The sequence below is a fragment of the Tachysurus vachellii genome, chromosome 7, assembly GCF_030014155.1.
Source record: "Tachysurus vachellii isolate PV-2020 chromosome 7, HZAU_Pvac_v1, whole genome shotgun sequence".
Lineage (NCBI taxonomy): Eukaryota > Metazoa > Chordata > Actinopteri > Siluriformes > Bagridae > Tachysurus > Tachysurus vachellii.
Window position 1 is genome coordinate 31,237,538 of NC_083466.1, and position 67,238 is coordinate 31,304,775.

Here is a 67,238-nt window from a genome sequence, read left to right on the forward strand (position 1 = left end):
CTCATGTCTTCATTTATGTCTGTGTTGGTACCTGAATCTATAACTGTTTACTGCTCCACATATTCAGATTTGTATCTGTATGTATAAAGTCTGATTTAAACCATGGCTAAGGACATTAACTCATTTATAACATATAACTGTTAAAAAGTCTGAAGCTTATTCAAAGACTCTTGTTTTAATAGTTAAATTGTTCATTGTTTACTTCTGTTTGTTATTATTAATTATTCAGGTGCAGCAGGGTGAATGTTCACAACCCGGAGGAGTGGGGAACATGTCAGGGTCAATTCCTCCTTTTGTTTGGGCTGTAGGTCCGGGTCCGTATTGGGCAGCTTCTGGGTCCGGACCCGGACCGCGGTCCGCCTGTTAGTGACCTATGGTCTAAAATGTAGGTCATGCTAATGTGGTCATGTGGTGTTTCTCTCTCACAGTTACTGGACATCAAAAGACTTGAGACCACAAACTCAGTGGCTCAAGTGTTTTTGGGTGTAACTATGTTGGGCGACAACATCGGCCACATCGCCAAGGAGGTGAGGTGCGGCGGAAGCACCGTAATCATCGGCTTTGCAGCAGTGGCGATTATTCTGGAGGTCCTGTTGCTCCTTTTCCTTGGGATCATCTTGTGAGTATTGCAGCATTATTGCTTTTTCAGCCATAAAGGTGTATATATAGAAACCTACAGACTTTCCAGATATGTTCTGGGTGTTAATGTTTTCAGAAGGAACTTTCTTTTTTCTTATCCCCTATCAGTGTGGAGAACACCACGAGGCCAAAAAAAAATTAAAATGATGAACTACGCCTTCTTGGCCTGCGTCACCATCCACTTCTTTTTGAGGGTGGTGATCATCGCCCTGGTCAGTGCACAACATTGTCAGGTTCAATATGAGAAGAATAGCAACATATGTTTGGTTATATGTTATAAATGAGTTAATGTCCTTAGCCATGGTTTAAATCAGACGTCCATTTTAGGATTAGATTTTAGAAAATCTGATCTACTAAATTGCCTAAAAATGTGTTTTTGTTTAAAAGTACGTTTAAAATTGACTTCTGCTTCACATTTACATACAGATACAAATATGAATATGTGGAGCAGTAAACAGCTATAGATTCAGGTACCAACACAGACATAAATGAAGACATGAGACACAGAAGACATGTTTGTCAGATTTGCCAACACAAAAAGGACAGAGGACAATGTGTCCCAGTCAGTTGTGTTCCAGTCTTTAAATAAGCTTCAGACTTTTTCAAGGTCAATTATTTCTTTGTCCTTTTTGAGTTGGCAAATTTGCCGTGTGCAACAATGAACAATTTAACTATTAAAACAATTAAAATAAACACAAACATGTCTTCTGTGTCTCATGTCTTCATTTATGTCTGTGTTGGTACCTGAATCTATAGCTGTTTAGTGAAAGAATGTAAAAAGAAAGCGTTTTAAATGATCACACACTTCATTCAGCTCCTGATATTAATAATTATTAATGAACTATTATTAAAAACATTTACAACATTCATTTTAAGCTGAGTGTCCATGGTTACCAATATAACAGGTATAACAATTGTAATATCCGACATTAGAAATGTGTGTTTTATACATTAGTAACTTGTATTATCGCTGATTGTAGTTCGGTCACTGTGTGAAAACTACATATCCCAGGAACACTTGCGCTCCAGACGCGCTAATGTGAGCATGTGGCTAATGTGAGCATGTGGCTAATGTTCGTTAAGCAGCAAGCTAGCGCTAATGTAGCAGCATTATCTGATTATCTGATTTGACGTGTTCATCTGTATATAAAGTGTAACACTGAATGTGTTCTTAACTCCTTCAGATTGATGGTAACTGTTACCTCAGGTTTCACTTTTACACTTCTGTTTTAGCTCAGATTAGCAGTTAGCACGTCACAAATCACCTCAGATTTGTTACCTCACTAACTTAGTTTATATTAATAATCAAGAAAGCAGCCAAGAGCCCCAAGAGGGCCAAAAAAGCCGGCGACCCCCAAGAAGGTAAATGCTGTAAAGCCCAAAGCGGCGAAGGCCAAAAAGGCTCACAAGAAAAAGTAAACGTGTTTCTTATGTTTTTTACTCCTCAAACGGCTCTTTTAAGTGTCACCCATATTTTCCCTTAAACAGCTGTTTCCTATTCTGATAAACATGAGAAACAAAATGATGACTTCATGATGACTTTAGTGGATTCTGTACCACAATTATTATCTAGGACAAAAGCTGAGGGACAAGTTACACACCGCAGTTTTGTCCGGCTTTGCAAGCACCATTAATTATGTGGTGTAGAACAGAATGACGGACTGATGCTGTAATTTTACGGCGTGTTTCGGATTGGTTTTCGGATTGGTCACAAGGATCTTAGCCAATAAGTGTGTAGGAGGAGTGGGAGGAAGAGGGATTATGACCAATAACACACGTTTGATTTGTGCATAATTATAATGTTAGATTATAAATAGAGCAGCCGCTAGGTGGGTGTTACTCATTATCACAATATGGCATCAGGAGGAGAATCTCAACCGTTAAAAACAAAAGTTTGGAAAAAGTCGACTAAGGGTTATAGGTCGTCTTCAGACGGCCAGACCAATACGCGGCAGCTTCCACCCGCCTGCAACTGCGGGAAGACCATTAAAAAAGCACTCCATGAGTTCCTTCCCGGGGCAGTGAAGCGGGCGGTGGAAGCAGCACTGCCAGGCAGTGGGGACTCCAGGAGCGGAACAGCCGACAGAGGGGAATGAAGTAAGTCCGTCTTTATTTGTGCAAAAGTATAGAAAGTTCTATGTAATTTATATATTTTCTATATTTTATTTTTATCAGCTCACCCTCTAGGTTCTCCAGAACAGAGCCATCTACGTTTAGAAACAGTGAACCAGCTTTGCGAAGCTGGTGAGGGGCTCCAATAAGCAAGACAAGCTCCGTCTTATCAGCGTTGAGGCACAAACAATTTTGAGACATCCACGTTTTTATCTCAGCGATACAGTGTGTTAAAAAAGAAAGGTCCAAATTTTGATTAGGCTTAAAGTGAATATAAATCTGAGTGTCGTCCGCATAAAAGTGATAATTAAGCCCAAGTGATCTTAAAAGCAATCCAAGTGGAAATATGTACATGCTAAAAAGTAAGGGGCCTAAGATGGAACCCTGAGGAACACCCGTACAGACAAAACCAGTCACCAGTCAATGCTGCACATCGTTAACTAAACTAAACTGTAGGAAAGCAGTCAGATAGTCACGAGAATTAGCGTAGCTTCGGCTGCTCTGTGCAGCAGACTCAGAAGAAACAAGTCGTAAACTTTACTCTTGTACACATTATATACACAAATAAAAGTAGTAATAACACTCGGTCAGCCAAATACAGACGCTTTAACACACTTTGTCAGTGGTTATTTACTCTATATATTAGCCTTAAAACTCGCAGGAGACAAACAACAAACCTCTCACACCGATCTGCAGTTCTAAACTCCACCCCTTCATCCAATCAGAATTCTCAGTATACCTGCAGAGGCGGGAATAAGAAGGACAAGGGCCAATCACAAAGAAATGAACTAACCTGCTGGGCAAAGCCACGTTTTTAGACAGTGTATTACTAACAAACTCTTAAAGGGGACGTGCACAATTATTTTATCACTATACACAGGCACAGTTATGATATTATATGAACCACAAACAATCATAAATGCCCCATTACATGAAAATAAAAGAAATTATACTTAATATAACCCTAGCTGGGCTACACTAATGTTTCAGCAGAACAAAGTGATTCAATAAAGGGTTTTAGCAGCACAAAGTGATTTTAATTAAAAAGATACCAAGGGAAATGGAGTCTTAAATTAAAGAACATTAAATATATGCATTAGAAATATTAATAAATAAATAATAAAAGACAAATATATAGATTTAGAAATAAATAAAACATTTTCATTTGAACAACATTTAAGCATCTGATGTACATGTGAACTAAGGGACACACACACACACACACACACACACCAAAATATATTACACTAAATATCTCCTTTTTGTGTCATTTGCCCTCAAGTTTAAACCTCTCTTGCCCCATGTGTGTGTTTTAGGAGGGTGAGAGCGAGAGGCTCACAGAATCCTCCAAGAAGAGAAGGAGGAGATGATGAAGACTCTGGCACATGAAGAGGAGTTACAACATTTCTTCTCAAAAAGACTTGGGTACTTTTGTGAACCCTGTGTGTGTGTGTGTGAGTGTGTGTGTGAGTGTGTGTGTGTGTGTGTGTGTGTGTGTGTGTGTGTGTGTGTGTCTGAAAGTATTCTGCGATAGGCTGGTCTCCTGTTCAGCCCTGTGCCCCTCAGGGCCGCTGCTCTACTCTGCAGCTGATGAGGCTTCCAGGCACTTCATTTAGGGTAAAAATATATAAACCGAGGAAAAATAAAACCGCTCTATAATGTATAAAAGCAGCAAACTTATTCTACAGTTAAACTTTTATTATGCTATTTCAGGCTTACGTGCAGAAACATATTCATTTTTAAAAAGTAAACAAAAAAAACGCCTTATGGGGAAAAAGGAATTTATTTACTGCATGTACGGAAAGTTCCCTAATAACATTTCCCATAGATGTCCATTTCTTTTCCATGGATACGATGTGTAAGTGTAAGTAAGTGTGTGTAAGAGTGTCTAGCAAAGCTCTCTAGCTAAAGGAAAACAATCATTTTCTAGAGCAACATTTTCTAGAACATCAAAACAGTTTTTAAATGAAACAACATACAGTTTATCCATTTATAGTTACATTTAATGTGCTGGAACGTCCATGTAATATGGTAGTTCCTGTTCTAGTCTCAGTCTTCTTCTCTCTCTCTCTCTCTCTCTCTCTCTCTCTCTCTCTCTCTCTCTGTATGTAAACACTTCACTCTGACCATTCCAAAGCACTGACACTGGAGACTCCTTCCATAAACATGTCTTTAAAGTCTAACTGAAATTGTAAGGAGTAAAAAAATTGCAATTAAATATGTTTGATATTTATTTTCTGTCATATATCAGATCTTGGGGGCACAGTGGCTTAGTGGTTAGCACGTTCGACTCACACCTCCAGGGTCGGGGGTTCGATTCCTGCCTCCACCTTGTGTGTGTGGAGTTTGCATGTTCTCCAAGTGCCTCGGGGGTTTCCTCCGGGTACTCCGGTCTCCTCCCCCGGTCCAAAGACATGCATGGTAGGTTGATTGGCATCTCTGGAAAATTGTCCGTAGTGTGTGATTGCGTGAGTGAATGAGAGTGTGTGTGTGCCCTGTGATGGGTTGGCGCTCCGTCCAGGGTGTATCCTGCCTTGATGCCCAATGACGCCTGGGATGGGCACGGGCTCCCCGTGACCCGAGGTAGTTCGGATAAGCGGTAGAAGATGAATGAATGAATGAATGAATGAATATCAGATCTGCTTTAATCACCATGTCTCAAGTTCCAGTTCCTCCCAAAGTCCAGGAGAACTTCCAGGACAATGCAGGTCTGACAGCTTCATTTTTGAAGATTGTTAAATAAAAACATGGCTTTAAATCTATAAATTAGCAACCAGCCATTAAAAAACACAATAGACATGAAATTTGAAATGTGCCTACAAACAACTTGATTTTTATGATAATAATCTGTTTTGTTTATTCTATGTATAAAAGGCTGTGGGGAACTTGTTTCTGTCGGTGAGCCTGAGACCCATCAGAAGGCCAACAGCATCACAGGAAAATACGGAATGTGGTTCCAGGACCCAGAGTCTCCAGGAGCTCTGTATGGGCCAGACACAGTGTTGGGCATCGACACTGTGAGCAGTGACGTACGAGAACTGTACGCCTATGAAAACCTGGAGCAGCTCGTCCGTGGCTACCCCACCAAGGTCCTGCTTTTACCAGAGTCGATGGGGAGCACCGGGGCCACCGTGTACCACGGATCGCTTTACTACAGACACAGACAGAGCCCCACGCTGCTGCGTTATGACCTTGTTGCTGAGAACATCGTGGCCCGGAGAGAGCTGCCACACACAGGATTCCACGGCCAGTATCCTTATTCCTGGGGTGGCTACACCGACATCGACCTGGCTGTGGACGAGAAGGGACTGTGGGCCATTTACAGCACAGAAAAGGCTCGTGGAGCCGTCATTATCTCACAGCTGGATCCTGAACACCTGAGAGTGATCAGAAGCTGGGAGACCAACATCCAGAAGAACAAAGTGGCGAACGCTTTCATGGTGTGTGGCAGACTGTACACTGTACAACCCAACTTTTATAACATCGTGTAACTTAGCGCCATCTTCTGGCAAATAGATTCAACTGCAAATACAGTGATACAAAGTACAAAATAAAATACAAAGATAAGTGCTTCCAAAACGTCTTCTGGTGCCTCCTTCATTCCGCCATCATAATCCTTCATGAAAATGATCCAGCATCTTTACGAAAGTAGTGGTGTGTTCTCTAAATGTGCTTAGAAAAATGGGTGAATAAAGAAAGAGGTGGATTTTGGATAAAGGAAACCCACAGGGGACTTCACATGGAAGTGTATTTTGTTGGAATATGTGATGTTAACAACCTGTATAAGTTCTTTAAATGCACCTCTGTATCTAAATTAATAAATAAATAAACCACTAATTTTAAAGAACATTAAATATATGCATTACAAATATTAATTCATAAATAATTAAAGACAAATATATAGATTTAGAAATAAATAAAACATTTTCATTTGAAAAACATTGAAGCATCTGATGTACATGTGAACTAAGGGAAATTTATGATAATGAATAATAATTTAAAACGGCAGCCATAAATGTATATACAAATTTATATATTTAATGAAATTGGAAATGTGCAAAATATTGAGCAGAAAGCAAGGATTCTGCTGTAAATTGCTGTGTTACCAAGAAAAATGCCCAAACACCAAGGAGAGGAGACATGATGAAATACAGGAGAACACAAGGCAAATTATGATAATAATCCTCTACCTGCACTTAGGACTCTTTACCTGCCTCATACAGGCATTATTTAATCAATTCTGCATTAATCTGATCTTACAGTCACACTTTTATCTTCTACACTTCAACACAAGAGTTCATTTTCCTCACCAGTGATCCATAGTGCCTGTAGATTGCTGTACTGTGTGTGAAGTTTGTAGTTTGTCTTGGGAGTTCTGAGGTTTGAGAGATTTAAAGTATAAAGTATCACACTGGTAGACACGGGCAAGAGTAAAAAAGGTTTCACAATTTATTGTGTTCAGCTGCGCAGCAGGACCCAACACTCTGCATATAGCATGAGAGATGAAGGGCCACCATCATTGATTACATCAAGATTTTATAGACAGAAGTCAAGTAAAGAAGATACGTAAAAGCAAAACATCATCAATCATTGGCTCATTCCTTTGTGCACTAACTATATCACATACTTAGGCATTAATGTTTGCCCCCCAGGCTGTTTGGACTCAACTTTACTCCATTACTTAAAACAATAAATGATGACCTTCATCGCTGGATGAATTTACCACTATCCATTATGGGCAGAATATCAGTAATTAAAATGACTATACTCCCTAAATTAAACTATTTATTTACAATGACTCCAGCAATACCCACCCTCACCTGGTTTAAATCACTAGATTCAATCCTCACTAAATTCTATTGGAAAAATTAGAATTAAATTGACTACACTACAGCAACCAAAAACACAAGGAGGACTGGAAGCACCACATTTCTACCACTACTTTTTGGCCAATCAGCTCCAAAACATATACAAATGGATTCATCCTAACCCATCACAAAGCACATGGCTAGGGGGGGAGGGGGGAGGGGGGGGGAGGGGGGAGGGGGGGGGAGGGGGGAGGGGGGGGGGAGGGGGGAGGGGGGGGGGGAGGGTTACTGCCGCTAGGTGGGTGTTACTCATTGTGCACACCATGGCACTTAGGTTAATACACGTTCGGCCAAAGCCGTCTGAGGATTACAGTAGAGGAAGGTCGTCTTCAGACGGCCAGGAAACTGAGCGGCAGCTTCCAACCATCTGCATCTGCAGGGAGACGGTAAGGGAAACACTCAGGAGTTCCTTCCCGGGGCGGTGAAGCAGGCGGTGGAAGATGTACTGCCGGGCAGCGGGGACTCCAGAGCCGCCTGATGGGGATGAAGTAAGTCCGTCTTTATTTGTGCAGAAGTTAGAAATTTCTATGTAATTTATATATTTTCTATATTTTATTTTTTATCAGCTTACACTCGAGGTTCTCTCGATGATGCACTAAAACAGAGGTATTGAACTAAAATATTATGAGGTCCAGTAAGAGAACATTTCTTGAAACAAAGATGATAAAGTCTAACTAGTTATTGTGATGTATATTTAAGTAACCTAGTAATTGTGTCAACATCTGTAAGGAATCAATACCTGACTGTCAAATCAAATCAATTCAGTACAATTCAAAAACAATATTTATTGTAACATAGAACTGAACATAATGATTGTAGATATGTATAACGTTCTCTCATTATGTTTTGTCTAAATAAAACACGAACTTCGGCATTAACACAACTTTTATTAATAACCACTTTTAGCACACTTCAGTACCGCGTGGTGCTTCTATCTCTGGTGTTACCTCGTCTAATGTCCGGTAGGGAAACAAGTAAACTGGAACTAATAATACGTGATCAGACACAACATCATGTTCTCGCTTTTAAAAAGAAAATGACGTTTATTTAACTTAAGTAAAGTTAGTCACATATTCACAGGTTGGAGTTTCCCGAGTCAATAACTCCTGATCTAAACGCTCTTATTACACAAATAACACCTCTTTTTCTACCGTAGTAATGTAGAGACGCAGCTACAACACAATTCTCCTCAATATCAGCTTTAATCTGCGGTCCACAGAATACATAAGTCTGTATGTGCAGACGGCTGACAGACAGATTCAAAGGGACCGTCTGTAAAGTGTGTGTGTGTGTGTGTGACAGTACAGTGTGTGTGAGCTGGTGACAGTACAGTGTGTGTGAGCTGGTGACAGTACAGTGTGTGTGAGCTGGTGACAGTACAGTGTGTGTGAGCTGGTGACAGTACAGTGTGTGTGAGCTGGTGACAGTACAGTGTATTACAGTGATGTGTGTGAGCTGGTGACAGTACAGTGTATTACAGTGATGTGTGTGAGCTGGTGACAGTACAGTGTATTACAGTGATGTGTGTGAGCTGGTGACAGTACAGTGTATTACAGTACAGTGTATTACAGTGATGTGTGTGAGCTGGTGACAGTACAGTGTATTACAGTGATGTGTGTGTGAGCTGGTGACAGTACAGTGTATTACAGTACAGTGTATTACAGTACAGTGTATTACAGTGATGTGTGTGAGCTGGTGACAGTACAGTGTATTACAGTACAGTGTATTACAGTGATGTGTGTGTGAGCTGGTGACAGTACAGTGTATTACAGTACAGTGTATTACAGTACAGTGTATTACAGTGATGTGTGTGTGAGCTGGTGACAGTACAGTGTATTACAGTACAGTGTATTACAGTACAGTGTGTGACAGTACAGTGTGTGACAGTACAGTGTGTGACAGTACAGTGTATTACAGTGAAGTTATTGACTGTTTTTGTAGTATTCGCTTTTCGGGTTTTGCACTTTACAGACGGTCCCTTGGAATCTGTCTCTCAGCCGTCTGCACATAGAGACTTGTGTATTTTGTCCACAGAGGAGGAATATATATGATATTGAGGAGAATTGTGACATGAAAAAGTAGATTATCTTAATATCAAAACCTTAAATTTTCTCTGGACTTAATGATAAATACATGTCTGACTGTTGGAACGAACCAAAAAAACTAGAAATCGCATTCATGACGATTTATGGTGATTTTATTACTTTGCCTACATTGACGCTGATGCATTAAGAGGAGGGGGTCCCCTGTACCAAGATGGCGGCTCAGTTGACGCATTCGTTCCAATGTACTGCCCTATACAAGGCGACATCTAGTGTGATATCTATGATTAAAAAATGAAGTATATATGATAGCCTTTTTTTCAACATTTTTGGTCTAACTTGTTTCCAACATTAACATATTTTGCAAAAAAAATTGTAATATTTGCTATAATAAACCTCATTAATATGCAAAAATGCCTCATTTTCTAGTAAAAAAAAAAAAAAACAACAAATTTTGAATTATTTTCACTATAAAGGCACAAAAGTTGATGCACAATTACAGGTTGGTATATTTCAAAGCCACGAGATTGTTTTGAAACCATTTTGACCATTTTTAATGTCAGCAAATAATAAAATCTGTTGTTTTTTTTTTCAGGTCAAATTGACTTGAATGCTTATAAATCAAAAATGATAGAATTATCACCATTCTGTTTGATCAGCTTACATTTGTGAAAATGTAATGTATATTTTGCCCACTGTGTCATCCAAAAAACCTTTTCATGACAATAACAGAACAACTGTGTTATAGCTGTGCATTCTTGCAACAACTTTACACTTTTACAATCACTCTCTTTTTTTTTTTTTTTCCATTTAGCAAACTTCAATAAGCCTTTCAGGAGGTCTTGCATTACGCTTTGGCCTGCAATTATTTCCAGGAGAAACTGTGACCTCTTTTGTTACATCTGAGTCTGTATGGTCCTTAGAACTGTTAAGAGCTTGTTCACCAGTGGCTATATCAGACTTCCCAAAGTCATTTGGTTGTAGATCTGTTTCTTCAATAGTCACTTGTGGTCTTAAGTCCACTCGGTTCCTTCTGATAGTGGCACCACCCTCTGTTTGAATCTCATAGGAGCGTGGAACTATTTCTCTTTCCACGTGACCTTGTTGTGTCCAGGTGCCTGTTGCGTGATTCAGGATGCAAACTTTATCTCCAGGTTTGAGATTTTGCAGAGATTTTGCTTTCTTGTTGTAATGTCTTTTTTGCTTGTTTTTGTGTACATGTTTTGTGGCTTTAATCTTGTCTGTACCAGCAGGTGTTAATAAGTCCTTATGAATTGGTAAGTTGGTACGTATCTGTCGACCCATCAACATCTGAGCTGGGGATAAGCCATTTTGTAGTGGAGCACTCCTGTAAATCATTAAACTTCGACTTTTTATCATGAGAGCCTTCACAATTTTCACAGAGCTTTCTGCTAGCCCATTGGACATAGGGTCGTTTGGGCTGGATGTGGTGTGTTGAAAACCCCACTCTTCAGCAAAAGACATAAACTCCCTACTGAGAACTGAGGACCATTATCAGAAAACACCTCGCAGGGGACGCCATGTCTTGCAAACACTGTTTTAAGGAAAGCAATGACGGCTTGACTGGATGTCATCTGTAACGTGGCAACTTCTGGATAATTGGAGAAATAATCAGTAACTACAACATGGGGCTGGGCGATATGGACGAAAACTGAAACACGATATCAGTGTTTCATATCAGTCGATATCGATAATTATTTAACTTTTTTATGGCCCATTTAAAATAAGGACCAGGAGAAAAATATTACATTTAAACCTTTTTATTTTAAACTTAACCTTCCTCTGATCAGAATCCCCTCAGTTATTAAGACAGAAATGTCACCAACCAGGAAAACTCCAATAATTATAATGTAAACATAAGTCTAAAGTCACAATGAACACTTAACTATTATCTCTTAACATTTAAGGTGCAAAATGAAAGAAAATGTAAGAAATGCTTAATAAAGTGTAATAAAATAGTGTAAAGTCTTAAATATAAACAGAGAAACCTGAGAATTTAGTGCAAATTTAGTGTTAGGAAGTTCACTAGCTGTTCACCTTCTGGTGAATAAAGTGTGTAAAATATGTGCAGTGTTTTATAAACAGAAATAAAACTGATGTAGACTGAGATACGTCTGTAATATAAAACACAAACCTGATACACTACAGTAACATTGTGTGAAATATAAAACCTGCAGAAATATGAAAAAGTAACTCGTTATTCTTACTCTAATCATACTTGAAGTTAAACTATTCAAGTATATTTTTGTAGACTTATAATTAGGGCTGTAGCTACTGAATATTTTAGTAATCGAGTATTCTACCAAAAATGTCATCGATTAATCGAGTAATCTGATAAAATGTATTTTTGCTTAATTAAAGAGCGATATGTCTATCGCGATACATATCGTTATCGTTTTATCGCCCAGCCCTACTACAACATGGCTCTTACTATTGCAGTCAAACAAGTCTACACCGACCTTTTGGTATAGGCGATCAGGCACTGGATGAGGCATGAGTGGCTCTGCTTGTTGTTTAGACCTGTATGTGAGACATATTTCACATGAAGCTGTAGTCTGACTGATGTCATGGTTCATCCTTGGCCAATACATTACCTCCCGTGCTCTGCGTTTACATTTCTCCTCACCAAGATGTCCTTCATGAATTTTCTGTAACATTTGTTTGCACATTGATGTAGGAATGACAAGTTTGTTTCCTTTTACTACTGAAAGCTCGGCTCTGCATGTCCAGTAGTCATGAATTTGCATTGGACAGTCACTTTAATTTTCTGGCCAGCCCTTCAGTATGATCTCTTTGAGTTGTGTCAGTGTTCCATCAAACTCAGTTGCTTTTCTTATTTGCTCCGTTATCTCTTGAGACGCTGGAAGTGATGTCATGATCATGTCAACATGCGCTTGTATGTCTGCTTTTCTCATTGTTTGAACCTTCATGCTTATCAACAGCCCAGGAGAGAGTATCTGCTGCAAACATGAATTTTCCTGGTGTGTAGATCATTCTGACATCATATTTTTGAAGTCTGATGAGCATTTGTTGAATTCTCTTGGGACAGACATTCAAGGGCTTTTGCATTATTGACACAAGAGGCTTATGGTCTGTTTCCACTTCAAAAGTCTGCCCATACACATACTGATGGAATCTTTCACAGGCATACATGCTAGCCAAAAGTTCTTTCTCTATTTGTGCATAGTTAGTCTCTGCACTTGTCAAAGCTCGTGATGCATAGGCTACTGGCTGCCATCTCTCATCATGTTGCTGCAACAACACCGCACCGACGCCGTATCGGGAGGCATCTGCTGAGATCCTAATGTTCTTGTGTGGATCATAATATCTGAGTACTGGCTCCTCTGTTATGATGCTTCAGATCTTGAAAGCATGCCTCCTGCTCGTGAGACCACACCCACTCAGTCTTTTGCTCCAGGAGACATCGAAGATGTGCAGAACGTGTAGACAGTTGTGGAATAAATTTGGCTAAATATGTGACCGTTCCAAGGAATCTTCTCAGTTTCTCTTTATTTTGTGGCTGTTCCATGTTAACAATTGCTGAGGTCTTTCTTGGCTCTGGCCTGACGCCATCCTCAGACAGTACATCTCCAACAACAGTTAAGCTCTTGACTGCAAACTCACACTTCTCTTTGTTCAGTTTCAGATTGGACTGTCTAATCAAATCTAGGACCTGCCTTAGCCGTGCATCATGTTCCTGTCGGCTGTAACCCCACACAATTATATCATCCATCGTAGTCTCCACGCATGTTAAGTGCTCAAAGATCATGTGAACTGTCTTGTGGTAAACTTCTGGTGCTGACAAAATGCCATACGGGAGACGGAGAAACCGATATCTGCCTTCTGGTGTATTGAAGGTGCACAATTTCCAGCTTTCCTCCTCAAGCTTCATTTGCCAAAAGCCAGATGATGCATCTAGCTTACTGAACCACTTAGCTCCAGCAAACTGAGACATAATCTCCTCTCTGGTGGGCAGTTTATAATGTTCACCTTTTATGGCCCTGTTGAGATCTCTTGGGTCAAGACAAATCCTCAGAGCTCCATTTTTCTTTAGCACAATGACTAGTGAACTCACCCAGTCTGTTGGTTCATCAATCTTCTTTAGAACATTGAGCTTCTCCATGCGAGCCACAGCTCCTCTTTAAGTTTGCCTCGCAGTACAAATGGAACTTTTCTGCATGCATGGTGTCCACAGGTGTCACTGTCTCATCTACACTTATTCTGTGCTCACCAGGCAGACATCCGAGTCCTTCAAACACATCTTTGTTCTCCTCCAAAAAGGAGTTTTCATCTGTTTCAGACTGTGACGTCACTACAAACACTCTCCTTACCAGGTCAAGTTTTTCACATGTATTCAGTCCTATGATTGGCTGTACATTTTTCTTCACAATCACCATTTGTGTCTTTAGTACGTCTCCTTTGTGTTTCAGAGTCACCAGACATGTTCCCTTAACTGGAACATTCTCACCAGTGTATCCTGTCACTTTCAGGTTTGCTGAGTGAATTTAGCTTCTGACTTTGAGGGTTTTGTTGTCATCCAAAGACAAAAGGTTAACTTGAGCTCCAGTGTCTATTTTAAATGGACTTCTAGTTTCATTTACAGTCAGTGGTACAAGCCATTCAGCTTTATCTAGTGTGTTGGTCTGTACAGAATCAACTAGAAATTCCTGTTAGTTCTTCGACAGTATGTACTTCGACAGTATTTTTCCATAAGCTGGACATGACCTGGGCATGTGTACTCCTCCACATCTGCCACATTTCCTTTTTGTTTCTTTAGCTTAGCAGACTGTTTTGTGTGCTGCTCCTCTCTTTTAATTGCATGCACAGCAGCACCATCCCTGTGCAGTTCCTTAGCTTGTGCACGAGTAATTTCAGCAGCTCTACACATATTGACAGCTTTATCCAGTGTCAGTGCTGGTTCTCCTAACAATCTTTCCCTGAGAGCGTTGTCGGGAATTCCACAGACTATTCTGTCTCTCACTAGTGAATCTCTTAAATTTTTCCGAATTCACAGCTCTTACTGAAAGTGTGCAGTTCAGCGAGGTATTGGTCAAAACTTACTCCTTGTTTTTGGTCAGCAGAGAAAAACTTGTATCTCTCAAATGTGACATTCTTACTTGGCACAAAATATTCCTCAAATTTTTGCATTGAACAGTCAGTGGCTTGGCTTGGGTTAGGGTTAAACCTGGGCTTGGGTTAGGGCAGGGGTCGGCAACCCGCGGCTCCAGAGCCGCAAGTGGCTCTTTCATCCCTCTGCTGCGGTTCCCTGTAGATTTGGAAAATAAATATTTAATTTAAATTTATTTTATTTTAGTTAGTTAGTCTTTTAAAAAAAATTAAATTCTAAGAATATGATGCTCTTTTAACATTAAAATAAACCGTGTTTAATTTTTTTGTCGCTCAAAATATGCGTCATATTTTGTTTTTCTCAAAATCAGCTTTCCTCCGCAGTGGACAAAATACACAAGTCTCTATGTGCGAACACCTGAGACAGATTCCAAGGGACAGTCTGCAAAGTGCAAAACCCGAAAAGCGAATACAAAAAACAGTCAATAACTTCACTGTACTGTCACCAAATTCAGCTCACACAGCACTGATGTCCTGATAGTTATACTACAACACCTTTTTGGGAGAAATGTCTTTTTTTTTAATGATTTTTATGATTTTTTCATAATAAAAAAAATCAATAACTTCACAGTATAGTGTATTACAGTGAAGTTATTGACTGTTTTTTAGTTTTTGCACTTTGCAGGCTTTTACAGAATCTGTTTCTCAGCCGTTTGCACATAGAGACTTGTGTATTATAAAAAAAAGAGGTGTTATTTGTGTAATAAGAGCGTTTAGCTCAGGAGTTATTGACTCGGGGGGGGACTCCAATCTGTGAATATGTGACTAACTTTACTTAAGCGTTAAAATTTTGATGTCATGAATACGAAGAGGACTCAATTAGACATTGAACATTTTATTTGAAAGTAACCTTCAACCCAGCGTCTTTTTTGTTAAGGTTAGTTCAAACTGTTCAAAATATTTTTGTTTGCTTGCAGAAATAAACTTTAGTTTACTCGGTAGCAGGTAATTGATTTCATAAATGCAACACTACAGTTTTTTCTATACTTTCCATAAAGCGGTGTTATCTTCATTTTAGATGTCAAAAGGGTTTTGTGGCTCCCTGTGTTTGTTTTTTCTGTGGGAAACTGCGCCGACCCCTGGGTTAGGGTTAAACCTGGGCTTGGGTTAGGGTTGGGGTTAAACCTGGGCTTGGGTTAGGGTTAAACCTGGGCTTGGGTTAGGGTTGGGGTTAAACCTGGGCTTGGGTTGGGGTTAAACCTGGGCTTGGGTTGGGGTTAAACCTGGGCTTGGGTTAGGGTTGGGGTTAAACCTGGGCTTGGGTTAGGGTTAAACCTGGGCTTGGGTTAGGGTTAAACCTGGGCTTGGGTTAGGGTTAAACCTGGGCTTGGGTTGGGGTTAAACCTGGGCTTGAATGGAGTCAGGGCCGCTCTCATACACATGTGGAGGTGCTCATTAGTGAGTCTGGAACCAGATTTAGATTGGATTATGTTCATTGTAGAGAAAGCTGCCTCACAGTTGTATGTAGAGCCAAACATGGTCAGGATGTATAGGGCTACTTCACTCAGACCTGGGAAAGCTGTCTCAGGGACGCTGTCTTCAGATTAGAGTGGAAATGTTTGTTCAAAACCTTTGTTTTGTCTCATAATGGTGTTTCACATTGTCACTTTTAATAAGTGTCACAGTTTCTGTACATATGAGACACACTGGTTTAGTGGGAAGTGGGAAGTGTGAACAGAAATGAGTCTCTTTCTCACTCGTCTACAACTGGTCTGTGCGTTTCCACTACCACTACCGTAAAGATAGCAAAAGCTGCGCCGGTTAAAATAGAAGCGCTTCGTCAAGTTTTAAATCAGAACCTTTTGTTTGGGCTGTAGGTCCGGGTCCGTATTGGGCAGCTTCTGGGTCCGGACCCGGACCGCGGTCCGCCTGTTAGTGACCTATGGTCTAAAATGTAGGTCATGCTAATGTGGTCATGTGGTGTTTCTCTCTCACAGCTGATGGACATCAAAACACTTGAGACCACAAACTCAGTGGCTCAAGTGTTTTTGGGTGTAACGATGTTGGGCGACATCGGCCACATCGCCAAGGAGGTGAGGTGCGGTGGAAGTAATCATCACCGTAATCATCGGCCTGGCTGCAGTGGCTATTATTCTGGACGCCCTCTTGCTGGTTTTCCTTGGCTTCATCTTGTGAGTATTGCAGCATTATTGCTTTTTCAGCCATAAAGGTGTATATATAGAAACCTACAGACTTTCCAGATATGTTCTGGCTGTTAATGTTTTCAGAAGGAACTTTCTTATTTCTTATCCCCTATCAGTGTGGAGAACACCACGAGGCCAAAGAAAAATTAAAAGGATGAATTTCCTTTTCTTGGCCTGCGTCACCATCCACTTCTTTTTGAGGGTGGTGATCATCGCCCTGGTCAGTGCACAACATTGTCAGGTTCAATATGAGAAGAATAGCAACATATGTTTGGTTATATGTTATAAATGAGTTAATGTCCTTAGCCATGGTTTAAATCAGACGTCCATTTTAGGATTAGATTTTAGAAAATCTGATCTACTAAATTGCCTAAAAATGTGTTTTTGTTTAAAAGTACGTTTAAAATTGACTTCTGCTTCACATTTACATACAGATACAAATATGAATATGTGGAGCAGTAAAAAGCTATAGATTCAGGTACCAACACAGACATAAATGAAGACATGAGACACAGAAGACATGTTTGTCAGATTTGCCAACACAAAAAGGACAGAGGACAATGTGTCCCAGTCAGTTGTGTTCCAGTCTTTAAATAAGCTTCAGACTTTTTCAAGGTCAATTATTTCTTTGTCCTTTTTGAGTTGGCAAATTTGCCGTGTGCAACAATGAACAATTTAACTATTAAAACAATTAAAATAAACACAAACATGTCTTCTGTGTCTCATGTCTTCATTTATGTCTGTGTTGGTACCTGAATCTATAGCTGTTTACTGCTCCACATATTCATATTTGTATCTGTATGTATAAAGTCTGATTTAAACCATGGCTAAGGACATTAACTCATTTATAACACATAACTGTTAAAAAGTCTGAAGCTTATTCAAAGACTCTTGTTTTAATAGTTAAATTGTTCATTGTTTACTTCTGTTTGTTATTATTAATTATTCAGGTGCAGCAGGGTGAAGGAGCTGAAAAAGCAGGGAACCTGTCAGGGTCCTTTTAATTATTTTTTTTATGTTTGTTTATTGTAATTTTTATAGTTTTGTTGTGTGTATTTTTATGTGTATATATTTGTGTATATATTTGTGTATATATTTGTGTGTGTATATATTTGTATGTGTATATATCTGTGTATATATTTGTTTAAAAATACACAAGTTGAATGGTTTGTTGTGTGTTTGGCCTTCTTATTCTACTGGGTCACGGGGAACCTGGAGTCTATTACAGGGTACAAGGCAGGGTAGACACTGGACACAATGCCAGTCTATTACACACACTTTTACTACAGACAATGTAGAGATGCCAATCAGCATATAATTCCTGTCTTTGGACTGAAGGAGGAAACCGGAGAACCCTGAGGAAACCCTTAAACCCCCAAGGTGTGAGGCTGATGTGCTAAGTGCCTCCTTTTACTTCAGTCCACATTCAAGCTGTTTAAACAATACAAGATCTCTGAAGTAAACCTACACCATTGCTTGTGTGTTTGTATTTTTGCAGAATCAGTGCAAAAATACACTGTCTTAAAGTGTAAGTGTTAAAGTGTAAATAGTCTTAAGTACAGTAAATATCAGATACTTTAAGTATCAAAAGTCATTTTCTGATATTTAATCTACTTGAGTATTTGAAGTAAAAGTAAAATTTCAGTCATTTTCAGTAGACATAAGAGGCGCTTCATCCGGTAGGATGAATAATACAACATCCGGTTGTATTAATCAATGATACAACTACAAGAGAAGACTCCAGATCTACTCAGAGGAATCCAGTTCACCGATGACTGGACATCGACTGGATAACGCGGCAGCATTGGGGTATTTCCTGGTTAATTGTTTCAGGTAAGACCAATTAAATGATAAAACAGAGCATTTAAACTGTTATTAATTAGCCAATAAGCGAAAACAATACAGAAAACTTGTTTTAAGGTGATGTGGCATGAGTTGACATGAGAGAACCGTGTTGAAATGGTGTTTGTAAACGTTATATATTCCATTATTAGCCTGTCTTTGCGTTACATACGTGAGCATTAACGTTACTAGTATGTTTTACGTGTCTGAACAGAAAATGTGTTTTAAAGTTTCGTGACATGAGATACTATTTAGGCTGGACTTAGCTGGAAGACCATCTGACCCACCAGCTTTGCCAGTCTGGGAGCACCAGCCCACCATCACCTGCTGTTGTTTTTTTTCTTCTAATTACCATGTTTTACATGTCTGAAGCCAATGAGGAAATTTAGTTTAATATTAAAATGCAAAGTAGCCTGTAAAAATTGTTTTCCACACTGTAAGTTATATTTATACGGTACTTTTCCATTTTTTTTACGTGTATCTGTCTGCCTTTGTAACATTAATTCACCTTTACCTAACTTTTTGGTCTTGTTTTACAGCATCACTTTCCAACGGGGTTTCCAAAAGTACAAGATCGTAAGTTAGTCTTATTACGTACATGCTCTAGGTCTATGTTGAACAATCCAAAATTAGGTTTTGGGCCAAGCTGTTTAGAGAGAGGGCCCGTTCACAGATCTGTCTAGTGCAAGTTTCTCTCTGTTTTAGGTGTTTGAAGATGGCCCAGAGAGGTAAGTCTTACAATCTAGAGGCATTAGGCGAGTGTGTCTGAGAATGATGGTTATGATCTGTAAAATCCACACTTCCCCTCAACACCGTCTACTATAACTACCTAGCCTTTTATTTCTTTATTCTTCCTGTTCTTTCCACACGCACTATTTAATTGCTACTGGATTGGATAATTTTACACTTTGAATTGGCTGTAAATTCAGAATTTGTATTGTTGTTGTTGTTGTTGTTGTTGTTGTGTTTCATGTTCTTTAGGTACAGAGCTGGAAGAACAGTCCTCAGAAACAGCCACTACTGTGGCCATCGTGATGACTGCAGATGAAGGTATCTTTACAAATTGTGGTGATTTATACGTCCCATTGAGAATAATAAGCTCTTCCTCTTAGTAGACCTGGTTTGGAGCCAGCAACATAGATAAACAGGTAGTTTCAACAGATTACACTACTTTAACAAGAACAGATGTTGGAACAGAACCATAGACCACAACATTTTAAAAGGGAAACAATCCACTAGACAGTGACCCATTGTGACAAATCAGACTCAGATTCTTTCATTTAGGACTATGACCTACGACTGTATGAGTTATGGCATTACAGTTAGTAATAACTCAGAAACCTGCATCAATGTGAAGTAGAGCTGAAGAACAGTTTTCCTTGTTTCAGGGTTACACTAATGCCGCTTTCTGAAATGTTACTTTAAATATGCACATGAGTATAATTTTAACTAACTTTTTTATTTGATAGATGGAGACAATCTGTGCTGTGTCTGCCGTGTCCATTTCGATGACAGGAAGAAGAATGCTTCAAAGATGTGGCGTTCATGGTCACAGTGCACAGTGTGCCAATCATGGTCACACTCTGCATGTGGTTTTAAAAAAACATGCCTTAAATGCCAGTGTCAAGACACCATGCAAACACCCTGAAGCACTGCATCAGATAGGAAACATGCTAGTTACACAAGATGTATGTTTTATGTTCCAACTTGTTTGAGTTGTTTTTACTTTGTTCATGACCCCATCTCTACAAACACATACACACACACGTTTTTTTTTTTAATGTATTAAGTTCCATTTAATGTTGTTCTTGCAAATTTATTGTACCGATTACACTTATCAGAATTTTTATTTATTGTTGTCATTTGTTGGCACCATAAGTGTGGTCCCCTTTACCTGGGACATGTGGGGACCAATTAATATCTATTGTACTGAATTTAGTCCACAGGTTGTAAATAAGTAGCCTAATGTTTCATCTTTTATCAATGGTTCAGTTGGGTGTTGGCAAGGACCTCACCATACTTTTCAATACAGTGAGTCACAGTTCGATTTCATGTCATGATTAGATACTTTACATAACTTTCACTTCTTTTTTGCAGTCTTGCTGTCACTGAGAGGTATTTGGCAAAATGGATATCGAAAAGTTGGTTTATGTCAGAGCAGTAGTGATACTTAGATATACAGTTGAACAGTACCATTTCATTTTTCAACTTTGATAAAGCAGATACATATAACATCATCCTCATCATCGTTCATAGCAACCATTATATTTAAAGTTATTTTCCTCCATCATACAGATAAAGTTGAAGCAAATCTCTATTACCACATTTAATGTTATGAAAAGAACCGTCATGACAGAAATATATATTTATATATGAATTGAAAGTAATACAAAAAATTTGAGACCAGAAACCCATCATGAGTTAAAAAACTGGCTATGTTCAGTTGTAAGGAATGTTTTGGAATGATTAGGTAATTTCACAGTGTGTCATTTTGTGTTCAAATGAATCAGTGTAACACAAAATGTGGTGTTCCAATAATAACACAGATATGCGTGTAGTTATTACTCTACAGTATGCTGTAGCGTACATTAACAAAGTTTTAAATAATATATACTGTACACTACAATTTACTATAGTATGGGTATTTACTATAAATTACTTTAGTACTTTTTATGTAGGCAGACTTTTTATGACCGGACACACGGTATAGTTTGCGTACTGCTCAGGCCTGTCTTTGTGCTTAGAAAGCTGGACAAGAAGGAACATGAAACAATACATAGGCTTCATATAGCGGATTTGGCACACATAGCTGAAGCATTTACTTTCTCACAGTGACAGCTTTTGGAAGGAGGGAAATGGTGCTCTAATGGATAAACTAAATAGGCCTGTTTTAGTAGAGCTCAAAAGAAAACATTTAAACAGAAATAAAGACTCTGGTAATACAGAAGATACAGAAGCTTATAGAAGATGCAAGAGTTCATACATTATGTATCTAGGTTTTGGCAACCAATAGGCCTAATAGTCATCTACTACAAGTAGCCTACAATCGGAGACGACTACCCATCAGACTATGGTCTTATTTATTAATGCTATGTTTTTAATTATCATAGCAGCATTAACATAAATAGATAGCCTATGCATATAAGCCCAAACAGAAATGTACAGTTTGTGTGTGTGGACCACTGACCAGGTATTCCTCAAGGTGTGGGGTCTGTTTACACAGCCAGAAACAAACAAACAAACAAACAAACAAAGCTTTATTTTATCTAACCCTATTGAGCCTTCAAAGTGCTCTCTGAAACTACACCAGAGATGGCTTGTGTACGTTGAAATGAGAACATGAAAAGTTTGTTGTAGAGCTAAGCCAAATACATCGTTAGAAAGGTCTTGACCTGGAGTATAACATATGTCAGTATAAAGAATCTACATGGCTCCTGCTATGAAATACTGACCTTTGAAACATCACCTTGGTGCATTTTTGAAGGCTTATAATTAGGCAACAAAAGGGGCTACAGACATGAGACCAACTGTTAATGAGAGCTCTTGACCTCGGTTATCATGTCAATATAGTCAACAACTTGAGACACTGTCAAATATGGTTAAAATTAATTTAAACCTATTTAACAATTAAATATTTAAAATCTGATTGCATAAATGTGTTTACAATCCCCTAAACTCCTCACTGTACTCTCAACTCACTATTTACAAGCTCCAATTATAAGAAAAACACAAATGTTTTAAAAAACTACAATTCCCTACAGGTGCGCAATGCAACTTGACACAAATCAGCACTAAAATTGTAGTTTTTCTGGTTTGCAAAGTAGGGCTGTAAAAAAAACATTTATCTACTGAATAGATCAACATCTAGTTCAGCCAAACTATCCATTATACTGCATCTAGATGATCTACGTTAAGCAAATGTAAATAAGTTGTTTTTAAAGGTATTTTAGCCAAAACAGTGTTTTTGGCTAGATGGGATACAGCTACGAGATTTAGGGTTAGCTTTGGGGTAGAATTCGGATGGAAACAGCGGTTCTGGCTAGATGGTTTCAGTTATAGCATGAGATAGCAGCGTCAATAGCAACCACCATAGCAACATACTATATAAAACTAAATGTAATATAAATTCACTGAACAAAGAATGTAAAAATAAAATAAAAGCAGCCAATGGGAAGAGAAAAAAGGATTAATCCACATAAACCTAGTTCAGGAGCATTTCAAGCCAATAATGGTTATGAAAGAACCTACTGTACGCGACCACGGTAAACGTTTTTTTTAGGGGTTCAAGCGCAAAGCGCTGGAAACCTATTGTTTTTGTTAGGATTATTATTATTATTATTATTATTATTATTATTATTATTATTATTCCGCCCTACAAATGATCGTGCAGCCCAAACCGTAAAGCCTAGAGAGCTCAAACTTGGTCAGATGGTAGTACTGGTCACAGTTACTCAGGCCCAAGGACTCAGCGGAATCGGCCAATAGGGGGCGCTTCAGCGCCCCCATAACTCCTAAACCGTATGTCCAAATACACAATATTGATATCATTTGATAGGTCTCCACATACTGAACAACTTTGCCTCTTGGACCAATGCTGTCAATCAAATTGTTGATCAGGTGAAAAACCTACTTTTGCGAACTAGCCCTAGGTTTTTCGCCTGATCGAGACCAATCCAGTGCAGTAATATTCTCTGGAGTCTCAATGTCAATAATTATTGAAAAAAGTTGAAATTTTGATTCATCGTCACTAAGGGGCCCCATAACATTCGAACACGGGTGGAGCCAACTTTTGCTAAAATGGCAATAACTCAAGAATTAAATGAGCTATCAACACCAAACTTGGGAGACATGTGAAAGAGGTCAAACTGAGGTCACAGTTCAAAAACCACTTGGTGGCACTATGACAGAAAAATCACTAAAAACAGCTGTAACTATGCAAGTGTTGGTCCGATTGACTTCAAACGTGGTGTGCAGTGTCTTTGTCCAAGGTGCCTTGAGTGTATGTAAGGACATTGGCGTGTCTCAAAAAACATGGCCGCCATCGGCCAATGAAGTTTGAGCACCAATTAAACAAGGTTAATGGAGACCTAGCGGAATGAAACTCGGTGGGCATGTTCGACACGTGGTCCTAGAGGTCTGTAAGAAATTTGAAAGAAATCGGCCACTAGTTGGCGCTAAAGAGTTTTACGCCACTGTAATCACGTAGTGCTTAATAAATACACACAATATTGATATCATTTGATAGGTCTCCACATGCTGAAAAACTTTGCCTCTTGGACCAATGCTGTCAATCAAATTGTTCATTAATTATTCTTGATCAGGTGAAAAACCTACTTTTGCGAACTAGTCCTAGGTTTTTCGCCTGATCGAGACCAATCCAGTGCAGTAATATTCTCTGGAGTCTTAATGTGGAACTTTATCCTTTGGCTTGCCATTAAAGGATTATTTATGAAATGGGCGTGGCAAAAAATAATTCAAAGCCTATAACTCATAAACGAAAAGTCTAATTTATACGACACTCATTGAGCACATGTGACATATGACCTTTAACAATCATGCCAAGTTTTATCTTGTTCGGACGATAGGTGGCGCTGTAATTGGCAAAAAGCTGCACACCATGTATTTTCAATGGACTGCATTGGCTGTAAATGGGCTTTTCCATTACTGATGTAATTGCATATAGGTTACAAATAATGGAGTGAGTAATGTGTGTTAATTGAGTAATGTGACATAAGTGAGTAGTGTGATGCAAGTGAGCAGTGTGACGCAAGTGAGCAGTGTGACGCAAGTGAGCTGTGTGATGCAAGTGAGCTGTGTGATGCCAGTGAGCTGTGCGATGCCAGTGAGCTATACGATGAAAGTGTGCACTGTGATCAAACTGAGCAGTGTTATATAAGTAACCTGTGTAATGAAAGTGAGCTGTGTGATGCAAGTTAGCTGTGTAATGTAAATGAGCAGTGTAATACAAGTGACCTGTATAATATAAGTGAATAATGTGATGTAACTATAATTGTTGAAAAGATATATAAACCATATATTTCCAATGGATTGCATTAGCTATAAATGGTCTTTTTCATAATTTATCTAGATGCGTAAAGTCTAGAAAACATCAAATCTGTTTCCACATGTCTTTAAAAGCCTGAAAGGCCCTAAAGTCTTGAAAGGCTTTAAAGTTTTGAAAATCCTTTAAGGCCTTAAACTCCCTAAAGGCCTTAAACGCTTTAACCCCGGGAAATGCTGCTTGCAGCTTTAATTTTTTCTTTAGGTCCGTTATTCTGTTATGCGAGACAGAGGCGGAAGCCGGAGTGAAAGCAAACAGAGTTTATTATGAAAAAACACGTAACTCGCAGTAACTATGTGTAATCCGGTGGTGCGAGGTTGAAGCGCGGCCCACAAAGTCCTGAGTTAGAATGAAAAGCAGTCTGTGTAAAATCCTGGGAAGCGCTTAGGAGAAGCGGGAAGCTGAACATACACACGGGAGTGTCGGTATATATATATATATATATAGAGGGGTATATATATATATATATATATATATATATATATATATATATATATATATATATATATATATATATATATATGGTTGGGTGATGAGTGTGTAACGAGAGTCAGGTGTGTGTAGTTAGTAAGCCGGCGAGCAGCTCCTTGCGGCCGGGGCACGCACGGGGGAAAGAGTCAGGGAACTCTCTGACAGTCAATTCGCTTTATCCCCATGTTCATAGTAAGTGCTGCGTGTCTTAGTGGATATAAGATCAAATTCTGTCTTAAGGTTAAGACGTTTATTAAACAGTTCTGGGGAGGGACTGGATACGCACTCTTGGTCAAGGATACCAATAGCTGAAGTGAGTTCTGTAAGCCTGGCCTTTTGTTTTCTATTATAATGAGAGGAGTATGAAATAATCTGACCCTAAGAAAAGCCTTCAGTAGAATAAATTTAATTCAATAGAATTAGACAAAAATTGACAAAATGTGTTATCTGCCAACAATAGAGAATTAAATCTCTGGGGGTGGGGGGATGGGGGGTTAGATCTGTTTGTGGAAGCTGAACATCTGCTATTAAAATACTTGAATAATCAACGGCAGCAACATGTTGCTGAATCCTGGTGAAGATCTACAGCTGAATTTGCACATATCAGACCAAGTGGAGGTAACCTATGAGGGTGGAGATCAACATGGTGTACAGATCTGTTGTGTGGCTAAAAGATCACTAGACTGTACAGCTGAATACACACAGAGAACTTCACTCACTAACACACTTCTTACACTGAGAGGAGTAAAGAGGACTGATGATGGAGTTTACAGCATCACAGACACGAAGTATAACGAGAACCTTCATATTTACTCAGTAACAGTAAGAGGTACGTATTCAGTGTGATTTGTGTCAGTGTGTAAAATTCAACAGTCTGATATTGGTCAGAAATCATCGTGAACATTCAGTTAATATGATAAAATAAAACTTACAGTTGCATTGAAACTCGACCGTATGAGAACCTGTCATTAAATTCCACAATTTCTACACACAGGTTTGTTTAATAGTAAATAAATTCTCCTGCAGATGATTTACAAATAAATAAATGTTTAAAACTAACACTGTAAATGAGGCCCAGTGGGTGTGTTATTGGTGTTGAGTTAATCACACTCACTGGCACATGGTGTGTGTTAAGTTACTAATAAACACTGTGTGTGTGTGTGTGTGTGTGTGTGTGTGTGTGTTGGGTACAGATCAGAGCAAAAGTCAGGAGCCTCCTCTACCAGTGTGGTCGCTGCACTGATTGTGATAATCCCGTACCTGTGGAAAAAATATCACAGTAACCGAAGAGATGATGTAAGTAACAGAGACATGCAGCACTGTGACATCAGAGATCACATGACTGTGTGCTGTAATAAAATCCACATCACCCTGATTAGACATCACTCAGTTACTACATGGACACTTCCACAGAACAAATATAATGATCACCTATAATAACTAAATAAATGTCTTCCAGTCTCACACTGACAACTAAATCCTCTATAGGTTCTTTATAAATAAAGACTGAATTTATCTTCAGTTTTATTCATCAGCCTTTGAGGTGTAAGGTGTTTGAGGTGTATTAGTATTAATATATAATGTAATAATGCATATATACATATTATTTCTTCTATATTGTACAGAGGCCCAGGAAAGGAGCAGGAGAACCTCAGAGCTCTTATGGCACAATAAATATGAACCTAATGGAGAACCAAAGAATGCTAAGACAGAGTGAGAATGAAAGTGACGTAACAGTAATGTAGTAACAGAGGGAAGAGACTTGTAACTACATACAGCATGATGCTGGAACAATGAGAGATCAAAACACAAATTGCAGCACAGGAATAAATGACATGTATCTGGATCTACAGCTTTCTCCGTCCCTTTGTGCTTCACAACAACTGATGAATATGACCTGACTACAGAATCTGCTCCAATCCTCACACAAGTTGTCAGGTCTAGACCTGACTACTGCAGCTGTCTTTTGGAATCAGACCCTGGTTTAGATGTCCACACCTACACACCACATCAGGCCTTCACACTCATGGAATATAGTCTGTCCTTCTCTGGGATCTGCTTCAGTCCTGGTTCCTCAGAAGTGTGATGTGTCCACCTTCTCTATGAACAGAACCTTTTTCACAAGTGAACCTCCTCCAAGAACAGAATCTGTTCAGAAGGCATCAATATCACATGTATCTCTCTGCACTGACAGTTATTATTTCCAGGTGCTATGTTTAATGATAGTCAGAAGAACTGCAGTATTGATTTGCAGTGATATTTATTATAAGGGGATGAGTGGAGCCAAACCACAGCAGCAACAGAACTACAGCTGAATTACAGCTGCTTTTCTGTGTTGGGACAAGAGCTGTGTTTTAACTCATGACTGACCTGGACAGCAAACCAAAATGATGGTTGGAGAAGGGGACAATCTTGGAGAAGTTGCTTTATATAAGGACATTCGCTAAATAAAATGACTTTAAATGTCTGCTGTAAAACAGCAAAAAAATGTAATTGATTCATGTTTACAGCTAAAGCGCTGCTGCTGTACAGCAAGACACACCACTGGATGTATGTTACATTAATATTAGAGAGTTCGTAAGACCTAAAAAACTGACATTCACTGAAGGTACCATTACACCTGAGCCAGTACACCTGCAAACACTAACTTAGTAATACAGGTGGAAAAAATTGCCAGTTCAGTTCTATAATGGATATAAAAAAGTCTACACACACCCTTGCTACTGAAGTACATATGCTGCACTTGCCTTGTCTCCACAGAGATGTTTGCAACACCTCCACTCTCTGTGTAAGGCATCACAACCAATCGAGAACTTGTTTGACCCTGGTTAAATGGCACAATCCCTACTCTCAGACTGGCCTGTAGAAAAGTTTAATTTTCTATGAAATCCTAAGGGACACCACAGCTTAATTTCAGAGAACTGTGAGCATCACTAGGTCTAAGAATTAGTGTTGATCAGGAGTCTAATGGCTTGTGAATAGAAGCATTCTCCTTGATGTTATTCCCCACATTTTGTAAAGCAGATTTTTTATGTGGTTGAAAATAGTCTTCTAATAATTATTAAATGCCTTGAAATTGGTTTTGTTCCTGATCGTCTGAAACAAGATGCAGCTCATCCTCTTTTTAAAAGGCCAATTATTTATCTAAATTTAGACCTAATTCCAACTGCTCTTTTATTTTAAAATAAAAGTGAAAACAACAGAAAACTACAAAGTGTCTTAAATGAAAATAAGAGATTGTAAGAAAACAGTCGTGTTTGAGCCTTCTGAAGCTCGTAGAACCCTAAATCTGAAATTTGGTGACTTTCTGGTAGTCTTAATTAATAGTGCTCTTAAATTTGACAAACAGATTAGTTCTTTTGTCAAATCTAGTTCTTTTTATTTCTTTTTATTGAATCTTGTCCAAAGTGATTTATTCCTGTAATTCTTATTAAAGGAGGAAAAGGTGGATTTTACATCACAAAAAACTGCCAATTTAATAGGGATGTGTAGACTTTTATATGCATTGTATTTATACAGTCGAGAGTACTAGAACAGCAAGACAAATCCTTTGGGTTTTGCTATACTTGAAGTCTGAACAAAACATAACTATCTGAGAAAAGACCAGAGTTTCAGCTTACATTTCCTGATAATTTCATCTAGATGGAAAATAGCAATGTAGTTATCACAGATTTCACCAGCAACACCTAACTGCCTCATTGTACAGGTACTGTGAATGGAAATGAATTTTTATATGGTTTATATATACTGCAATAATAATATTGCTATTTCATTTTATATTTAACAGAACATCCTTTTAAACTTAACAAAACAATAGTAAAAATGTGTATATTTTTAAGTGTGTATGATGTTTGTATGATGTTTTTCAGTTCTTTTTTATTGTTCAGTCTTGAACAGTTGCTCTGAAGTCAGATTCTCATATTGACAAATGATGTGAATGTAAAAATGTATGAATGTAAAAATTAAAATATCTTGTCAGACTTTATTTTAGTCACTTTATCCAAATTTGTCCCCATCACATTTGGACAACCATCCGTTGTAGCACCTGCCACTTTGTCCAGTTACAGTCCATGCATTTAGCTGCTTATGGGATGCATTAACACATCCCTCCCTACAGTCGCTGTGCATCAGTCAGGTTTCTCTGTGTGTTTTTGTCATGTTGTGGAGATTCAAGCTGTAATCCTTAACCTTCAAAATCAAAGTAATGTAAACTTTGTTAGTGAGGTAACGTAAACCTGAGGTGATTATTAATGTAAACTTTGTTAGTGAGGTAACGTAAACCTGAGGTGATTATTAATATAAACCAAGTTAGTGAGGTAACGTAAACCTGAGGTGATTATTAATATAAACCAAGTTAGTGAGGTAACATAAGCCTGAGATGATTATTAATATAAACCAAGTTAGTGAGGTAACGTAAACTTGAGGTGATTATTAATATAAACCAAGTTAGTGCGGTAACGTAAACCTGAGGTGATTATTAATACAAACCAAGTTATTGAGGTAACGTAAACCTGAGGTGATTATTAACATAAACCAAGTTATTGAGGTAACGTAAACCTGAGGTGATTATGAACATAAACCAAGTTAGTGAGGTAACGTAAACCTGAGGTGATTATTAACATAAACCAAGATAGTGAGGTAACGTAAACCTGAGGTGATTATTAACATAAACCAAGTTAGTGAGGTAACGTAAATCTGAGGCGATTATTAATATAAACTAAGTTAATGAGGTAACGTAAATCTGAGGCGATAATTAATATAAACTAAGATAGTGAGGTAACGTAAACATGAGGTGATTATTAACATAAACCAAGTAAGTGAGGTAACGTAAACTGAGGTGTTTATTAATATAAACTAAGTTAATGAGGTAACGTAAATCTGAGGCGATAAATACTATAAATTAAGTAAGTGAGGTAACGTAAATCTGGGGTGATTATTAATATAAACTAAGTTAGTGAGGTAACATAAACCTGAGGTGAATATTAATATAAACCAAGTTAGTGAGGCAACATAAACCTGAGGTGATTATTAATATAAACCAAGTTAGTGAGGTAACGTAAACCAAGTTAGTAAGGTAACGTAAACCTAAGGTGATTATTAACATAAACCAAGTTAGTAAGGTAACGTAAACCTGAGGTGATTATTAATATGAACCAAGTCAGTGAGGTAACGTAAACCTGAGGTGATTATTAACATAAACCAAGTTAGTGAGGTAACGTAAACCAAGTTAGTGAGGTAACGTAAACCTGAGGTGATTATTAATATAAACCAAGTTAGTGAGGTAACGTAAACCTGAGGTGATTATTAACATAAACCAAGTTAGTGAGGTAACGTAAACCAAGTTAGTAAGGTAACGTAAACCTAAGGTGATTATTAATATAAACCAAGTCAGTGAGGTAAGGTAAACCTAAGGTGATTATTAATATAAACCAAGTTAGTGAGGTAACGTAAACTTGAGGTGATTATTAACATAAACCAAGTTAGTGAGGTAACGTAAATCTGAGGCGATTATTAATATAAACCAAGTTAATGAGGTAACGTAAATCTGAGGCGATAATTAATATACACTAAGTTAATGAGGTAACGTAAATCTGAGGCGATAATTAATATAAACTAAGTTAGTGAGGTAACGTAAATCTGGGGTGATTATTAATATAAACTAAGTTAGTGCGATAACGTAAACCTGAGGTGATTATTAACATAAACCAAGTTAGTGAGGTAATGTAAACCTGAGGTGATTATTAACATAAACCAAGTTAGTGAGGTAATGTAAACCTGAGGTGATTATTAACATAAACCAAGTTAGTGAGGTAACGTAAACCAAGTTAGTAAGGTAACGTAAACCTAAGGTGATTATTAATATAAATTATGTTAGTGAGGTATCGTAAACCTAAGGTGATTATTAACATAAACCAAGTTAGTGAGGTGAGGTGATTATTAACATAAACCAAGTTAGTGAGGTAACGTAAACCTGAGGTGATTATTAACATAAACCAAGTTAGTGAGGTAACGTAAATCTGAGGCGATAATTAATATAAACTAAGTTAGTGAGGTAACGTAAGTCTGGGGTGATTATTAATATAAACTAAGTTAGTAAGGTAAAGTAAATCTGAGGCGATTATTAATATAATATAAATTATCAATATAAAGGCCCATTTTAGACAAAATATCAAAACAGTGACTTTGTTAAGATTATCTCAGAAAATGCGGGAAAGTCCATCTGAAATGTTTATACGTGTAACATTAATTTGTATCACTTTGTGCTGCTATACGCCTATATTGAATCATTTTGTGCTGCTATAAGAAAAGAACATAAAATCTTTCATATTTTAATATTTTAGTTTTAATTATATTAAAATTTGAATTATAAATTGAACAAATAAACAAAAAAACAGGATTAAATTAAAAACAAATTATTTTTATATTCACACACTGTGTGAATCTATATTACTTTAATATTTATTTTTTATATTTTACATATTTCGTGGTCCATGGTTGATGGTACCACAGGAAAAATTTACTCATATATATGAAATTATACAGTATGATGTGCAATTGAGTATCAGAATATCATTCAGTGTGTTCATTATATCACTGATAGATGTTTGAGCGATCTAGTTTAAAAAAAAACAAAAACAGATTTACAAAATTGTATAAAAATTACTTGACTTTCTATGAACAAAGCCTAAGGTTTAAGGTTTAACCTTAAAAGAGCCGTTGTGTTCACGTTGTGTGAACGTATATCTGTCGAAGCGGTACACAGTGCGAGTCTCAGGACGTGCAGTACTGAGGTGGATCACCAATCGGACAGTCGACCCCTCCTGGATGTTGTAGTCTGACAGGGTTCGATTGTCCTTCAGATATGGTGGTCTTTACGTCTTCAACCTTGCATCGTGGCTGGACCGGGAGGAGGAAGAATTCGCCGAACTGGGTTTTCACAGATATTTCCATTGAAATCTATATGGAAAAATAATAATACTTAAAATTAGACACTACATTACCAAAAAAGTGAGCAGCACATAAAGCTTATTTAAGTGTTTGTTAGTGACTATGAAAATATAAATATCATTTCCTCTGAGGAAAAAAATGACTTACATTCCACCAAAATTGAATTTGAAATTGGCGCTTGGTTCACGTGCCCTACTTTTATACACTCTGTTTTCGCTCGCCTTCTCTGTTTATGCCTGTGCTGTCATGCATTTATTCATTCAGTCACATATTCACCCACTTACTCACACATTCACCCACTCACACATTCACCCACCCACTCCTTTGCTCCTTTAAGGTATGAGTGGGAGCTGTGGCCTGACTGGTTACGGTGGATTTCTGAGTGGGAGCTGTTTAAGTTAGTTAAATATTTGTACTTTCATTTCTTTTGAGAAATCACCTTCTTTTCTCTTGACCCATCCGACATAATGGCCAGAGGAGCTTGGGCGGCCCTGATGCGTCGGGACAGCCTGCAGGTCGTAGTAACCGCTATTATTGGAGCCCGGATCTGCACAGCAATGAAACGTTATCACAATTGTCTAACCCGTGTTTACATAAACATTTACACAGAAATGCACACAAACACACACCAGCTTCATATTTCACTTCTTTTGGAGCTTCAATCTTCCTATTGATCTATGGAACTGAAATGAGGAGCATTGTAACTACTGACTTCAGAACACACAAGGAGAGGATAAATGAGTGGCTGAAACCTTACCTTCTGCTGCTGTTCCTCCAGCTTTCTGTCCTCCAATTCCTTAAACTTGGACCTGTTAGGGTTAGGGTGATTCCAGGCCAGAGTTTCCATCATCACTGATCTGCTATATAAAGAGGAAGCAGAAGAAGAAGGTGGAGGGTGTTAGTAGTGGTGGTTGATTGTAGTGTTGTGAGAGATTGAATATTGTGCTGTTGTGATAGTTACCTAAGGAAAACAAAATCACATGTCTATATGACTGGAGGACAGTTGCTCTCACACCCATCTTCAGCAAGTGTTGAGAGACTCATCAGAGATTACATCTGCTCTGTGCTGCCTGCCTCACTGGATCCACAACAGTTTGCATATCGTAGAAACCACTCTACAGATGATGCTATTGCTTTCACCCTACACACTGCTCTCTCCCACCTGGAAAATAAGAACACCTATGTGAGAATGCTGTTTGTGGACTACAGCTCAGCATTTAACACCATAGTGCCTGCCACACTTGTTGCGAAGCTCCAGATTCTGGGACTAAACAGATCTCAGTGCAGCTGGTTACATACACTGAATACATACACACTGCATTTAATACAATAATACAATAATCTATCTGTATAACTGGATACCATACGATGCACACCCATGACACTTCTGTACCTGTACAATCTGTTGCACCTTATAATTTTTTATATATAATATATTTACGTATATTTACACACACACACACACACACACACACACACACACACACATATACATACAAGTATATACTGCATATAATGTGTAGTGCTACTGTAATTATGCTCAATAGTACACTGTGTGTACTGACTATATGTATGAGCAAATTGAACATTTTCCCCTGACAATTCATTATCTGTATAATTATTTCATATATATCACTGTAATATTGTTCAATGTGTCACTGGCAGTAGGAGAGAAAGAGGGGGGGGGAGAGAGAGAGAGAGAGAGAGAGAGAGAGAGAGAGAGAGAGAGAGAGAGAGAGAGAGAGAGTGTAAAGATTTCACAGTAAAATAAAACGTTTCCCCAGGACCATCATGCTACATAAAACAACATAGAGCAACACAGAGCTGAGACTGAAACCTAAGTTGTCCTAGCTACATAAAGTACATAGTGTGCACTTACTGCAAACAGTGCAAGACAAAAGACAGCGCAGACAGACAGGTCAATACACTACAGGACATAAAATAGCGCCGACTAGTGTGCAGTCTGTAATTGACCATTGTACAAATAAGCAGATGGAAACAATAAGTGGATTATTGTGAACATACAATAGCAGCAGTTGATATACAGAAGACTCACTAGCCATCTACTGGTTAAAGTCTAGTAATGAACATAAAGACTTTAAGAGTGTATAATCAAATGTGACAGGATGTGCTATTACTACATTCCAACTAGTACAGTTGTATCACACAAACCTAACTTTACTTGATATGTGCCTGGGTGTGGATGTTGGGGTTGTATGTTACTTACTGACAGCTGCCCCTAAGATAGCTGCTAATGCCTTGTGTATGTTTGCCTGTGTAATTGTAAAAGGCCATGATCTCATTTTATAAAAACAACTAGAAAAAGAATGACAGCTATTTTCATTCATTCTTACTTTTGTAATGTTAGATCAGTCTTACATGTTTTCAGATTAATGACACAGATTTATGCAAATTCATGCCCAATACATGTTTATCTAATAAATGTTTACTCTGATTTTTCCTTAGATAGTCACTCACATTGTGTTTAGTGGACATAAAAAAGAGGTCATGTGCATTGATTACTAATTCTATAGACATAGTTTGCTTTATAAATGAAACATTTTAAGAAAATATCAGCAATAATTGTTGATTCTGTGTGGAAGCAAAATGTCATTATTCTCCTATATGTTCATTGTCTTATAGACAGCTTTTAGAATTATAATTTTATAGATATTTTCCCTTTCCTACTCATATAAACTCCATCTTAGGTCTATTTTTGACAGTTCAATAAGCACTTTACATCGTACTGTGTATGATTGTGTACATGACCAATAAATTGTTCATTTGAATTCAAAGCTTCTAAATATTAGATTTTTATTCAGACAAAAACAACAACAACTGAAGAGTATCTTTAGCAATAGTCTTACCTGATGTAGCAAGGACCATAATTATTCCTGCTAATTGCTGTCAGTCTTGGATGAATGTTAATTTGAACACAAGATGAATAGCATTGTTATATCCAGAAAAAAGCCTAATCATCACATTAATATTACTATATATTTATTAATGAGTTGTCTACGTTCATAGTTCTCTTCATGCACTTTTACCCTTGCATAATACAGGACAGGTCAGCATTCAGAAGACTCCAGTTGGGAAACGTCACTTCCGTAAAGCCAATAATAGCCGGTGAAATTGTCTTTATGTGCAAATATAACGTAGTTATACACCAAGTCCACATATTATGAACAATATGAAGGTTTTAATCCCTTGTACACTATAACTGTACTCTAACCTGCTGTGACACGCTGCTCTGACCAAAAAGATATTACACCTGAAGTCATTTATACTGACGTACGTGTCCCTCAGTGACACTTGTTTTGGGATTGTGTAGAAAACCTTCCACACTATTATTACCTAACTGGGTTAGTATTGAAAACACAAGATCAGCTATCAGAGTTGGTCTTACCTTGAACGCAGGTGTCCTTCCAAGTCCCTCGGTCCTCTTCAAGTTCTTCTCCCTAATCTATTGTTTGTATCTTTAGATGAAGGAGTCAGACTTAGACCTTCTTGTGTTTTCAGGATCCTCACAATGGGAGGCCTTGTTTTTATTAAAAGCAGTGTAATACAGATAAATGTGTGTAATATATGGAAAGGAAAATTACTAATAAAATCTGCTTCAAATAATCAAACAATTCTAGCGTAAGTAGAAGAAAATAAAATGACAAACCAAGTTAAAAAAAATAAAAACAAACCCCAAAGTTATTGGTCACGTACACGTACACACAGGGTACGACATGCAGTCACATGCTTTTTACAACTGTCCGGTATATAAGCATAAAAAAAGGAATACAATTTAGGATAAAAAAATAAACCAAAAGGAGATAGATAAATAAAAAAGTATCAACTATATAAAATATGAAAATATAAGTGAAAAATAATGTATCTACATAAATATACATATATAAATATAATTAGTTCTTCAGGTTTTTTGTGTGTTTTTATGCCGACTGTGTGTTTTTTATACTGCTGACACAAAACCTTGTGATTTCACATCAAGCTTTCAATGTTACTCTCTATCTTGACATTTAAACATGCTACTGAACATTACATCATTTCTTGAGCATACAAACGATGACGTAAGTTGGTATAAAAGGTAAAGAAAACTTATCGTTCTATAAAATGAAAAAGAAAACTTAGAACAATTCAATAATCTTCTTTCAGCAAGATGATGGGTCTTTATCCAACTGTCTAGGTACAGTGTCTGTTCCTCCTGTTGTTGTATCAGCTTCCTTCTGGATCTCTTCTTCACAGTTTTAATCAGATACATTCACTTTCTTTATTTCATACAACAGTGTCCCCATTTCCTTTAGTTTATTTTCCATAACTTCCTTCTTCCTGTCTTTGTTGTCTTTTATTTGGTTTTTCTGCATTAATTTCACTTTGTTTCTTTATTGTATTGGATGAGATTGTCACATAAGGATAACCAGATGTTGGTGCTATGGCAGTTACTCCACTCTTAACATTTCTATCAACACACTGTGAGGGTTAATAATGTACTAAAGTAATGCAGTTTAATTTAAATACAACAAATAAATGACTTTTTTTGAGTGCAAGCTGGATGGGAATGAAACTGGTCACGTGACTGATGACCAACGAGCCCCCCAACACACTACACACACACACACGTGTAAAAAAAAAAACAACAAAAACAACTAAAATGAAACTACAACAACAAGGACCAAATGTGTACATTGTGAGTTCTGCACGAGAGAAATAAAAGACAAAATCCAGATCAAGTTAATGTCATCATTTCATAGGTAACACTGACTATAGATTTTTACACTCCAAACTCTTTCAAGATGATTTTGGAACCTTTTCCAGCCTGATGAGCAAAAATAACTCTTTTTCTGAAGGCGTCAGAAATCTCCCTTGTTTTTGCCGTGATCCACATCAACAAACACACGTCTCATGTCTTCATTTATGTCTGTGTTGGTACCTGAATCTATAACTGTTTACTGCTCCACATATTCATATTTGTATCTGTATGTATAAAGTCTGATTTAAACCATGGCTAAGGACATTAACTCATTTATAACATATAACTGTTAAAAAGTCTGAAGCTTATTCAAAGACTCTTGTTTTAATAGTTAAATTGTTCATTGTTTACTTCTGTTTGTTATTATTAATTATTCAGGTGCAGCAGGGTGAATGTTCACAACCCTTTTAATTATTTTTTTTATGTTTGTTTATTGTAATTTTTATAGTTTTGTTGTGTGTATTTTTATGTGTATATATTTGTGTATATATTTGTGTATATATTTGTGTGTGTATATATTTGTATGTGTATATATCTGTGTATATATTTGTTTTAAAAATACACAAGTTGAATGGTTTGTTGTGTGTTTGGCCTTCTTATTCTACTGGGTCACGGGGAACCTGGAGTCTATTACAGGGTACAAGGCAGGGTAGACACTGGACACAATGCCAGTCTATTACACACACTTTTACTACAGACAATGTAGAGATGCCAATCAGCATATAATTCCTGTCTTTGGACTGAAGGAGGAAACCGGAGAACCCTGAGGAAACCCTTAAACCCCCAAGGTGTGAGGCTGATGTGCTAAGTGCCTCCTTTTACTTCAGTCCACATTCAAGCTGTTTAAGCAATACAAGAACTCTGAAGTAAACCTACACCATTGCTTGTGTGTTTGTATTTTTGCACTGATTCTACAAGACTAGTAATAAAACACAATAACGCAGAGCCACACTGCTTATTCATCCTGAGAACATCATCCATACAGTGAAGCCCGGAGGTGGCAGCATCATGCTTTGGAGAAGCTTTTCATCAACAAAATGTACAGAGTCGTTGCAGTTGTAAAAGTTGGAAGTGCATAAGTGGCTGTGAAACCTTTAAATTAGTCTCAGGCTTCACTATGCTGTGTGATAATATAGTCCATCTAATAAAGGCACTGAAGGACAAAAAGACAGAAACCATCTGTCTTCAGATTTCAGTGGATATGTTTGTTCAAAACCTTTATGTTTGGTCTCATAATGGTGTTTCACATTGTCACTTTTAATAAGTGTCACAGTTTCTGTACATATGAGACACACTGGTTTAGTGTGAAGTGGGAACAGAAATGAGTCTCCGTCTCCCTCGTCTGTTTCTCTCCCTTTCTCCGTCTCCCTCGTCTGTTTCTCTCCCTTTCTCCGTCTCCCTCGTCTGTTTCTCTCCCTTTCTCCGTCTCCCTCGTCTGTTTCTCTCCCTTTCTCCGTCTCACTCGTCTGTTTCTCTCCCTTTGTTTTCTACATGTATCACTATCTTTCTTTCATGTGTAACTTTACTCTAATTCTCTACAAATACAACTGGTCAATTCCTCCTTTTGTTTGGGCCGTAGGTCCGGGTCCGTATTGGGCAGCTTCTGGGTCCGGACCCGGACCGCGGTCCGCCTGTTAGTGACCTATGGTCTAAAATGTAGGTCATGCTAATGTGGTCATGTGGTGTTTCTCTCTCACAGCTGATGGACATCAAAACACTTGAGACCACAAACTCAGTGGCTCAAGTGTTTTTGGGTGCAACGATGTTGGGCGACAACATCGGCCACATCGCCAAGGAGGTGAGGTGCGGTGGAAGCACCGTAATCATCGGCTTTGCAGCAGTGGCAATTGCTCTGGAGGTCCTGTTGCTCCTTTTCCTTGGGATCATCTGTGAGTATTGCAGCATTATTGCTTTTTCAGCCATAAAGGTGTATATATAGAAACCTACAGACTTTCCAGATATGTTCTGGGTGTTAATGTTTTCAGAAGGAACTTTCTTTTTTCTTATCCCCTATCAGTGTGGAGAACACCACGAGGCCAAAAAAAAATTAAAAGGATGAACTACGCCTTCTTGGCCTGCGTCACCATCCACTTCTTTTTGAGGGTGGTGATCATCGCCCTGGTCAGTGCACAACATTGTCAGGTTCAATATGAGAAGAATAGCAACATATGTTTGGTTATATGTTATAAATGAGTTAATGTCCTTAGCCATGGTTTAAATCAGACGTCCATTTTAGGATTAGATTTTAGAAAATCTGATCTACTAAATTGCCTAAAAACGTGTTTTTGTTTAAAAGTACGTTTAAAATTGACTTCTGCTTCACATTTACATACAGATACAAATCTGAATATGTGGAGCAGTAAACAGCTATAGATTCAGGTACCAACACAGACATAAATGAAGACATGAGACACAGAAGACATGTTTGTCAGATTTGCCAACACAAAAAGGACAGAGGACAATGTGTCCCAGTCAGTTGTGTTCCAGTCTTTAAATAAGCTTCAGACTTTTTCAAGGTCAATTATTTCTTTGTCCTTTTTGAGTTGGCAAATTTGCCGTGTGCAACAATGAACAATTTAACTATTAAAACAATTAAAATAAACACAAACATGTCTTCTGTGTCTCATGTCTTCATTATTATTTAATAATAATTATGTGGCGTTGAACAGAATGACGGACTGATGCTGTAATTTTACGGCGTGTTTCGGATTGGTCACAAGGATCTTAGCCAATAAGTGTGTAGGAGGAGCGGGAGGAAGAGGGATTATGACCAATAACACACGTTTGATTTGTGCATAATTATAATGTTAGATTATAAATAGAGCAGCCGCTAGGTGGGTGTTACTCATTATCACAATATGGCATCAGGAGGGCGATCAAAGGCCAAACCAATAAAAGTTAAGGTGCATTACAGTAGAGGAAGGTCGTTTTCAGACGGTCTTCCACCCACCTGCAACTGCAGGAAAACCATTAAAAAAGCACTCCATGAGTTCCTTCCCGGGGCGGTGAAGGAGGCGGTGGAAGATGTACTGCCGGCAGTGGAGACTCCAGAGCCGCCTGACGGAAATGAAGTAAGTCCGTCTTTATTTGTGCAGAAGTTAGAAATTTCTATGTAATTTATATATTTTCTATCAATTTTATATTTATCAGCTTGGGTGGTTGTTGGCGGCAATCGGGTGGTTGTTGGTGGTTTTTTTGTTGGTTTATTTGTTATTTGTTGGTTTAAGTTCCGTGATGTTTTTTTGAAGTTCATGTGAAGTAATGTTCCGTTATGTTCTGTAATGTTCCTAAAATGTTCATGTTGTGGATGCAATTTTTAAAAAATGTTTTTTTTTTTAAATGTTCACTTTTTCTCACAACAGACACTGATTATAAAACACACATTACAACCCCGAGTACAATCCTGAATACAACCCCGTGTACAACCCCAGCTAAAAAACACTAATAAATAGGTCAAACACGTCTCTGTGAAAAGAAAGAAGCAGCAGTTTCTAAACTCTCACAGTGTAGCGCGTTCGAGTCTAGTTTATTGTCCAGGGAGCAAACATTGGAGAGTAGAACGGACGGGAGAGTCTTCAGCCTAACGGTTAGTCTTCAGCCTAACGGATGTGAGGACGGAGTGCGTTCCAAAGTCTAGGCGCGTACAAGGAAAAAGCCCAATCCCCTACAGAACGCAGCCGTGTCTGTGGGACTACCAACAGTCCTGCTTGTGAGGAGCAGAAGTAATGCTCGGGTGTGTATAAAGTTAAAAGTGCACACAGATACCGGGGGGCAAGACCATGCAGTGCCTTGTATGTAAGCATGAGGACTTTAAAATCTACTCTGAACCTGACCTGAAGCCAGTGCAAGGCACAATCAATTTTGAGACATCCACGTTTTTATCTCAGCGATACAGTGTTAAAAAAGAAAGGTCCAAATTTTGATTAGGCTTAAAGTGAATATAAATCTGAGTGTCGTCCACATAAAAGTGACAATTAAGCCCAAGTGATCTTAAAAGCAATCCAAGTGGAAATATGTACATGCTAAAAAGTAAGGGGCCTAAGATGGAACCCTGAGGAACACCCGTACAGACAAAACCAGTCACCAGTCAATGCTGCTGGCACAACACCAGTATGCAGGGAATCATTTACAATACTGAGAACAGCAGGGCACAATGAATACAAACAGGATTTAAACAAGCTTGTAGGAGGGGATCAAGTAAGCAAGTGGTAACTTTCATACGTGATTCCTCCCTAGTGAGCAGCTCAGTGTCCATTTGTGTGAAAAGGTAGAGAAGGATGTGCCAGAGAAACTAGGTGAGCAAAATGTGGAGGATGGAACAGGTACAGCATGAATAAGTTTGTTAACATTGTAAACACAAAAAAAGGTAACTTTTGTTCATTTCATTCATTACTGAGAAATGTTTTATGAGCAGAATTGATCATATTAACACCTTATTAAATGTTTTATCATATAAGATCACAGCACTTTATCTAATAATACAGTGGTGTGGGACGGACTTATGTGGTTTAATGAGTTAATCCTGAATGGAGGAGGGCTGAGACTGAAACAGAGTGATGGGGAACACATATCAGACATTGAGTTTACAATGGTGAGGAAAAAGATGGATCAGGCTGAATAACACTCACCAGGTGTGGTGGTGGGGGGCAAATGGGGCATGAGATGATGGTATGCCCCGATGCTCCACAGTATAGACACAATCCTAGAGTAAGTCTTCCATGACGCTCTGACAGTGAGAGACCAGTAGGATCCACCTGCATGGGTTCTGGTTCTGGAAGAGCGGACTCTGGTCGGCTGAAAGAAAAGGGTGGAGAATTATCCATAGATAGCAGGGGAGCTTCTAGGGTTTCATCTTTAGTCCTCAGTGACAATTTAAAACAAGAAGAGGTTTATATTATATATTATATGACTACATAGTAAGCCAAAAGTTATGCTATTGTTTAAAATGACAAAAGTGGACACCAAAATTTTATGCATGATGTAATGATGTCAGTCTTGAATCAGATCAGTTCATGTGTGTGTACATTCTCTACAAACAGTGTGTCCAATGAATGCAGTCATTAATAAACTAATATTCACAAAGACCAAATCAATAAATGTTATTTTTATTTAGTATTGAATGGATTGTTTGCATTAATATTTAGTTTGTGGTAATAAGAATAGTGACATTTGACTGGTATAAGTGATTTATTTTAAATGTCACCACAGTACTGTATATATACTACAGCCACACACACATCTGTGTACATTAAGTTCACTACTATAGCAGAAACATGCAGTAGTACTACAACTTTTTATTACTGTACCTCCAACAAACTTTTACTTGTGGGATGATATAAAATACAATCTTTACAAATGTATTTATTGTGAAGATGTATTTTATATAGTTTGGTATTTTATTACGTTTCACGAGTGAGAATGTGTTTTATGTTACTGAATGTTAGGAAATTATATTTATTATATATAATTATATAGTTTGTTTTAGTCCTTGGTTAACGACCACAGCTAATCCATGCTAGTTACCCATTAGTTATGGACAGTTTGTAGATTGTATATTTATGAGATTATCATTGATTATATATTTATAAATAAATTATAATTTATATATTTCCAGCTAGCATGCTATGCTAACTTTAGTCAGCATTCTTGGCTAACGGAGATGAGTCTAATGTGACCTTTGGTCTAATCTGGCCCGGTCCGACCCACTCCAACAGCACACACACACTCAGAATGTGGATATTAGAATGTATTTTCTGCACACAGAGCAGTGAAAAGGAGAGAATAGTAAGTCTTTGAGTTAGGATACAGCTCCATCTATTCGAGAAACATGTCACGTGGTTAGAGAGCACATGGGAAAATGGCGCACATTAAAAGATTAGTGCATTCATGCAAACAGAAATAAAAGGATCAAAATTCCAAGAAATATAAACAGAAAACATTCTGAAACATTAATTATTGTCCACTGTGTGTAATCTCTTACATGTATCGTCTAATATTCGTCATGAAACCCATATTTTATAACTTTTAACACTGAGCTGAAAAAAAACCCGACTCACCCACAGCGGCTCTCTCAGAACCGACTCACCCACAGCGGCTCTCTCAGAACCGACTCACCCACAGCGGCTCTCTCAGAACCGACTCACCCACAGCGGCTCTCTCAGAACCGACTCACCCACAGCGGCTCTCTCAGAACCGACTCACCCACAGCGGCTCTCTCAGAACCGACTCACCCACAGCGGCTCTCTCAGAACCGACTCACCCACAGCGGCTCTCTCAGAACCGACTCACCCACAGCGGCTCTCTAACCGAACATTAGCCACATGCTAACAGTAGCGCAAGTGTTGATGGGATATGTAGTTTTCACACAGTGTAGATATCTATGGCTGGTTACCGAACATTAGCCACATGCTAACAGTAGCACAAGTGTTGATGGGATATGTAGTTTTCACACAGTGTAGATATCTATGGCTGCTTACCGAACATTAGCCACATGCTAACAGTAGCACAAGTGTTGATGGGATATGTAGTTTTCACACAGTGTAGATATCTATGGCTGCTTACCGAACATTAGCCACATGCTAACAGTAGCACAAGTGTTGATGGGATATGTAGTTTTCACACAGTGTAGATATCTATGCACCCTTACGAACTGAAATAAAACAATAAACAAATCACCTGAACGGCTTCCCAGGCGGCTGGAACACGAAATTCCCTCCTCTGAAGCTGTAGATCTTTCTGTAGTCCCTCCTCTACCGAACAGCAGCACGATCCTTTATCGCCATAGCAACGATACTCCAAAGCACGTCCGAGGTAAGTCCCAACTGGTCCATGAATTCCTCCCAGTCACATCGTTAACTAAACTGTAGGAAAGCAGTCAGATAGTCACGAGAATTAGCGTAGCTTCGGCTGCTCTGTGCAGCAGACTCAGAAGAAACAAGTCGTAAACTTTACTCTTGTACACATTATATACACAAATAAAAGTAGTAATAACACTCGGTCAGCCAAATACAGACGCTTTAACACACTTTGTCAGTGGTTATTTACTCTATATATTAGCCTTAAAACTCGCAGGAGACAAACAACAAACCTCTCACACCGATCTGCAGTTCTAAACTCCACCCCTTCATCCAATCAGAATTCTCAGTATACCTGCAGAGGCGGGAATAAGAAGGACAAGGGCCAATCACAAAGAAATGAACTAACCTGCTGGGCAAAGCCACGTTTTTAGACAGTGTATTACTAACAAACTCCTTAAAGGGGACGTGCACAATTATTTTATCACTAGACACAGACACAGTTATGATATTATATGAACCACAAACAATCATAAATGCCCCATTACATGAAAATAAAAGAAATGATACTTAATATAACCCTAGCTGGGCTACACTAATGTTTCAGCAGAACAAAGTGATTCAATAAAGGGTTTTAGCAGCACAAAGTGATTCTAATTAAAAAGATACCGAGGGAAATGGAGTCTTAAATTAAAGAACATTAAATATATGCATTAGAAATATTAATAAATAAATAATTAAAGACAAATATATAGATTTAGAAATAAATAAAACATTTTCATTTGAAAAACATTTAAGCATCTGATGTACATGTGAACTAAGGGACACACACACACACACACACACACACACACACACACACACACACACCAAAATATATTACACTAAATATCTCCTTTTTGTGTCATTTGCCCTCAAGTTTAAACCTCTCTTGCCCCATGTGTGTGTTTTAGGAGGGTGAGAGCGAGAGGCTCACAGAATCCTCCAAGAAGAGAAGGAGGAGATGATGAAGACTCTGGCACATGAAGAGGAGTTACAACATTTCTTCTCAAAAATACATGGCTACTTTGTGAACCCTGTGTGTGTGTGTGTGTGTGTGTGTGTGTGTGTGTGTGTGTGTGTGTGTGAGAAAGTGCTCTGCGATAGACTGGTCTCCTGTTCAGCCCTGTGCCCCTCAGGGCCGCTGCTCTACTCTGCAGCTGATGAGGTTTCCAGGCACCTCATTTAGGGTAAAAATATATAAACCGAGGAAAAATAAAACAGCTCTATAATGTATAAAAGCAGCAAACTTATTCTACAGTTAAACTTTTATTATGCTATTTCAGGCTTACGTGCAGAAACATATTCATTTTTAAAAAAGTAAACAAAAAAAACGCCTTATGGGGAAAAAGGAATTTATTTACTGCATGTACGGAAAGTTCCCTAATAACATTTTCCATAGATGTCCATTTCTTTTCCCTGGATACGATGTGTAAGTGTAAGTAAGTGTGTGTAAGAGTGTCTAGCAAAGCTCTCTAACTAAAGGAAAACAATCATTTTCTACAGCAACATTTTCTAGAACATCACAACAGTTTTTAAATTAAACACCATACAGTTTGTCCATTTATAGTTACATTTAATGTGCTGGAACGTCCATGTAATATGGTAGTTCCTGTTCTAGTCTCAGTCTTCTTCTCTCTCTCTCTCTCTCTCTCTCTCTCTCTCTCTCTCTCTCTCTCTCTCTCTGTATGTAAACACTTCACTCTGACCATTCCAAAGCACTGACACTGGAGACTCCTTTCAGGACTTTCAGGACAATGCAGGTCTGACAGCTTCATTTTTGAAGATTGTTAAATAAAAACATGGCTTTAAATCTATAAATTAGCAACCAGCCATTAAAAAACACAATAAACATGAAATTTGAAATGTGACTACAAACAACTTGATTTTTATGATAATAATCTGTTTTGTTTGTTCTATGTATAAAAGGCTCTGGGGAACTTGTTTCTGTCGGTGAGCCTGAGACCCATCAGAAGGCCAACAGCATCACAGGAAAATACGGAATGTGGTTCCAGGACCCAGAGTCTCCAGGAGCTCTGTATGGGCCAGACACAGTGTTGGGCATCGACACTGTGAGCAGTGACGTACGAGAACTGTACGCCTATGAAAACCTGGAGCAGCTCGCCTGTGGCTACCCCACCAAAGTCCTGCTTTTACCAGAGTCGATGGGGAGCACCGGGGCCACCGTGTACCACGGATCGCTTTACTACAGAAGCAGACAGAGCCCCACGCTGCTGCGTTATGACCTTGTCGCTGAGAACATCGTGGCCCGGAGGGAGCTGCCACACACAGGATTCCACGGCCAGTATCCTTATTCCTGGAGTGGCTACACCGACATCGACCTGGCTGTGGACGAGAAGGGACTGTGGGCCATTTACAGCACAGAAAAGGCTCGTGGAGCCGTCATTATCTCACAGCTGGATCCTGAACACCTGAGAGTGATCAGAAGCTGGGAGACCAACATCCAGAAGAACAAAGTGGCGAACGCTTTCATGGTGTGTGGCAGACTGTACACTGCACAACCCAACTTTTATAACATCGTGTAACTTAGCGCCATCTTCTGGCAAATAGATTCAAACCCACAGGGGACTTCACATGGAAGTGTATTTTGTTGGAATATGTGATGTTAACAACCTGTATAAGTTCTTTAAATGCACCTCTGTATCTAAATTAATTAATAAATAAACCACTAATTTTAAAGAACATTAAATATATGCATTACAAATATTAATTCATAAATAATTAAAGACAAATATATAGATTTAGAAATAAATAAAACATTTTCATTTGAAAAACATTGAAGCATCTCATGTACATGTGAACTGAGGGAAATTTATGATAATGAATAATAATTTAAAACGGCAGCCATAAATGTATATACAAATTTATATATTTAATGAAATTGGAAATGTGCAAAATATTGAGCAGAAAGCAAGGATTTTGCTGTAAATTGCTGTGTTACCAAGAAAAATGCCCAAACACCAAGGAGAGGAGACATGATGAAATACAGGAGAACACAAGGCAAATTATGATAATAATCCTCTACCTGCACTTAGGACTCTTTACCTGCCTCATACAGGCATTATTTAATCAATTCTGCATTAATCTGATCTTACAGTCACACTTTTATCTTCTACACTTCAACACAAGAGTTCATTTTCCTCACCAGTGATCCATAGTGGCTGTAGATTGCTGTACTGTGTGAAGTTTGTAGCTTGTCGTGGAAGTTCTGAGGTTTGAGAGATTTAAAGTATAAAGTATCACACTGGTAGACACGGGCAAGAGTAAAAAAGGTTTCACAATTTATTGTGTTCAGCTGCGCAGCAGGACCCAACACTCTGCATATAGCATGAGAGATGAAGGGCCACCATCATTGATTACATCAAGATTTTATAGACAGAAGTCAAGTAAAGAAGATACGTAAAAGCAAAACATCATCAATCATTGGTTCATTCCTTTGTGCACTAACTATATCACATACTTAGGCATTAATGTTTGCCCCCCAGGCTGTCAGAGCCGTTTGGACTCAACTTTACTCCATTACTTAAAACAATAAATGATGACCTTCATCGCTGGATGAATTTACCACTATCCATTATGGGCAGAATATCAGTAATTAAAATGAATATAGTCCCTAAATTAAACTATTTATTTACAATGACTCCAGCACTACCCACCCTCACCTGGTTTAAATCACTAGATTCAATCCTCACTAAATTCTATTGGAAAAATAAGAGCCCAAGAATTAAATTGACTACACTACAGCAACCAAAAACACAAGGAGGACTGGAAGCACCACATTTCTACCACTACTTTTTGGCCAATCAGCTCCAAAACATATACAAATGGATTCATCCTAACCCATCACAAAGCACATGGCTAGATGTTGAACAGTCAATTTGTAAAGAGATGAACATTTCAGAATGACCTTTCTATAGTCAGACAATCAAAAAGCATCACTGTTTTAAATCACCAACAATAGCCACAGCTCTGACAGCCTGGTGGAAATGTCATCACATCACAAACACCCCTCTTGCACCATCTAAATACACCCCGATCTGGAATAACCCAGATTTTATAGTTAATAAGAAGCCACTATACTTACGCACATGGGTAGATAAGGGCATCACACAACTTCAACACATCCTCCTTAATAACAACTTGGCACCATTTTCCCACTTGGTCCAGAAATACGGCATTGGGAGTAATTGTTTTTTGGAATATTTACAAATCAAATCATCTATTCAATCAAAAATCGACACTCAGACAATTAATCTAGACCTTTCGCCTCCAATCTCAGAACTAATTAATATAACCTACTCTCCAAAAAAACTACTCTGCAAAATATATAAAATAATATCCAGATCGGACAACACATTAAGCCGACCCAATGCTAAATGGGAATCAGACTTATCCATTGCTCCCAATGCCGCTTTCTGGACACAAATCTGCAAAAATATCTACTTCATGACAAAAAACGCCAACTTACAACTTATACGGTATAAAGTACTTCATAGATTTCACCTAACTGGACAGAAATGATTTAAAATGGGTTTTACATCAGAAACATGCTCACACATGGGGGAAGTCGTGGTCTAATGGTTAGAGAGTTTGACTCCTAACCCTAAGGTTGTGGGTTCGAGTCTCGGGCCGGCCACGACTGAGGTGCCCTTGAGCAAGGCACCGAACCCCCCGACTGCTCCCCGGGCACCACAGCATAAATGGCTGCCCACTGGGTGTGTGTTCACGGTGTGTGTGTTTGTTCACTGCTGTGTGTGTGTGTGTGTGTGTGTGTGTGTGTGTGTGTGTGTGTGTGTGTGTGTGTATGTGTGTGTGTGTTCACTGCTGTGTGTGTGTGTGTGTGTGTGTTCACTGCTGTGTGTGTGCACTTTGGATGGGTTAAATGCAGAGAACGAATTCTGAGTATGGGTCACCGTACTTAGCCGTACGTCACGTCACTTTCACTGTCACTTTCACTGCACACAAAACACCCCAGACACCTATTTACACACTATTTGGCTTTGCACATCAGTTCAAAAATCCTGGGAAAACGTTACTGACTCACTATCCAACCTTATGGGGTGTCACATCCCACTGTCTCCCTCCCTCTGTATATTAGGTGACATATCCATAATCAATTTAAACAGTACAAACAGTCAATTACTCCTAGTGGCTCTAACTATCGCCAAGAAAACTATCCTCATGACCTGGAAATGAAGGAACACCAAACACATTACAACTTGGAAAAATCTACTAATAGAGTACCAGGGGTGTAGCCATCATTTAAAAAGTGTGTGTGTTATCTATAGTGTTATCTGTTTTTTTTCAGTTAACCCTTGTGTAAATGACAGGTTTTATTTTTAATCATGCTTTATATGCGTTATGATTATATATGATTATAAAACAGAAAGAAAGAAAGAAATAGAACAGTTTACCACAGGGACAGTACACTTAAAACTTTTACTGTCCCAGTGACAAGCTGTTCTATTTCTATGTTCTATGAGGTTCTCCTTAATGAGCCGGTCGATTTGACACCTCATTCATGGGTCTAGGACAAAAGCTGTGGGACAAATTACAGTACACACCGAAAAAGTGTCCGGAATAATAATAATAATAATAATAATAATAATAATAATAATAATAATGTGGTGTAGAACAGAATGACGGACTGATGCTGTAATTTTACGGCGTGTTTCGGATTGGTTTTCGGATTGGTCACAAGGATCTTAGCCAATAAGTGTGTAGGAGGAGCGGGAGGAAGAGGGATTATGACCAATAACACACGTTTGATTTGTGCATAATTATAATGTTAGATTATAAATAGAGCAGCCGCTAGGTGGGTGTTACTCATTGTGCACAGCATGGCACTTAGGTTAATACACGTTCGGCCAAAGCCGCCTGAGGGTTATAGAGGAAGGTCGTTTTCAGACGTCCAGGACATTAAGCGGCAGCTTCCACCCGCCTGTAACTGCAGGGAGACGGTAAAGGAAACACTCCATGAGTTCCTTCCCGGGGCGGTGAAGCAGGCGGTGGAAGATGTACTGCCGGGCAGCGGGGACTCCAGAGCCGCCTGATGGGGATGAAGTAAGTCCGTCTTTATTTGTGCAGAAGTTCGAAATTTCTATGTAATTTCTATATTTTCTATATTTTATTTTTTATCAGCTTACACTCGAGGTTCTCTCGATGATGCACTAAAACAGAGGTATTGAACTAAAATATTATGAGGTCCAGTAAGAGAACATTTCTTGAAACAAAGATGATAAAGTCTAACTAGTTATTGTGATGTATATTTAAGTAACCTAGTAATTGTGTCAACATCTGTAAGGAATCAATACCTGACTGTCAAATCAAATCAATTCAGTACAATTCAAAAACAATATTTATTGTAACATAGAACTGAACATAATGATTGTAGATATGTATAACGTTCTCTCATTATGTTTTGTCTAAATAAAACACGAACTTCGGCATTAACACAACTTTTATTAATAACCACTTTTAGCACACTTCAGTACCGCGTGGTGCTTCTATCTCTGGTGTTACCTCGTCTAATGTCCGGTAGGGAAACAAGTAAACTGGAACTAATAATACGTTATCAGACACAACATCATGTTCTCGCTTTTAAAAAGAAAATGACGTTTATTTAACTTAAGTAAAGTTAGTCACATATTCACAGGTTGGAGTTTCCCGAGTCAATAACTCCTGAGCTAAACGCTCTTATTACACAAATAACACCTCTTTTTCTACCGTAGTAATGTAGAGACGCAGCTACAACACAATTCTCCTCAATATCAGCTTTAATCTGCGGTCCACAGAATACATAAGTCTGTATGTGCAGACGGCTGACAGACAGATTCAAAGGGACCGTCTGTAAAGTGTGTGTGTGAGCTGGTGACAGTACAGTGTGTGTGAGCTGGTGACAGTACAGTGTATTACAGTGATGTGTGTGTGAGCTGGTGACAGTACAGTGTATTACAGTACAGTGTATTACAGTGATGTGTGTGAGCTGGTGACAGTACAGTGTATTACAGTGATGTGTGTGAGCTGGTGACAGTACAGTGTATTACAGTACAGTGTATTACAGTGATGTGTGTGTGAGCTGGTGACAGTACAGTGTATTACAGTGATGTGTGTGTGAGCTGGTGACAGTACAGTGTATTACAGTGATGTGTGTGAGCTGGTGACAGTACAGTGTGTGACAGTACAGTGTATTACAGTGATGTGTGTGTGTGAGCTGGTGACAGTACAGTGTATTACAGTACAGTGTATTACAGTGATGTGTGTGTGAGCTGGTGACAGTACAGTGTATTACAGTGAAGTGTATTACAGTGAAGTGTATTACAGTGAAGTGTATTACAGTACAGTGTATTACAGTACAGTGTATTACAGTGATGTGTGTGAGCTGGTGACAGTACAGTGTATTACAGTACAGTGTATTACAGTACAGTGTATTACAGTACAGTGTATTACAGTGATGTGTGTGAGCTGGTGACAGTACAGTGTGTGTGAGCTGGTGACAGTACAGTGTATTACAGTGATGTGTGTGAGCTGGTGACAGTACAGTGTATTACAGTGATGTGTGTGAGCTGGTGACAGTACAGTGTATTACAGTGATGTGTGTGAGCTGGTGACAGTACAGTGTATTACAGTACAGTGTATTACAGTACAGTGTATTACAGTGAAGTGTGTGTGAGCTGGTGACAGTACAGTGTATTACAGTACAGTGTATTACAGTGAAGTGTATTACAGTGAAGTGTATTACAGTGAAGTTATTGACTGTTTTTCTAGTATTCGCTTTTCGGGTTTTGCACTTTGCAGACGGTCCCTTTGAATCTGTCTCTCAGCCGTCTGCACATAGAGACTTGTGTATTTTGTCCAAAGAGGAGAAATATATATGATATTGAGGAGAATTGTGACATGAAAAAGTAGATTATCTTAATATCAAAACCTTAAATTTTCTCTGGACTTAATGATAAATACATGTCTGACTGTTGGAACGAACCAAAAAAACTAGAAATGACATTCATGATTTATGGTGATTTTATTACTTTGCCTACATTGACGCTGATGCATTAAGAGGAGGGGGTCCCCTGTACCAAGAGGGCGGCTCAGTTGACGCATTCGTTCCAATGTACTGCCCTATACAAGGCGACATCTAGTGTGATATCTATGATTAAAAAATGAAGTATATATGATAGCCTTTTTTTCAACATTTTTGGTCTAACTTGTTTCCAACATTAACATATTTTGCAAAAAAAATTGTAATTTGCTATAATAAACCTCATTAATATGCAAAACTGCCTCATTTTCTAGTAAAAAAAACAACAAAGAATTATTTTCACTATAAAGGCACAAAAGTTGATGCACAATTACAGGTTGGTATATTTCAAAGCCACGAGATTGTTTTGAAACCATTTTGACCATTTTTAATGTCAGCAAATAATAAAATCTGTTTTTTTTTTCCAGGTCAAATTGAATTGAATGCTTATAAATCAAAAATGATAGAATTATCACCATTCTGTGTGATCAGCTTACATTTGTGAAAATGTAATGTATATTTTGCCCACTGTGTCATCCAAAAAACCTTTTCATGACAATATCAGAACTGTATTATAGCTGTGCATTCTTGCAACAACTTTACACTTTTACAATCACTCTTTTTTTTTTTTTTTTTTTTTTTCCCATTTAGCAAACTTCAATAAGCCTTTCAGGAGGTCTTGCATTACACTTTGGCCTGCAATTATTTCCAGGAGAAACTGTGACCTCTTTTGTTAAATCTGAGTCTGTATGGTCCTTAGAACTGTTAAGAGCTTGTTCACCAGTGGCTATATCAGACTTCCCAAAGTCATTTGGTTGTAGATCTGTTTCTTCAATAGTCACTTGTGGTCTTAAGTCCACTCGGTTCCTTCTGATAGTGGCACCACCCTCTGTTTGAATCTCATAGGAGCGTGGAACTATTTCTCTTTCCACGTGACCTTGTTGTGTCCAGGTTCCTGTTGCGTGATTCAGGATGCAAACTTTATCTCCAGGTTTGAGATTTTGCAGAGATTTTGCTTTCTTGTTGTAATGTCTTTTTTGCTTGTTTTTGTGTACATGTTTTGTGGCTTTAATCTTGTCTGTACCAGCAGGTGTTAATAAGTCCTTATGAATTGGTAAGTTGGTACGTATCTGTCGACCCATCAACATCTGAGCTGGGGATAAGCCATTTTGTAGTGTAGCTCTCCTGTAAATCATAAAACTTCGCCTTTTTATCATGAGAGCCTTCACAATTTTCACAGAGCTTTCTGCTAGCCCATTGGACATAGGGTCGTTTGGGCTGGATGTGGTGTGTTGAAAACCCCACTCTTCAGCAAAAGACATAAACTCCCTACTGAGAACTGAGGACCATTATCAGAAAACACCTCGCAGGGGACGCCATGTCTTGCAAACACTGTTTTAAGGAAAGCAATGACGGCTTGACTGGATGTCATCTGTAACGTTGCAACTTCTGGATAATTGGAGAAATAATCAGTAACTACAACATGGGGCTGGGCGATATGGCAGAAAACTGAAACACGATATCAGTGTTTCATATCAGTCGATATCGATAATTGTTTAACTTTTTTATGGCCCATTTAAAATAAGGACCAGGAGAAAAATATATTACATTTAAACCTTTTTATTTTAAACTTAACCTTCCTCTGATCAGAATCCCCTCAGTTATTAAGACAGAAATGTCACCAACCAGGAAAACTCCAATAATTATAATGTAAACATAAGTCTAAAGTCACAATGAACACTTAACTGTTATCTCTTAACATTTAAGGTGCAAAATGAAAGGAAATGTAAGAAATGCTTAATAAAGTGTAATAAAATAGTGTAAAGTGTTAAATATAAACAGAGAAACCTGAGAATTTAGTGTAAGTTTAGTGTTAGGAAGTTTACTAGCTGTTCACCTTCTGGTGAATAAAGTGTGTAAAATATGTGCAGTGTTTTATAAACAGAAATAAAACTGATGTAGACTGAGATACGTCTGTAATATAAAACACAAACCTGATACACTACAGTAACATTGTGTGAAATATAAAACCTGCAGAAATATGAAAAAGTAACTCGTTATTCTTACTCTAATCATACTTGAAGTTAAACTATTCAAGTATATTTTTGTAGACTTATAATTAGGGCTGTAGCTACTGAATATTTTAGTAATCGAGTATTCTACCAAAAATGTCATCGATTAATCGAGTAATCTGATAAAATGTATTTTTGCTTAATTAAAGAGCGATATTAAATATACAAGAGAAAATAAGACGGGTCTCTTAAAATGAATAACTAATTGGTTTCCTTTTTTAGAAAAATTAACTTATTTTTTAAATGTATATTATGCAACGCATACAATGATATTTTCTATCCGTTATAATATCCAAAAAACTGCCGTACTGGCGCGCTGACTTTTCCTCTTTTATTTACAATTTCCTCGCTCGCTGCGGCTCATTTTCTGCTCATCAGTTGCCGGTTACTGAAGAGGAATCCAGCACGAGATATGGAGCAACCAAACACGATACTGTTACATGATTGGCTGTTAGTGTCACTCCCCAAGTTGCTAGGTTACTAAAGAGTGAGTGTCTTTGTTAATGCAACCAAACTTGCTTCGCAACCTCTGTTTTCTTCCGACGAAGAATAAAAAACATCGAACGTCTTATCGAGCACATTTTATATCGCTATCGATCACGTGTCTATCGCGATACATATCGTTATCGTTTTATCGCCCAGCCCTACTACAACATGGCTCTTACTATTGCAGTCAAACAAGTCTACACCGACCTTTTGGTATGGGCGATCAGGATGAGGCATGAGTGGCTCTGCTTGTTGTTTAGACCTGTATGTGAGACATATTTCACATGAAGCTGTAGTCTGACTGATGTCATGGTTCATCCTTGGCCAATACATTACCTCCCGTGCTCTGCGTTTACATTTCTCCTCACCAAGATGTCCTTCATGAATTTTCTGTAACATTTGTTTGCACATTGATGTAGGAATGACAAGTTTGTTTCCTTTTACTACTGAAAGCTCGGCTCTGCATGTCCAGTAGTCATGAATTTGCATTGGACAGTCACTTTAATTTTCTGGCCAGCCCTTCAGTATGATCTCTTTGAGTTGTGTCAGTGTTCCATCAAACTCAGTTGCTTTTCTTATTTGCTCCGTTCTCTCTTGAGACACTGGCAGTGATGTCATTATCATGTCAACATGCGCTTGTATGTCTGTGCTTTTCTCATTGTTTGAACCTTCATGCTTATCAACAGCCCAGGAGAGAGTATCTGCTGCAAACATGAATATTCCTGGTGTGTAGATCATTCTGACATCATATTTTTGAAGTCTGATGAGCATTTGTTGAATTCTCTTGGGACAGTCATTCAAGGGCTTTTGCATTATTGACACAAGAGGCTTATGGTCTGTTTCCACTTCAAAAGTCTGCCCATACACATACTGATGGAATCTTTCACAGGCATACATGCTAGCCAAAAGTTCTTTCTCTATTTGTGCATAGTTAGTCTCTGCACTTGTCAAAGCTCGTGATGCATAGGCTACTGGCTGCCATCTCTCATCATGTTGCTGCAACAACACCGCACCGACGCCGTATCGGGAGGCATCTGCTGAGATCCTAATGTTCTTGTGTGGATCATAATATCTGAGTACTGGCTCCTCTGTTATGATGCTTCAGATCTTGAAAGCATGCCTCCTGCTCGTGAGACCACACCCACTCAGTCTTTTGCTCCAGGAGACATCGAAGATGTGCAGAACGTGTAGACAGTTGTGGAATAAATTTGGCTAAATATGTGACCGTTCCAAGGAATCTTCTCAGTTTCTCTTTATTTTGTGGCTGTTCCATGTTAACAATTGCTGAGGTCTTTCTTGGCTCTGGCCTGACGCCATCCTCAGACAGTACATCTCCAACAACAGTTAAGCTCTTGACTGCAAACTCACACTTCTCTTTGTTCAGTTTCAGATTGGACTGTCTAATCAAATCTAGGACCTGCCTTAGCCGTGCATCATGTTCCTGTCGGCTGTAACCCCACACAATTATATCATCCATCGTAGTCTCCACGCCTGTTAAGTGCTCAAAGATCATGTGAACTGTCTTGTGGTAAACTTCTGGTGCTGACAAAATGCCATACGGGAGACGGAGAAACCGATATCTGCCTTCTGGTGTATTGAAGGTGCACAATTTCCAGCTTTCCTCCTCAAGCTTCATTTGCCAAAAGCCAGATGATGCATCTAGCTTACTGAACCACTTAGCTCCAGCAAACTGAGACATAATCTCCTCTCTGGTGGGCAGTTTATAATGTTCACCTTTTATGGCCCTGTTGAGATCTCTTGGGTCAAGACAAATCCTCAGAGCTCCATTTTTCTTCAGCACAATGACTAGTGAACTCACCCAGTCTGTTGGTTCATCAATCTTCTTTAGAACATTGAGCTTCTCCATGCGAGCCACAGCTCCTCTTTAAGTTTGCCTCGCAGTACAAATGGAACTTTTCTGCATGCATGGTGTCCACAGGTGTCACTGTCTCATCTACACTTATTCTGTGCTCACCAGGCAGACATCCGAGTCCTTCAAACACATCTTTGTTCTCCTCCAAAAAGGAGTTTTCATCTGTTTCAGACTGTGACGTCACTACAAACACTCTCCTTACCAGGTCAAGTTTTTCACATGTATTCAGTCCTATGATTGGCTGTACATTTTTCTCCACAATCACCATTTGTGTCTTTAGTACGTCTCCTTTGTGTTTCAGAGTCACCAGACATGTTCCCTTAACTGGAACATTCTCACCAGTGTATCCTGTCACTTTCAGGTTTGCTGAGTGAATTTAGCTTCTGACTTTGAGGGTTTTGTTGTCATCCAAAGACAAAAGGTTAACTTGAGCTCCAGTGTCTATTTTAAATGGACTTGTAGTTTCATTTACAGTCAGTGGTACAAGCCATTCAGCTTTATCTAGTGTGTTGGTCTGTACAGAATCAACTAGAAATTCCTGTTAGTTCTTCGACAGTATGTACTTCGACAGTATTTTTCCATAAGCTGGACATGACCTGGGCATGTGTACTCCTCCACATCTGCCACATTTCCTTTTTGTTTCTTTAGCTTAGCAGACTGTTTTGTGTGCTGCTCCTCTCTTTTAATTGCATGCACAGCAGCACCATCCCTGTGCAGTTCCTTAGCTTGTGCACGAGTAATTTCAGCAGCTCTACACATATTGACAGCTTTATCCAGTGTCAGTGCTGGTTCTCCTAACAATCTTTCCCTGAGAGCGTTGTCGGGAATTCCACAGACTATTCTGTCTCTCACTAGTGAATCTCTTAAATTTTTCCGAATTCACAGCTCTTACTGAAAGTGTGCAGTTCAGCGAGGTATTGGTCAAAACTTACTCCTTGTTTTTGGTCAGCAGAGAAAAACTTTTATCTCTCAAATGTGACATTCTTACTTGGCACAAAATATTCCTCAAATTTTTGCATTGAACAGTCAGTGGCTTGGCTTGGGTTAGGGTTAAACCTGGGCTTGGGTCAGGGCAGGGGTCGGCAACCCGCGGCTCCAGAGCCGCAAGTGGCTCTTTCATCCCTCTGCTGCGGTTCCCTGTAGATTTGGAAAATAAATATTTAATTTAAATTTATTTTATTTTAGTTAGTTAGTCTTTTAAAAAAATGAAATTCTAAGATTATGATGCTCTTTTAACATTAAAATAAACCGTGTTTAATTTTTTTGTCGCTCAAAATATGCGTCATATTTTGTTTTTCTCAATCAGCTTTCCTCCGCAGTGGACAAAATACACACGTCTCTGTGTGAACACCTGAGACAGATTCCAAGGGACAGTCTGCAAAGTGCAAAACCCGAAAAGCGAATACAAAAAACAGTCAATAACTTCACTGTACTGTCACCAAATTCAGCTCACACAGCACTGATGTCCTGATAGTTATACTACAACACTTTTTTGGGAGAAATGTCTTTTTTTTTATTTATAATTTTTATGATTTTTTCATAATAAAAAAAATCAATAACTTCACAGTATAGTGTATTACAGTGAAGTTATTGACTGTTTTTTAGTTTTTGCACTTTGCAGGCTTTTACAGAATCTGTTTCTCAGCCGTTTGCACATAGAGACTTGTGTATTATAAAAAAAAGAGGTGTTATTTGTGTAATAAGAGCGTTTAGCTCAGGAGTTATTGACTCGGGGGGGAAACTCCAATCTGTGAATATGTGACTAACTTTACTTAAGCGTTAAAATTTTGATGTCATGAATACGAAGAGGACTCAATTAGACATTGAACATTTTATTTGAAAGTAATTTAACCCAGCGTCTTTTTTGTTAAGGTTAGTTCAAACTGTTCAAAATATTTTTGTTTGCTTGCAGAAATAAACTTTAGTTTACTCGGTAGCAGGTAATTGATTTAATAAATGCAACACACTACAGTTTTTTCTATACTTTCCATAAAGCGGTGTTATCTTCATTTTAGATGTCAAAAGGGTTTTGTGGCTCCCTGTGTTTGTTTTTTCTGTGGGAAACTGCGCCGACCCCTGGGTTAGGGTTAAACCTGGGCTTGGGTTAGGGTTGGGGTTAAACCTGGGCTTGGGATAGGGTTAAACCTGGGCTTGGGTTAGGGTTAAACCTGGGCTTGGGTTAGGGTTGGGGTTAAACCTGGGCTTGGGTTGGGGTTAAACCTGGGCTTGGGTTAGGGTTGGGGTTAAACCTGGGCTTGGGTTGGGGTTAAACCTGGGCTTGGGTTAGGGTTGGGGTTAAACCTGGGCTTGGGTTGGGGTTAAACCTGGGCTTGGGTTAGGGTTGGGGTTAAACCTGGGCTTGGGTTGGGGTTAAACCTGGGCTTGGGTTAGGGTTGGGGTTAAACCTGGGCTTGGGTTGGGGTTAAACCTGGGCTTGAATGGAGTCAGGGCCGCTCTCATACATATGTGGAGGTGCTCATTAGTGAGTCTGGAACCATATTTAGATTGGATTATGTTCATTGTAGAGAAAGCTGCCTCACAGTTGTATGTAGAGCCAAACATGGTCAGGATGTATAGGGCTACTTCACTCAGACCTGGGAAAGCTGTCTCAGGGACGCTGTCTTCAGATTAGAGTGGAAATCTTTGTTCAAAACCTTTGTTTTGTCTCATAATGGTGTTTCACATTGTCACTTTTAATAAGTGTCACAGTTTCTGTACATATGAGACACACTGGTTTAGTGTGAAGTGGGAAGTGTGAACAGAAATGAGTCTCTTTCTCACTCGTCTACAACTGGTCTGTGCGTTTCCACTACCACTACCGTAAAGATAGCAAAAGCTGCGCCGGTTAAAATAGAAGCGCTTCGTCAAGTTTTAAATCAGAACCTTTTGTTTGGGCTGTAGGTCCGGGTCCGTATTGGGCAGCTTCTGGGTCCGGACCCGGACCGCGGTCCGCCTGTTAGTGACCTATGGTCTAAAATGTAGGTCATGCTAATGTGGTCATGTGGTGTTTCTCTCTCACAGCTGATGGACATCAAAACACTTGAGGCCACAACCTCGATGGCTCAGGTCTTTTTGGGTCTCACAATGTTAGGCGACAACATCGGCCACATCGCCAAGGAGGTGAGGTGCGGTGGAAGTAATCATCACCGTAATCACCGTAATCATCGGCTTTGCAGCAGTGGCTATTATTCTGGAGGTCCTGTTGCTCCTTTTCCTTGGCTTCATCTTGTGAGTATTGCAGCATTATTGCTTTTTCAGCCATAAAGGTGTATATATAGAAACCTACAGACTTTCCAGATATGTTCTGGGTGTTAATGTTTTCAGAAGGAACTTTCTTTTTTCTTATCCCCTATCAGTGTGGAGAACACCACGAGGCCAAAAAAAAATTAAAAGGATGAATTTCCTTTTCTTGGCCTGCGTCACCACGCACTGGTTGTTGAAGGTGGTGATCATCGCCCTGGTCAGTGCACAACATTGTCAGGTTCAATATGAGAAGAATAGCAACATATGTTTGGTTATATGTTATAAATGAGTTAATGTCCTTAGCCATGGTTTAAATCAGACGTCCATTTTAGGATTAGATTTTAGAAAATCTGATCTACTAAATTGCCTAAAAACGTGTTTTTGTTTAAAAGTATGTTTAAAATTGACTTCTGCTTCACATTTACATACAGATACAAATATGAATATGTGGAGCAGTAAACAGCTATAGATTCAGGTACCAACACAGACATAAATGAAGACATGAGACACAGAAGACATGTTTGTCAGATTTGCCAACACAAAAAGGACAGAGGACAATGTGTCCCAGTCAGTTGTGTTCCAGTCTTTAAATAAGCTTCAGACTTTTTCAAGGTCAATTATTTCTTTGTCCTTTTTGAGTTGGCAAATTTGCCGTGTGCAACAATGAACAATTTAACTATTAAAACAATTAAAATAAACACAAACATGTCTCCTGTGTCTCATGTCTTCATTTATGTCTGTGTTGGTACCTGAATCTATAACTGTTTACTGCTCCACATATTCATATTTGTATCTGTATGTATAAAGTCTGATTTAAACCATGGCTAAGGACATTAACTCATTTATAACATATAACTGTTAAAAAGTCTGAAGCTTATTCAAAGACTCTTGTTTTAATAGTTAAATTGTTCATTGTTTACTTCTGTTTGTTATTATTAATTATTCAGGTGCAGCAGGAGGAATGTGCAAGAAATCCTCAAGAGGATGGATGAGCTCAAAATTACAACTATAAATGATTAATGTATGAACTAATTGATTAACCAAATAACTAATTAATTAACTAATCAATTAACTGATTTGTTTATTAATTAGTCAAGTAATTTATTAGTTAATTAATTAGTTATTTGGTTAATCAATTAGTTCATACATTAATCAATAAACCAATTAGTTAATTTTTTTGATGTTTCAGTTGTTTTGTTTGTTGTAGTTTGTTGTTTTCATTGTTAATTGTAGTTAATTGTTTTGTTCTAATTTTGTTTTGTATGTGTATATATTTGTGTATATATTTGTGTATATATTTGTGTGTGTATATATTTGTATGTGTATATATTTGTGTATATATTTGTTTAAAAATACACAAGTTGAATGGTTTGTTGTGTGTTTGGCCTTCTTATTCTACTGGGTCACGGGGAACCTGGAGTCTATTACAGGGTACAAGGCAGGGTAGACACTGGACACAATGCCAGTCTATTACACACACTTTTACTACAGACAATGTAGAGATGCCAATCAGCATATAATTCCTGTCTTTGGACTGAAGGAGGAAACCGGAGAACCCTGAGGAAACCCTTAAACCCCCAAGGTGTGAGGCTGATGTGCTAAGTGCCTCCTTTTACTTCAGTCCACATTCAAGCTGTTTAAACAATACAAGATCTCTGAAGTAAACCTACACCATTGCTTGTGTGTTTGTATTTTTGCAGAATCAGTGCAAAAATACACTGTCTTAAAGTGTAAGTGTTAAAGTGTAAATAGTCTTAAGTACAGTAAATATCAGATACTTTAAGTATCAAAAGTCATTTTCTGATATTTAATCTACTTGAGTATTTGAAGTAAAAGTAAAATTTCAGTCATTTTCAGTAGACATAAGAGGCGCTTCATCCGGTAGGATGAATAATACAACATCCGGTTGTATTAATCAATGATACAACTACAAGAGAAGACTCCAGATCCACTCAGAGGAATCCAGTTCACCGATGACTGGACGTCGACTGGATAACGCGGCAGCATTGGGGTATTTCCTGGTTAATTGTTTCAGGTAAGACCAATTAAATGATAAAACAGCATTTAAACTGTTATTAATTAGCCAATAAGCGAAAACAATACAGAAAACTTGTTTTAAGGTGATGTGGCATGAGTTGACATGAGAGAACCGTGTTGAAATGGTGTTTGTAAACGTTCTATATTCCATTATTAGCCTGTCTTTGCGTTACATACGTGAGCATTAACGTTACTAGTATGTTTTACGTGTCTGAACAGAAAATGTGTTTTAAAGTTTCGTGACATGAGATACTATTTAGGCCGGACTTAGCTGGAAGACCATCTGACCCACCAGCTTTGCCAGTCTGGGAGCACCAGCCCACCATCACCTGCTGTTGTTTTTTTTTCTTCTAATTACCATGTTTTACATGTCTGAAGCCAATGAGGAAATTTAGTTTAATATTAAAACGCAAAGTAGCCTGTAAAAATTGTTTTCCACACTGTAAGTTATATTTATACGGTACTTTTCCATTTTTTTTACGTGTATCTGTCTGCCTTTGTAACATTAATTCACCTTTACCTAACTTTTTGGTCTTGTTTTACAGCATCACTTTCCAACGGGGTTTCCAAAAGTACAAGATCGTAAGTTAGTCTTATTACGTACATGCTCTAGGTCTATGTTGAACAATCCAAAATTAGGTTTTGGGCCAAGCTGTTTAGAGAGAGGGCCCGTTCACAGATCTGTCTAGTGCAAGTTTCTCTCTGTTTTAGGTGTTTGAAGATGGCCCAGAGAGGTAAGTCTTACAATCTAGAGGCATTAGGCGAGTGTGTCTGAGAATGATGGTTATGATCTGTAAAATCCACACTTCCCCTCAACACCGTCTACTATAACTACCTAGCCTTTTATTTCTTTATTCTTCCTTTTCTTTCCACACGCACTATTTCATTGCTACTGGATTGGATAATTTTACACTTTGAATTGGCTGTAAATTCCGAATTTGTATTAAAGTTGTTATTGTTGTGTTTCATGTTCTTTAGGTACAGAGCTGGAAGAACAGTCCTCAGAAACAGCCACTACTGTGGCCATCGTGATGACTGCAGATGAAGGTATCTTTACAAATTGTGGTGATTTATACGTCCCATTGAGAATAATAAGCTCTTCCTCGTAGTAGACCTGGTTTGGAGCCAGCAACATAGATAAAAACAGGTAGTTTCAACAGATTACACTACTTTAACAAGAAAAGATGTTGGAACAGAACCATAGACCACAACATTTTAAAAGGGAAACAATCCACTAGACAGTGACCCATTGTGACAAATCAGACTCCGATTCTTTCATTTAGGACTACGACCTACGACTGTATGAGTTATGGCATTACAGTTAGTAATAACTCAGAAACCTGCATCAATGTGAAGTAGAGCTGAAGAACAGTTTTCCTTGTTTCAGGGTTACACTAATGCCGCTTTCTGAAATGTTACTTTAAATATGCACATGAGTATAATTTTAACTAACTTTTTTATTTGATAGATGGAGACAATCTGTGCTGTGTCTGCCGTGTCCATTTCGATGACAGGAAGAAGAATGCTTCAAAGATGTGGCGTTCATAGTCACAGTGCACAGTGTGCCAATCATGGTCACACTCTGCATGTGGTTTTAAAAAAACATGCCTTAAATGCCAGTGTCAAGACACCATGCAAACACCCTGAAGCACTGCATCGGATAGGAAACATGCTAGTTACACAAGATGTATGTTTTATGTTCCAACTTGTTTGAGTTGTTTTTACTTTGTTCATGACCCCATCCCTACAAACACATACACACACACACGTTTTTTTTTTAATGTATTAAGTTCCATTTAATGTTGTTCTTGCAAATTTATTGTACCGATTACACTTATCAGAATTTTTATTTATTGTTGTCATTTGTTGGCACCATAAGTGTGGTCCCCTTTACCTGGGACATGTGGGGACCAATTAATATCTATTGTACTGAATTTAGTCCACAGGTTGTAAATAAGTAGCCTAATGTTTCATCTTTTATCAATGGTTCAGTTGGGTGTTGGCAAGGACCTCACCATACTTTTCAATACAGTGAGTCACAGTTCGATTTCATGTCATGATTAGATACTTTACATAACTTTCACTTCTTTTTTGCAGTCTTGCTGTCACTGAGAGGTATTTGGCAAAATGGATATCGAAAAGTTGGTTTATGTCAGAGCAGTAGTGATACTTAGATATACAGTTGAACAGTACCATTTCATTTTTCAACTTTGATGAAGCAGATACATATAACATCATCCTCATCATCGTTCATAGCAACCATTATATTTAAAGTTATTTTCCTCCATCATACAGATAAAGTTGAAGCAAATCTCTATTACCACATTTAATGTTATGAAAAGAACCGTCATGACAGAAATATATATTTATATATGAATTGAAAGTAATACAAAAAATTTGAGACCAGAAACCCATCATGAGTTAAAAAACTGGCTATGTTCAGTTGTAAGGAATGTTTTGGAATGATTAGGTAATTTCACAGTGTGTCATTTTGTGTTCAAATGAATCAGTGTAACACAAAATGTGGTGTTCCAATAATAACACAGATATGCGTGTAGTTATTACTCTACAGTATGCTGTAGCGTACATTAACAAAGTTTTAAATAATATATACTGTATACTACAATTTACTATAGTATGGGTATTTACTATAAATTACTTTAGTACTTTTTATGTAGGCAGACTTTTTATGACCGGACACACGGTATAGTTTGCGTACTGCTCAGGCCTGTCTTTGTGCTTAGAAAGCTGGACAAGAAGGAACATGAAACAATACATAGGCTTCATATAGCGGATTTGGCACACATAGCTGAAGCATTTACTTTCTCACAGTGACAGCTTTTGGAAGGAGGGAAATGGTGCTCTAATGGATAAACTAAATAGGCCTGTTTTAGTAGAGCTCAAAAGAAAACATTTAAACAGAAATAAAGACTCTGGTAATACAGAAGATACAGAAGCCTATAGAAGATGCAAGAGTTCATACATTATGTATCTAGGTTTTGGCAACCAATAGGCCTAATAGTCATCTACTACAAGTAGCCTACAATCGGAGACGACTACCCATCAGACTATGGTCTTATTTATTAATGCTATGTTTTTAATTATCATAGCAGCATTAACATAAATAGATAGTCTATGCATATAAGCCCAAACAGAAATGTACAGTTTGTGTGTGTGGACCACTGACCAGGTATTCCTCAAGGTGTGGGGTCTGTTTACACAGCCAGAAACAAACAAACAAACAAACAAAAAAAGCTTTATTTTATCTAACCCTATTGAGCCTTCAAAGTGCTCTCTGAAACTACACCAGAGATGGCTTGTGTACGTTGAAATGAGAACATGAAAAGTTTGTTGTAGAGCTAAGCCAAATACATCGTTAGAAAGGTCTTGACCTGGAGTATAACATATGTCAGTATAAAGAATCTACATGGCTCCTGCTATGAAATACTGACCTTTGAAACATCACCTTGGTGCATTTTTGAAGGCTTATAATTAGGCAACAAAAGGGGCTACAGACATGAGACCAACTGTTAATGAGAGCTCTTGACCTCAGTTATCATGTCAATATAGTCAACAACTTGAGACACTGTCAAATATGGTTAAAATTAATTTAAACCTATTTAACAATTAAATATTTAAAATCTGATTGCATAAATGTGTTTACAATCCCCTAAACTCCTCACTGTACTCTCAACTCACTATTTACAAGCTCCAATTATAAGAAAAACACAAATGTTTTAAAAAACTACAATTCCCTACAGGTGCGCAATGCAACTTGACACAAATCAGCACTAAAATTGTAGTTTTTCTGGTTTGCAAAGTAGGGCTGTAAAAAAAACATTTATCTACTGAATAGATCAACATCTAGTTCAGCCAAACTATCCATTATACTGCATCTAGATGATCTACGTTAAGCAAATGTAAATAAGTTGTTTTTAAAGGTATTTTAGCCAAAACAGTGTTTTTGGCTAGATGGGATACAGCTACGAGATTTAGGGTTAGGTTTGGGGTAGAATTCGGATGGAAACAGCGGTTCTGGCTAGATGGTTTCAGTGATAGCATGAGATAGCAGCGTCAATAGCAACCACCATAGCAACATACTATATAAAACTAAATGTAATATAAATTCACTGAACAAAGAATGTAAAAATAAAATAAAAGCAGCCAATGGGAAGAGAAAAAAGGATTAATCCACATAAACCTAGTTCAGGAGCATTTCAAGCCAATAATGGTTATGAAAGAACCTACTGTACGCGACCACGGTAAACGTTTTTTTTAGGGGTTCAAGCGCAAAGCGCTGGAAACCTATTGTTTTCGTTAGGATTATTATTATTATTATTATTATTATTATTATTATTATTATTATTCCGCCCTACAAATGATCGTGCAGCCCAAACCGTAAAGCCTAGAGAGCTCAAACTTGGTCAGATGGTAGTACTGGTCACAGTTACTCAGGCCCAAGGACTCAGCGGAATCGGCCAATAGGGGGCGCTTCAGCGCCCCCATAACTCCTAAACCGTATGTCCAAATACACAATATTGATATCATTTGATAGGTCTCCACATACTGAACAACTTTGCCTCTTGGACCAATGCTGTCAATCAAATTGTTGATCAGGTGAAAAACCTACTTTTGCGAACTAGCCCTAGGTTTTTCGCCTGATCGAGACCAATCCAGTGCAGTAATATTCTCTGGAGTCTCAATGTCAATAATTATTGAAAAAAGTTGAAATTTTGATTCATCGTCACTAAGGGGCCCCATAACATTCGAACACGGGTGGAGCCAACTTTTGCTAAAATGGCAATAACTCAAGAATTAAATGAGCTATCAACACCAAACTTGGGAGACATGTGAAAGAGGTCAAACTGAGGTCACAGTTCAAAAACCACTTGGTGGCACTATGACAGAAAAATCACTAAAAACAGCTGTAACTATGCAAGTGTTGGTCCGATTGACTTCAAACGTGGTGTGCAGTGTCTTTGTCCAAGGTGCCTTGAGTGTATGTAAGGACATTGGCGTGTCTCAAAAAACATGGCCGCCATCGGCCAATGAAGTTTGAGCACCAATTAAACAAGGTTAATGGAGACCTATCGAGACCAATCCAGTGCAGTAATATTCTCTGGAGTCTTAATGTGGAACTTTATCCTTTGGCTTGCCATTAAAGGATTATTTATGAAATGGGCGTGGCAAAAAATAATTCAAAGCCTATAACTCATAAACGAAAAGTCTAATTTATACGACACTCATTGAGCACATGTGACATATGACCTTTAACAATCATGCCAAGTTTTATCTTGTTCGGACGATAGGTGGCGCTGTAATTGGCAAAAAGCTGCACACCATGTATTTTCAATGGACTGCATTGGCTGTAAATGGGCTTTTCCATTACTGATGTAATTGCATATATGTTACAAATAATGGAGTGAGTAATGTGTGTTAATTGAGTAATGTGACATAAGTGAGTAGTGTGACGCAAGTGAGCAGTGTGACGCAAGTGAGCAGTGTGATGCAAGTGAGCTGTGTGATGCAAGTAAGCTGTGTGATGCCAGTGAGCTATACGATGAAAGTGTGCACTGTGATGAAACTGAGCAGTGTTATATAAGTAACCTGTGTAATGAAAGTGAG

General features: G+C 38.3%; 1 protein-coding gene and 3 long non-coding RNA genes across 4 annotated transcripts; 3 read left to right on the forward strand and 1 right to left on the reverse strand.

The window, feature by feature from the left end:
* The first annotated feature begins 26,327 nt into the window (after positions 1 to 26,327).
* Positions 26,328 to 29,312, forward strand: LOC132849217 (uncharacterized). The gene is made up of 2 exons (XR_009648835.1): positions 26,328 to 26,623; positions 26,953 to 29,312. It is a non-coding gene; the product is annotated as an uncharacterized LOC132849217 (long non-coding RNA).
* Positions 29,313 to 39,650: 10,338 nt separating this feature from the next.
* On the reverse strand, positions 39,651 to 44,361 carry LOC132849211 (uncharacterized). Its single transcript, XR_009648828.1, has 4 exons — positions 44,119 to 44,361; positions 43,707 to 43,891; positions 41,660 to 41,825; positions 39,651 to 41,574 (listed from the first exon to the last, which is right to left on the reverse strand). It is a non-coding gene; the product is annotated as an uncharacterized LOC132849211 (long non-coding RNA).
* Positions 44,362 to 45,375: 1,014 nt separating this feature from the next.
* Positions 45,376 to 46,549, forward strand: LOC132849201 (myocilin-like). The gene is made up of 2 exons (XM_060875470.1): positions 45,376 to 45,627; positions 45,794 to 46,549. The coding sequence occupies exon 2, from the start codon at positions 45,868 to 45,870 to the stop codon at positions 46,408 to 46,410; it is 543 nt and encodes a 180-aa protein (XP_060731453.1). The 5' UTR covers positions 45,376 to 45,627; positions 45,794 to 45,867; the 3' UTR covers positions 46,411 to 46,549.
* A 12,420-nt stretch (positions 46,550 to 58,969) lies between these two features.
* Positions 58,970 to 60,609, forward strand: LOC132849215 (uncharacterized). Its single transcript, XR_009648833.1, has 3 exons — positions 58,970 to 59,561; positions 59,690 to 59,793; positions 60,524 to 60,609. It is a non-coding gene; the product is annotated as an uncharacterized LOC132849215 (long non-coding RNA).
* Positions 60,610 to 67,238: the final 6,629 nt, after the last annotated feature.

Excerpts from the sequence above, each read along its gene's own strand:
- LOC132849201 (XM_060875470.1), top strand. The coding sequence starts at position 45,868 with ATGTGGTTCCAGGACCCAGAGTCTCCAGGAGCTCTGTATGGGCCAGAC.